This window comes from Prionailurus bengalensis, chromosome C2, assembly GCF_016509475.1.
Source record: "Prionailurus bengalensis isolate Pbe53 chromosome C2, Fcat_Pben_1.1_paternal_pri, whole genome shotgun sequence".
Classification (NCBI taxonomy): Eukaryota; Metazoa; Chordata; class Mammalia; order Carnivora; family Felidae; genus Prionailurus; species Prionailurus bengalensis.
Window position 1 is genome coordinate 45,046,581 of NC_057350.1, and position 72,089 is coordinate 45,118,669.

The 72,089-nt window shown below is 35.2% G+C and overlaps 1 long non-coding RNA gene and 1 pseudogene across 1 annotated transcript; one reads left to right on the forward strand and one right to left on the reverse strand.

Annotated features, from left to right (window-relative positions):
* The first annotated feature begins 2,090 nt into the window (after positions 1-2,090).
* On the forward strand, positions 2,091-35,222 carry LOC122490959 (annotated as a pseudogene).
* A 13,823-nt stretch (positions 35,223-49,045) lies between these two features.
* On the reverse strand, positions 49,046-56,463 carry LOC122492344. The gene is made up of 2 exons (XR_006299592.1): positions 56,384-56,463; positions 49,046-49,199 (listed from the first exon to the last, which is right to left on the reverse strand). It is a non-coding gene; the product is annotated as an uncharacterized LOC122492344 (long non-coding RNA).
* Between the last annotated feature and the right edge of the window lie 15,626 nt (positions 56,464-72,089).

Here is a 72,089-nt window from a genome sequence, read left to right on the forward strand (position 1 = left end):
TTGCAATCTTACATGCTCCCCCTCTTCAGCAATGTGCCCTGAGCAGTCATCAAAGTATTTTATCACCATGGAGGTGACTTATTTGGCTGCTTTCTGGTTGCAGCAGAGGCCAATGGCACAGCCACAATATAAGCACATACAAACAAAACAAAACAAAACAAAACAAAACAAAACAAAACAAAACAAAACAAAACAAAAAAAGAGGTTAAGTTAACGATTCTCAGTACAACTAACAAATTTCACCACCAAAAACCCCATAATCTGAACCACTGATTTACTAAGTCCCCTACGCTCGGAATCAGATCACTTAGGGTATTCACTTGTGTCCTTACATGTTTTAATAATGATGATACATTAGTAGATTCATCAGGTATGAGCACGCAACATTTTCTTCAGAAAACAGCACACTTGTGAGGCAGTAATAATGTCCAAGACCACAGATTTTCTCATTAGAGATACTTCAGGGTTTAGTAAAGACAGATTTTGCCAGCTATCATTTAGGGCTTGATGGGTGAATGCAGTAAGGGCTTGTATGTGTGCTGTAACATTCTCCAAGCCAATGGATTAACAAAGAAGGTTGCCAAATGATCATACTGGTGGAAAACAGAATGTGCTTATCTGGCCTTAAGGAGAGGGAGGTTGGCAATTGTGGTTACTATGGGAAAGATTCTTGCTTGTGCACAGAAAACATCCAGGGTGCAGTGGCACACCACCCAGATGGAAGCCATGGGCAAAGATTCATGCCACAAAACACTGGATTCCATCAGGGGCTGCCCAATAAATGCCTGGGTAGGGGCACCAGGAAGTTCCAAATAGATGCTATCCTTTCATATGACAGAATGACTACAGTGTTCCAGTGATATCCATCCCATATTCCCAGTTCAGTTTAGAACTGGTTGAGCTGGTTCTGTTTAGAGTGATTTTTCTATTCCCAACATAGGATTGCCTAGGTTCTCTAAAGTCTATAGCCTAAAATAAGCCACATGAACCCATATCAAATCTGGGTGTAGACTCCCATGGTTCTAATGGTGCTGTTTTAGGACCGCTCCAGTTAACATTTTGACAAGCTACCTATGTAATTTGATAGAAAAAGAATACCAGTGTTATTGACAGTGTATATGTTATAGGCCAGGTTTCTGGATCAGTATTGGTTATATCAGATGAATTAAGAGTACCAGTCCTAGCTTGTTTTTTCCTTAATGTACCTTTAGTGTCTTTCAGTTCCTTCCCTGGAATAGTGATACTCATCATGGAAATCCTGGTGAGCCAGAGAAGGACTGTTGTCCACATTGATTCCTTTGACAGGTGTATAATGGGGTTCACTATAGAAAGATAGTTCCATCAGATGCTCATCCTGTGACTAGATATTACAGGAGCAGCAGAAAATCTAAAAAGTCCAAATATCTGAAAAGACATATATTTTGTAGGAAATTATACAGGAAAGTCTTCCTCCTCTATAAGAATTACACTTGCAGCCTGATCCTTTACATGTGGCTGCAGGTTTAGGAATTTGACCTGGTTGCACATACCATACATGTTGGCCGGGGGAGGCAGCACTGACCAGCAACAGGAGAAAGACTGGGGGAAGGATATGTCAAACCAGGACCCACTCTGTCTCCTCTTTCAATGGTGTGTGTTCCATTTCAAATATAGAGTTTTTCAACAGATCCAGCTTGCAGGACAGCAAGATCCAGTGCAAACTGAGTAGTAGTTCCTCTTCACTCAGTGGTGCAAAGTACCTCACCCACTTCAGGATGTCCCAATCCAAATTGCAGTAAATCACACCTTTCCCAGGCATAATGCAGCTTGGTATTCTCAGCAGCATAGCACATTCATACCGGTGAGAATCAGAGCAATGGCCATCTCTCATGACTTCTATACCTTCATGGGATTGTGACTTTTGGCAGAGTCCCCGGTCTGGCATATGGGGCAATAGTCTTACTGGTTGATCATTCAAACGTATTAAAGACTCAGATAGTACTTTAGTCCAAACTGGTCAAGGTAGTTTTACCTGTTGGTAATTTAACCTCCTGTTTTAGTATTTTATTCTTATTTTCTACCAACCCTGTTGCTTGCAGGTTATAGGGGAGATGGAGCCTCCATTCAATGACATGTTCTTTTTCCCAGTCTTTGCATATAATGACCTTATAGATGTGATCCCTGGCATTGTCTATTCAATGAGGGTATCTGAACATGATATTCAACTTTTCTAATCCCCAAATAGTGGCAGCCTGGTTAATGTGGAGATAGGGGAAAGCTTGGGTTAGACCAGCCACAGTTTGCACACAACCAAGGCATATTTAGAATTCTCTCTTGGAGGAAGGGGGACAATGTAATCAATTTGCCAATCCTTTGCAGGTTGGGAACTCCAGGGGATGGCTCCAGACTCTTTGGCAATTGCCTTGGGCATTATTTAGAGTACACAGGACATGCTATTACTGCATTAACCAAGTCCCTGTTTTCCCAGGGAAATCCAGCATCCTTGACAATATGCCACTCCATCTAAGCTCTACAATGGTCATTCTTCCTGTGTACTCAATCTGCTATACCTACTGAAGGGGAAACTACATCAATAAACTCAGTGGGCCTATATTTTCTCATCATGAACATGTCCTGAATTAGGGGCTGACCTGCTGGGGGGAGTTGGGTTGTTACTGGCTTTTGTTTTCCTTTGCATTAGGGGTCAGACAGCTTGAGGTGCTTTGTCTTTTTCATTGTCATCACCATCACTGTCTTCTTCACTACTTTCCCTGTGATTCCACCTGTTAGCATCGCAATCAGGCACTCAGATCTTAATCCAAGGCAGCTTGTGCCTTCCTAGCTTTGCAAAATGGCATGTTAAAATCTCCAACTTGTCATCCTGCTCTTCCACTTTGTCTGCCAGACCAGAAGATAGCAAAGAAGTGAGCAGCCACACATTCTTCTCTAACCTCAGCTTTTCCTAGGTAAGCTTCCGCCTCTAGTGGGGCATCAGTGACCACCCAAGCTGCCACAGTAGAAACCAGCCAACCCCAGCAGCAACTCATTCCCCTTCTTTGCCCCAGTGCACTGTATGCAGTCCTCAAACAAGTTCATCAAGCCAGCTAGTGTTTACTCACACAGTAATCCATAAGCATCTAACATACAGGATACCCTTCCTTACTTAGAGCTTGATGGCCAACTTGCGATTTCCTTAATGGACACCTCTTTCCCAAGACCCATTTCCTTGGTCTTGTGGCTGGCTTGCCAATTGTTGGGAGTTCCCCACATGAAATCCAAAACTGGCACCTGTAAACAGAGGGCTAGGAGGTACTAAATAAAGAAAGAGGTAGACCACTCCAGATTGGTAGGTGGCAGTTTTCATAACCAAGCAAATTTACATGTAAGGCTTATCATAGGTGGCTGCAAGATGAGTAGATCTCTGTCTCCACCCACCAAAATCTTAAGAGTTTATACAGAGACCTTAACAAGTTTCAGTTACAACAGTCTAGATATTCTCAAGCACAAATTTCTCTCTCAAGGGTGCATTGTCAAAGTGCCTTATAGTGTGGGAATAATGGGCTGAATGTACATTCCAAGGAAAAGGAGTGGGTGGAGGAGCCTCTGATTGTCTGGGTCCAGCTTGCAGGACAACCAGAGGTCATGTCCTCTCAGAGACCACCTTCAACATGCAGAGTGTGATTGTGAAAGCTGAGACAAGGATTACAAAATGCTTAGCCTGATGCACACAGAACATACTCCAGACAAGATCTTTGTGTGAGGTATTTATTGCTTCATCTCTAACAATCCCCTGTCTGCTCATAGATACCTCCCTCATTCAGGCTGTAATATCTGTTGTCCTAAAAAGGACTTGATATAATTGGCTAAAGCAAAGGCATTAAATTATTGTAACTTAGCATGAATTAATTACTAAAAGCCAGGGCTAAGATATGAGACAGAAAGGTTTGGAAGAAAGCTTATCATACAAGTGTTTCTCACTTGTAAGAATGTAAAGGCTCATGTTGAGACTAGATAGGAAAAGACATTAAAAGGCAAGCAAAATGCGAGAGGTCTGTTAAAGTCTTTGGGTACCTGAGACTGAAGGGAACCAGTGCCTTCTTCCCATCTAGAACCTTAGGAGGCAGCAGTTTAATTACAGTCACCAGGCCATCACAGGGGTACTAAAATAAATCTTCTTATGTACAAGCCTGTTTGGGATGCTGAAACAGGAGCAGGGAGAGGCTATCCTAGTGAACATCTTAGGAGCACAGAGTGGTTTTAAAGAGCAGTCCAATATTTCTGATTTCTGAAGAAATTAATGGATGTAAGTTGAAAGGAGTCAAGTGCCTACAGACTGCAAGGATCTTACAAATTATGAAAAGAAAATGAACAAAGAGTAGCCCATTTGGGCAATATATTCAGAGCTAGTTGAGAACAGAGGCATCCAAATTCATGCTAACTGGATTTGTAAGCATGGCTAATAATTAAACTCTTAACCAACATAATGACATAAAGCTCTCTTAGCCCAATAAATCTTAAAAGCTAATCTGGTTATAGGAACTAAAGAACTGACATAGTATAAATATAAAATGACCAAGTTTGCCTGGAATTGACCAAAATTAGGTATTTTTCCTAAAAACGTTGCCACATTTTTACACATATGAAACCTGAGGCCTGCAATTTTGAATCTAGGTCACTATATAATAATTATTATTTGTGTTAATAATTAATAGTTATGTCAGAAATCCAACAAAGCTTTTTCTAATGGTAGAGAAACACAGATTTTTTAGAATAATCTTATTTAGATATAATAACATGTCTATTAAGAAGATATTTTCCTTCACACTGAAAAATTAGTAATCTCATGAGTCTGCTCCCTGTGAACTCTGGCATGACAGAAGATCACTTAAAGGCAGAGAACAGGATCCTGTAGCACAAAAGCAATCCGACATCAAATTTAGCACTGCAATTAAGTAACAAAGCACTGATTGGTCCCTGGAGTAACATACGCCCATAGATTACGTGTCAGGATTGAAAAATTGGCAAACCTAAGAAGGTTTATACCACAATATAGCCACAGCTCCTGATATGTCCAAATTACTTAACTTAAAAAGATCCGTGGTTATAGTTAATTTACTTAAATCATCTCATGTTTCTCTTCACACAAGTCATTCAATAACTAGAAAAATCTAATACAATGTAAAAACCTGACAATATATAAAGTATGAAAATAAATAAATTCTGTATTTAATTATCTAATTTGCTATATATATAAGGATAATATATAAGCTATAAGGACTACATTTGATTTCTATGCTAATGATTTGTGAACTAGACAAACATATTATCAGTAGTAAATTTGAATCAGAAATGTCTTCCAGAGAACGTATAGTACATTATATACATTGAAAGGGTTGACTCTGTTAAGACTTGAATCCTACCAGCTAGTCGTGAATCCTACCAGCTAGTTGGGGAAATAATATGCTGCTTCAAGGACTGAATAACTAGTATCACACCAAATAATAGCAAAAAGACTGTTTCTTAGTTGCCCCACACAGACTACACAGCATTTTGTAATAAGAAATTATACTCAACAATGTAACAATATATGTCTGTAGCCAGCTGCCACTTGGCCCTGATTTTGTGACCGAATAGGGAGTCTGGCTTATGTATAAATGGAGATATGAGATCTCTCCAAACCTTCCCTGATTTCCTTATGTCTCTCAATTCCTGGTCACCTGCTGTGCTGACTGATTTGCTATTCATTTCCTCATTTCATATAAATATCTCATTGTAAATACTAACATCACTCACAGGCTACATCTCACAGGACGCAAATGACCATATCTGTGCAATAAGCTTTCCATTTAAGATTTCAGCCAAGTCACGATCTTAAAACATACAGCTGGACTTTCTTACTATCTTTTGTGTGACTTTCCAGTACAGATTAATTTTTCCTGTTCTTGATACATTTCTACATTGCCCTAAACTATTGAATTCCCAAGTAGAGAAGATTTTATTCTATAATTCATAAAAACATAAGTACTTGGCCATTTTCATTCATTTAAAAATTTTTTCAATGTTTATTTTTTAGAGCGATAGAGTGTGAGTGGGGGAGGGGCAGAGAGAGGGAGACAGAATCTGAATCTGAGCTGTCAGCACAAAGCTGATGGGGGGGGCTCAAACTCACAAACTGTGATGTCATGACATGAGCCAAAGTTGGATGTTCAACCGACTAAGTCACCCAGGCACCCCTTGTTCATTTTTAGATGCTTTGAAGGAACAAAGCGTGCCTTAAGGATAAAGGATGGGGGCGCCTGGGTGGCTCAGTCGGTTAAGGGTCCGACCTCAGCTCAGGTCATGATCTCACAGTCTGTGGGTTCGAGCCCCGCATCGGGCTCTGGGCTGACAGCTCGGAGCCTGGGGCCTGCTTCGAATTCTGTGTCTCCCTCTCTCTCTCTGCCCCTCCCCTGCTCATGCTCTGTCTCTCTGTGTCTCAAAAATAAATAAAAACATTAAAAAAAAATAAAAAAAAAGATAAAGGATGTTTACTGGCTTTGTTAACTAAAAAGACAAGGTGTAGGTCAGGTTTCAGACAAAATTTGATCTGAAATCCACCTTAAATTCTCTGTGATAATGCCTCCTCTGAGTTTAGCATGGTGGAAAGATAGGTGGTATTAACCTAACTGACTTAGAACAATGAGGACCCAACTCTGAATTTGAGGGTGGGATTAATTGTACCCAATTACTTAACTGCTTTATTAGAGAAGAGTCGAATGCTGGGTCTACCCAACATGTAATCATAGCTCTTAAGCCTGTGAAGGTTTATGAAGGTATCAAGACATACAGAATTTACAGGAAGATATATTAGCCTTTTGAAATGCTGGAGCTATTGAGGAGCCTGGGTGGCTCAGTCGGTTAAGCGTCTGACTTCAGCTCAGGTCATGATCTCGCGGTTTGTGAGTTCGAGCCCACGTCGGGCACTGTGCTGACAGCTCAGAGCCTGAACCCTGCTTCGGATTCTGTGTCTCCCTCTCTCTCTGCCCCTCCCTGCTCATGCTCTCTTTCTGTCTCAAAATAAATAAAACATTAAAAGAAAAATTTGAAATGCCTGAGCTATTATAAAACCAATCCATTTTGGGGCGCCTGGGTGGCGCAGTCGGTTAAGCGTCCGACTTCAGCCAGGTCACGATCTCGCGGTCCGTGAGTTCGAGCCCCGCGTCGGGCTCTGGGCTGATGGCTCAGAGCCTGGAGCCTGTTTCCCATTCTGTGTCTCCCTCTCTCTCTGCCCCTCCCCCGTTCATGCTCTGTCTCTCTCTGTCCCAAAAATAAATAAACGTTGAAAAAAGAAATTAAAAAAAAAATCCATTTTCTCTCCAAAAGGAGACAACCCAACCCCAAAATTTTAATACCTATGCCAGACTCCCCAGGGATATTCCATTATTTTTTTCAGGCCCTCTTCATAAGACTCTTTATGGCCTAGTGATAAATGGCTAAATGAAGGTTTATCTTTCTACGACATTTGCATTATCTCATCATAATAATTAAATGACTAATAGCTCAACTTTGGAAATGAGAAGAATTGTGTAGAATATATAGAATCCATTGACTATGGCGCATATTATAACTAGACAATAATACAAGGACTCTACTCTGGCAGTTTAGTAAGTTTTTTTTTTGGTCAGTCTGGTAGCTTCTAGTTTTGCTTTCTGGAAGAACTGCTCTTGTTCACTGTCCTCCATATCCATGGCTGGTACAGGCACCGACACAAATGCTTTCTGGGAACTGGATCGATTTAACAATACTCTTATTAAAAGAGTGCTTTAATCCAAGGAATGGAAATCATCATCCAGCTTGTATCACTCTTGCTTGAAGATATTTTAGCAATGTAGACTACTGTGGTAAGATGAAATTATTTTCCCCCTTTCTTTACTCCTTCCTTTATCTGCACACTTTACAGGTCACATTACTTTATAGGCCCTCCCACATGACGCAGCATATATATATTCATGCCTCACTAATTTGGTCCAGAAATAGGACTTGATCGGCCAATCATATGTTAATAGACGTGATTCAAACAGAGGACTGTAATGTGCCTATTTGAATTTGTTTCTGGTGCTTCCACCACCATCAGGAGATCATACCTTAGAAAGTCCACTGGTCACAGAAGAACAATCAAGACAGAAGTATGTGACTTGGAGACAACCTAGCTGAGTGTAGCTTACATCTATCTGCCTTACCTAAGCCAAACCACAGAGACATGAGTGAGGAACACAGGTTTTTCTATTATATGCTACTGAGTGTGGAAGTGTTTTCTCATAAGAGATTATTGAGAATATAGATGGCAGTGTCAAAATTAGTACCCAGAAGTGGGGTACAGTCACACTAAAAATGTTCAATATACAACATTGTCTGTGGGGGTCAGAAAATGTAATCTAGGAGAGATTCATGAGATTCATGTACTCATGAGAGAGGCCTGTAACTCTCTTTCTTTGGTATCTGGTTCTGGTATCAGGGTGATATTGCTTCACAGAATGCATTTGGAAGTTTTCCTTCCAGTTCTATTTTTTTGGAATAGTTTGAGAATAATAGGCATTAACTCCTCTTTAAGTGTTTCATAGAATTTACCTGTCAAGCTGTCTGGTCCTGGACTTTTGTTTTGGGGGAGTTCTTTGATTACTGATTCATTTCATTGCTGGTCATTGGTCTCTTCAAATTTTCTGTCTTTCTGCTTTAGTTTTGGTAGGTTATATGCTTTTGGGAACTTGTCCATTTCTTCTAAGTTGTCCAATTGGTTGGCATATAAGTTTTTATAATATTCTGTTACAATTATCTGTGTTTCTATAGTGTTGGTTATTATTTCTCCTCTTTTATTAGTGATTTTGTTGATTTGGGTCCTCTCTCTCTCTCTCTCTCTCTCTCTCTGTCTCTCTCTGTATAGGCTTATACATGATCAAGTGGGATTTATTTCCTGGATGGAAGGGTGGTTTAATATTCACAATCAATGTTATGTGTCAAAACAATAAGAGAAAGGATAAAAACCATGTCATCATTTCAAGAGACTCAGAAAAAGCATTTGACAAAGTATAACTTCTATTCATGATAAAAACCCTCTACAAAACAGGTCTAGAAAGAATATACCTTAGCTCAATAAAGGCCTTTTACGAAAAACCCACAGCCAATATCATACTCAATAGTGAAAAGTTGAGAGCTTTTCCACTAAGGTTAGGAACAAGACAAGGATGTCCACTCTCACCAGTTTTATTCAACATGGCACAGGAAGTCCTACTCTAAGCCATTATACAACATAAAGAAATAAAAGGCATCCAAATTGGTAAGGATCCTGGATTAAATAGGTGATGGGTATTAAGAGCACTGGCTGTGATGAACACTAGGTGTTCTATATTAAGTAATGAATCACTAAAATCTACATCTGAAACTAATATTACACTGTGTTAACTGGAATTAAAATAAAAATTGAAGCTAAAAAAAACCAAAAAAAACAATGTTTTCTAGACATCTATGTAGGTGGGATGAGATATAACAAATAATATGGTTGGTTTTTTTTTGAAATTGGGAGTGTAGTTTTAATCTCTCATCACTTGCTGAACTCCATAAACAGACTAATGGATTATAAAGATCATGTCTGTTGGGTGACAGATGACAAAGAATCTAATCTGTTAGTATTTTCTGTTTGTATATTGGCTGTTTTGAGCTTAAATCAAGAATTTGTAACCACTGTGTAAAAAAAAAGAATTTGTACCCCTTGGACAAGAATAGTTCTTTGATATGAACAAATGAGTTTTGTAATTTGGGGTTATTGTTGACTCATGGCTAATATTTGAAAATTAAAATTATAAATTCTGTCTGTGTCTACATCTCTGGTTATAAGTCTATAATTCAGAAAAGCCTCTATGTTTCATTATGTGAGGTTGTGCTATTTTCCTATATGCAGTGGCATTCATAAATTAGATTATAAAACCACTTTAAAAAAGCAGGGGGAACCTGGGTGGCTCAGTCAGTTAAGCATCTGACTTTGGTTCTGTTCATTACTTCATGGTTTGTGAGTTCAAGTTCTACATTGGATGAGCTCGAGCCCTGTGTCAGTTGAACATGAGCCACGCTTTGGGTGAGCCCCACTTCTCTCTCTTCTCTTCTCTTCTCTCTCTCTCTCTCTCTCTCTCTCTCTCTGCCCATTGTGGGATTCGCTCTCTCCCCCTCTTTAAAAATGAAATAAAATAAAATAAAACAAAATAAAATAAAATAAAATAATAAAATAAAATATAAATATAAAATTGGTGATATCATAATTCCAGATATCAAGTTATATTACAAAGTGGTAGTAATTAAAACAGTATGGTACTGGGGCGCCTGGGTGGCTGTCAGTTGAGCGTCCAATTTCGGCTCAAGTCATGATCTCATGGTTCGTGAGATCGAGCCCCACATCGGGCTCTGTGCTGACAGCTTGGAGCCTGGAGCCTGCTTCAATTCTGTGACTCCCTCTCTCTCTGCCCCTCCCCTGCTCACGCTCTGTCTCTGTCTCTCTCAAAAATAAATAAAACATTAAAAAAAAATTTTTAAACAGTATGGTACTGGCATAAAAATAGATACATAAATCAATGGAATAGAACAGAAAACCCAGAAATAAACCCACAATCATATGGCAATTAATCTTTGACAAAGAAGGAATGAATATACAATGGGAAAAAGAAAGTCTCTTCACAAAATGGTGTTGGGAAAACTGGACAGCAACATGCAAAAGAATGAAACTAGACCACTTCCTTACACCACACACAGAAACAAATTCAAAACACACCTGAAAACAAATTCAAAATATGACACCTGAAACCATAAAAATCCTTGAAGAAAGATCAGGCAGTAATCTCTCTGACATGGGCTGTAGCGCCATTTTTCTAGCTATATCCCCTGATGCAACGGGGGCAGTAGGGAGATTGTTGGGGAGAATGTATGAAATAGGGATGAGGATTAAAGAGTACACTTATCATGATAAAAAAAATAATACAGACATGGGAAGAGGCATTTTCTGCTGGGAGGAAATTTGGTAGAGGATGAAGGAAGGTAGGTAAATGTCGCAGCAGACCCGATTACAGCCAGGTTAGCTGTGTTGGATCAAAGATGCTAGGGTACGGAGAGGCCTAGTGCCAGATGTGTGTTGGGATTTACCACAGTCCTCGAACCACTGCTGCTACACGATTATGCAAATTTTTGCTTCGGAGGGCTGGCACCAGTCACAGACTCTGGGCCTCTGCAATGACATGGCTGCATGGGCATTCCAGGAGGGGGGAGGGGCTGGCACTGTCCTTTGCTCGGGGAGACCCTCCCCCAGAGGGTCAGAGCAGGTTCAAGCCACGAGGGCCTTAGAAGTGAGGGGTTTGGAAACAGCCCCATCTGTGATAAAATTCGGGAGGGAGGTGCTGCTTGGCAGGCTGATGGCTTGGTGGTGGACAGTGTAGAAGCGGAGAATGGATGGAAACTGGAGACAAAGAAGGAGTGTTTGGGGCACCTTGGTGGCTCAGTCGGTTAAGCATCGAACTTCCGCTGAGGTCATGATCTCATGGTCTATGAGTTTGAGCCCCACATCAGGCTCTATGCTGACACCTCAGACCCTGGAGACTGCTTCAGATTCTGTGTCTCCCTCTCTCTCTGACCCTCCCCCACTCATGCTCTGTCTCTCTTGCTCTCAAAAATAAATAAAAACATTAAAGACAATTTTTTTTAAAGGAGGAGTACTTGATTGCCTGTTAAGGAGAGTTCTGATGCTAGAGATTGGGAAGCTAGGTGATTCCCTTTTCACCTCTCCCACACAGGCGCATACACACACCACACCAATCCACTCCAGTAAGCTAAGCGACACCACCTTGTGGAGTACAGAGCCTTTACACCAAGCCCTGTCCAACTGTGCCAGCAAGATAAAGGGTTAGTATCCAAAATCTATAAAGAATTATCAAACTCAACACACACAAAAAACAAATTATCCACTTAGAAACAGACAAAGGATATGAATAGACAATTTTCCAAAGAAGACATCCAGATGGCTAGCAAACACATGAAAATATGCTCAACGACACTCATCATCAGGGAAGTACAAATAAAATCCACAATGAGACCACCTCACACCAGTCAGAATGGCTAAAATTAACAACTCAGGCAAGAACAAATGTTGGCAAGGTTGTGGAGAAAGGGGAACTCTTTTACACTGCTGGTGGGAATTCAAACTGGTGCAGCCACTCTGGAAAAGTGTGGAGGTTCCTCAAAAAATTAAAAATATAACTACCCTACAACTCAGCAACTGCACTACTAGGTATTTATCCAGAGGATACAGGTGTGGTGTTTTGAAGGGACACATGCACGCCAATGTTTATAGCAGCACTATTGGCAATAGTCGAAGTATGGGAAGACCCCACGTGTCCATCTATAGATGAATGGATAAAGAAGATACACACACACACACACACACACACACACACACACACACGCACAATGGAGTATTACTTGGAAATCAAAAAGAATGAAATCTTGCCATTTGCAATAACATGGGTGGAAATAGAGGGTATTATGGTAAGTAAAATTAGTCAGAGAAAGACAAATATCATATGACTTCACTCATATGTGAAATACAAGATAGAAAACTATGAACATATGGAAGGAAAGCAAAAATAACATAAAAACAGGGAGGCGGGACAAAACACAAGAGACTTAGATATAGAGAACAAACTGAGGGTTGCTGGAGGGGTTGTGGGTGGGGGGGATGGCTAAGTGGGCAAGGAGAATGAAGGAAGACACTTGTTGGCATGAGCACTGTGTGTTATATGTAGGGGATGAATCAGTGAATTCCACTGCTGAAATCATTACTGCACTATATGCTAACTGACTTGGATATAAATTAAAAAATAAAAATTAAAAATTAAAAATTAAAAAAATAAAATTAAAGGATAAAAAAACCTTAAACTGGAAAACCAGAAATTTGTGTTAAATAATGGCCAACCATTTGTAACAACTATCACCTACAACAAATTGGAAAATAATAAATATACCTAATTATCTGTGGCTTTAGGAAAGAGGATTACCAGGAAGCATGTTGAAAGCTAGCCCCTACAGCTGCATTTGATAAAATTAAAGGGGAAAAAAAAAGGAGCAAGCTCTGTGGAAAAATGTCCAGCTTGCAAACAAAATTGAGAGAGAATATAGAAATCTCAGAAAATCTAGAACTTACTTAGCAGGTTGGAAAATAAAAACATTTTCCAATTCTAATAAAAGATTCAGTTTAATATAAGTACTATGAAAGTCCAATAAATTCATCTAGAGATATAGCTCAAATCAAAGGTGGAATGGTCATTCCTTCTAAAAGAATTCAACTGGTGCTTATTGGATTTGCTTCTCCAGAGCAGACAATGAGTCAATGTTTCAGATGTAAGTGATTTATCAAGAAAGCACTTTCAGAGAAAACTAGCAATGAAGTGTAGAAAGTAGATAAGGAAATGAATGAAACTAAGCAGGATACAATTTTAAGTTTCAGATTCAATTTGGTACATATTCTATGCATAAATTAGCCTTTTGAAGTTGGTCTCATTTCAAGGTAAGCAATTGTACTTTTGTACGCCACTGAAATGTGAAAAAATAATCTGTTACATCACAAAATTTTAGATTAAGCTGAGTAATATATTTACTTCAAAATTTGGTACCGATTTATCAATCGCATCCCATGATACCCAAACCAAAGCTAGTGCTCATGTTGACATATTGTCTTTGAATCTACTACTAACAAATTTCAGTGTTCTGATAATCTCTCCTATAGTAATGTTAACCATTATTGAAAAATTTAACAGAAAGTACAATATTTGGGATAGGAATAGGAGCTTGTTCTTCCCCTGCCCAAATCACAAATTCTTCTATCTATTGTCTCCATTATCTTGCTTCCATATACCTTGTTTGGGGGCAGAGACAAACTGGTCCAAACCTACTCAACTCCAGCGTTTTGGGCTTGCAGCCATTTGGTGATTACAGTCCTTAAGTAGAAAGTGCTCTCCTAGTGATGTTAGAAATACTGCTTTGCGTGAGGCTAAATATATCTCTTCATGTGGACTTTCCTAAAATCTAAATCAAGTTGTCCCAACCCTAATATTCTGAATTTTTCTGAGAGTCCTGCTTGATACTGAATTATATGATCCAATAAAATCCACAGATTACAAATAATGCCATCATAGCCATTGTGGCTACAGTAAAGTAGCAAAGTGATCAAAGAAGAGAATATTAAAAGGTAAGGTCAAATAAATGTGGTTTTGGGTGGGAGAATGGGAGGAATAGTGTTGTCAAATAAATGTAAGACATCCAGTTAAATATGAATTTCAGATAAATGAAAACTTTTTAGTATTAGTTTATTCTGAATATATATGTAATATATAATATATAACTATATAATATATATTACATATATACGTAATGGTTAAACATAGTTACACATCTGTATTTAAATTCTTGTTCATCTGAAACCCAAATTTAACTGAGAGTCTATTTTCTTTGTTGTTTTGTTTTGTTTTTGCTAATTTAGCAATGCTGGGGATGCAGAGGGGATGGTGATGAAAGGGCATATCATGTAGGATATTATAGCCATGTCAAAGTCTTAGTCTTTTCCTTTAAGGGAGATGAAAAACAGTGAATGGTTTTAATCTAAGTAAAGACATGATCTGTCTTACAATTTTAAAGACTTTCTCTGGGTAGAGTTAGGAATAGCCTGAAAGGGAAAAATGATGGAAGCAGGGAGAGATGTTAGCAGAATTCTCCAGCAGTTCAGGCAAGAAGTGCTGGTGACTTGTGAAAGTGTGTGAGTGTTAATAGTGCTAAGTGCTGTGATTCTAGATTTATTTTGATGGTGATATATCCAGGCTATGTTAATGGATTAATGATGAAGTATAAAAGAAGCCAAGGATGGATACAGTGGGGTTTCCCACCCCCTTGCCAACTGGAAGAAACAAGTTCCCATATGCTGAGATGAGAAAGCTTGCAGGAGAAACAGGTTAGGTGGATGAAATGAGGAGTTCTATTCTGGACATGTTAAGTTTGAGAAATTTAATGTACATTCAAGTAGAGCACAGTTGGATCTTAGGAGACATGCCCAGGATGAAAATAAAAATTTGAAAATAGTATGCTTATGGATGATATTTAAAGTCACTGAGCTAAGTATGATCATATTCACAATTATTTTGGAGGTTATGTCTCATCCTCCTGAACCAAAATTTATAATTGTTATCATGAAACATGCTGAGATATGACACCAGTTATTGGTCAAATTGCCACAAAAGGTAGTTGGTTTTAAGAAAAATATGTGTTCTCCTTGCCAAAAAATGGCCCTAGTGAGGTTACTATAAATTCTTCAATGAGAGAGGCTTAGTATCCTCAGAACATTACTATAAAAAAAATTCTGGTGAATTTATAAATTATCTATGAAATTTGGTACCTGGGGAAGCAGCAGATCTACCAAAACTGATAGGCCTAACTAACATCTCATTAATATGTAATATCTTTAATAAACTGACCTTCAAGAAGACATTGATTTTACCTTAAAATGCTTCTATGCTCTGTTTATAAATTTGAAACAGTAACTTTTCAGAGTAGACAAAGTATCAATAATTCATGATGTTACATTAACATAATTTTCACCTGTGCTTTAATGGCCCAGAAAGTAATGATTTGTAGTTTTATACCCAAGATCCTTCTGTGATAGTTTTTACTTGGTTCAAATACCTCTAACTTCATTATATTTTCATATACCAAAGAGCAAAATGAATAAATATATAAATAAATAAATAACCTAAACATGTAATCATTAAAACTCAAAATTATGATTTTAACCAACTTCAGGCACTTAACAAATCAATAATACTCAAGTAAATTCATGGTGACAATATAGCCTGAGTAACAAATAATCTGAACTGAAATTCCCTAAGGTTCCATAGGTTAATGAACATGAAACTCTGAAACAGTCTTAAGTTTAAGAAGTGTTGAAAATAAAGGAATTAGATAGCTCTTTTTTGCAGTACTTCTTAAAATCTGCATCATGGTAATGTTCTTTGTGAATCTGAAAAGTTTCTGAAATTTATTTGGATTTATTTGTAGCACACACTTGAGGGAAGAAAACTTCCCTGAATATATACTACTGATTATGTGTATTTTGCAAGCAGATTGCAAATAAAAGTGTATTTTGCAAGCAGATTTGCAACAAAAGCAAAATTGCAAAAACAAATGAATGAGAGGAAGTTATTTTTAAGAATATCGATCTAGGGGCTCCTAGGTGGCTCAGTCGGTTAAGTGGCCGACTTTGGCTCAGGTCATGATCTCACGGTCCGTGAATTCGAGCCCCGCGTCGGGCTCTGTGCAGACAGCTCAGAGCCTGGAGCCTGTTTCAGATTCTGTGTCTCCCTCTCTCTGACCCTCCCCGTTCATGCTCTGTCTCTCTCTGTCTCAAAAATAAATAAACGTTAAAAAAAAAATTAAAAAAAAAAAGAATATCGATCTACAGATTATACTAATTCTCAACTATGATATGTAAAGAAACAAGATAAGTAGACAGATAAATATAAAGACAGACATGTAGATATGGATACACTGATTATTAGAACAATAGAATTTCATCATAACTATAGTATCAGATAACAAAGAACCATATTTAACTTATTATAGAAAATTTATACTGTGTATTTATATTTTGAAAATGATATATAACTTGATCTATAGCACACATGAATCTCTCTATAAACTTGGTTATGACAAAAGTTTAATGTTCAAAACTTACAGGTTATTCTCCAATATACCTTGCAATAGGGAAATAATCTTTATGTTATCCCTAACAAATTATTATTTATACTTTATCATAACAATATACTACATTAAGCGTAACTTAACCTATGTTTTGAATAAGACAGATCTGAGCCTAAGTTTCAGATACATGAGTTTGGTTATATAACTGTTAGTTTCTTTACTAAAATATAAATAATAGTATCAACTCGTAAGACATTCTGGAGGATTAAGTGGAAAACTATATAAAGTCCAGAACTTTAAATAAGTTCAAGCATATTTAATATTATTTTATGACTCTTATTAGCATTTTTATGAAATAATATAGCAGCACCTAGAGTTGCCAGAAATCTTCCCAAACCTCTCTAATTAAATTAGAAAAACAATTTACAAAGAATGATACCAAATAACTGGAAATAGATGTAGCTAACATCATTGACTTATACATTTATACCCTACTTTAAGGGTCATATATATATATATATATTTTTTTTTAATTTTTTTAATGTTTATTTTTGAGAGAGAGAGAGAGAGAGAGAGAGAGCAAGCAGTGAAGGAGCAGAGAGAGAGGGAGACACAGAATCCAAAGCAGACTGCAGGCTCTGAGCTGTCAGCACAGAGCCAGATGCGGGGCTGGAACTCATGAACAGTGAGATCATGACCTGAGCTGAAGTCGCATGCTCAACCGACTGAGCCACCCAGGTGCCCCAGAGGGTCATATATATATTAACTAATTTACTTACTACATACTATTGTTATGTCCATTTTACCTGTGAGAAAACTGAAGCACATAGATATTTCCAAATTCCAAAACAAGTAGTAAATGAAGGGCTGGAAATTGAACCAGTAGCTAATGGGCTCCAGGACATCTGCTCTTTACTTCTATCATACGCTGCCTCCCTAACTATATACAGACAGATGACAGATAGATTAAACAGATTATTGAAAAATAAATGAATTAAGAGAGTGAGATGAAATCAATGAGAGAACAGGGTGGGAGACACTTGGCCCGGCAACATGAGTGTGAAATTCATCTAATTTAGACTGGAGAATGGTAATAGACCTAAACAAAGCCTTTACCAACAGAAGAGAAGATTGGTAAGTAAAACTGGGAGCTAAGGAGGTAGTCAGAGAAAAGATGTTTAACTAGCACTCAGAATTTCATAGTGGGGCAGTTTCATGGCTTTCACACTCTGCCTGGCATGTGTCTCTTTAATACTATTAATACTCTATAATACTGGGTAACCACAATAAGATACCAATTAACATTTGAATCATGTAATACTTTCTTTCTCTTACATCTGATTCCATTAATTCATTTATTCATAAATTTAACATTCGGTACCTTTTGTAACCAGGCACTACTGTGTGTACTTGAAATATAGTGATAACTTAGGCAGAGAATTTGATTTTCTAAAACATTCTATGGTTTGTACAATTATTGGGAAAAGTCTGTTCCTCCACCCTTAAGCTCAATTGGTAAACATCAAATAAGTACTCAGAGGCAGTCACTCAGACAGGAAGAAGGACATGTTTCTGATCACTTAACAAAATGAATCTGAGGTGGAGGGTGAAGAAGACATGTGAGAAAGTGCCAGAAATCAGTTCTTCTATGCACAAATTTCAATGATCGCTTCATTTCAAGAAAGGCTCCCATAATTCCTGAAAGCTTAAAAGAGACACAGATTTTACTCATACTCCCCTCGGAGATAAGAGAGAATGATATTCTCATTTCTTCCCTAAGTCTGTCCAGGAAGGGCCAGTTCCCATGAGAACAGGAGGTTGCAAACCAAGAGGAAAGATATGAAAGCCACCTAACATCTCAACTCACTTATAACACCCCAAGTATTTCTGGGGAAGATTTTAAATACCCATACACAAAACCTGTCCCCATTAAAGAGATGGTATGTATCTTCAGTTAAAACACTACTCAATTCTACATCATTCCCCAAAGATTCCGCTAAGTAATAGAAGGTATTTTTTTTAAAGGTTACTTTTTGGGAGAGAGAGAGAGAGACAAAGTGTGAGTGGGGGAGGGGCAGAGAGAGAGGGAGACAGAATCTGAAGCAGGCTCCAGGCTCTGAGATGTCAGCACAGAGCCCCATGCTGGGCTCGAACTCAAAAACCACAAGATCATGACCTGAGCTGAAGTCAGATGCTTAACCAACTGAGCCACCCAGACGCCCCATGTTTCTAATAACTTATACAAAATGAGAATACAGTAATACAGTAACCAGTTTGAGTGCAGTGATTATTCTGCTCATCTATACCACTATTACCATGGAATAAAAGTATACACATTTACTGCTACTTTATTTTTCTGCTTCCCAAACTACAAAAAATAAAAGACTGATAAACATTACTAAAAGCTAAAATAAAAGTAACAGCTAGCTGAAAAATTAACCCATTTTATATATGAAACATTAGACGCTCTGAAAAAGGAAGCCCTGTCCTTATCCACGATAGTATAAAGTATCTGTGGCTGGTGTTGTTCTTAAAGTTTATGACTTTGGGATCCTTTCACATCACACTCCTTTTCATATACACTAATCTTATAATGATGCAAAAAACTTGTACGGTCCCCTAATTGAAAGAAAAATTACATATAAAGTCACAAAATATTTTCCTCATCTTTTTGTTATAAGAATGTTATTTAAATGAGTCTTATTTATGTGCCAGGTATTTGATTTCCTTTTTTTTTTACTGATATAGGTGAATATATTTGGGTTTATTTCTGTTTCTTCACATGTATGCACTTACATGTAGTGATTTATAGCCTAATATGAAAAACATGTTATATTTGAGAGGGCCTGGGTGGCTCAGTCAGTTAAGCATCAGACTCCTGATTTGGGCTTAGGTCATGCATGATCTTAAGGTGCTGAGCATGGAGCCTGCTTAAAATTCTCTCCCCCTTCCTCTGCCCCTCCCCAGTTTATATGCACCCACACACACATACATGCACACTCTCTCAAAAATGAAACAACAAAATAAAATAAAAACATGAATAAAAATTCTATGTCTGATGTCATGCAACTATAATTCTGAAAGTTAAAAATATCTATTCTTTCATACTATTTTTCAATGAAATATCAATTCTATCTAAAAAAAACCAACAACCTTATAAGATAGACAAAATAAAGACCTCTAAAAGGGGAGCAAGGGGAGACAAAGAATAATGACAATAGTAATAATTCACTTTCTGATGAAAGAATGGAGCAGAATGAAAACATAGTTGCATACTTGCTTGGACAGCCTTTTTGTCTTAGGAGATGGAATCTGAGAGTACTTAGAGGTTGATCTCCGTTGTTATAGAAAACACACATTAGCAAAGAGCGAGGATTTCCTAAGCACCACAAAACATAGAATTGGGTCTTGGAAATGTTGATTTTTATTTGGTTGCAAGTCATTGGAACCAATAATCTCAGTGGGAGATGATACACTTAGCTCACTAATCCAAGGAAATATTTCACAAACCAAGCTTCAACACCTCTGTGTTCAGATCTCTATTCAAAATTTCAAATTACCAGAAAACAGACTGAATGAGGTGGTGGCAAGAGTTCCCAGCTGGGTCATTCTTGTAACTTGTTGTAATGTGGGGGTGGGTCACATTAGCAGAGATGTGGCTGCCAGGGACACCATGAGTGTCAAGGGAAGAAGAGGGAGTTGCTAAACTCCCAGAAGCTATCTTAAATGGTAGTTACTATAGAGCTGGCAATGTTTAATCATTTGTTCAATGTTACCATCTTCAGACCATGAGCAAAAATAAGAAAAGATGGTGTATACAGAAAAATAATTTCCTCTCTCTAACTCAGATCCCATGTGATGAGGGAGCATAATGCAAGCTGAGGGCAAAGTATAAGCTAGCATCACCCCTCCTCCCCACAGGTAGAATATGTGTGATATTCCTCAGACAGTCCTAGCTACCCAAGAGCAAAGGAAAGGGTTTTAAGTGCTTGCCATGGTAATGTGGGAAACTAAGGCAAATAAAAAATTAAATTCCCTTACTGCCTATAGCCCATTGACAAGTCTCTGAAACCAGCAGAGTGACCTCCCTCTAGGAACTCAGCTGCCTTCATGATGACACTTTGCTGGGGGCAAAAGAGAATCTTAGTTCAACATTATCCCTACCTCAAGGATCCTGTAAGTCTACTTTAACATATAAAAATTCCTTTGGAAACTTCCTTTATCTCAACTCTCCCAAGTACGGTCATCATACTCCAAACTTATGGCCACCTGATATACATCTAAAGGGTCTCATGACTGAGGTTTTACTAAACAATAATAAATGCCATTTGCCTAGCAACAGCTAGCCCCTCAAGGTCCTGGAAACCTTGATTCCAAAATTCCTTAGAGACTTAATCTATCCCTAACCCCACCCAACCTGAGGGTATGTAATCAGTTACCAGTTATGACCCCAGTGAAACTCTTCTTGCCCATGCTTTAATAAAATCACCTTTTTGCACCAAAGACATCTTCAAGAATTCTTTCTTGGCTGTCAGCTCCGGACCACCCCACCATCACTCCAAAACTTCATCACCATGTATTTCCACAATGTATGTACACAAACATCTACTCAAGTACTGTAATAGTCCTAGCTAAATATTTGGTAAATTATTAGGGTGTTGGTTAGTCTGCTTTAAGCAGGGGTGATATACTAGTCACTTTAATTAAATAGAAGTTTATTTCTAATGTTATAATATTATTTCTAATGTTAGAGTACACTAGTAAGAGGTACAGACAAAGTAGAGTTGATGGGTTTTGGAGTGGTGGTTGTCCACAGCCGACTGCTAAGAAAGAATTCTTGAGATTTCTTTGGTGCAAAAAAGGTAATTTTTTTAAAGCATGGGGACAGGATCTGTGGGCAGAAAGAGCTGCACTGGGGTTGTGAGGAGTGACTGGTAATATACTATGCAGTTGTGGGAGGTAAAAGCAAAAGGGATGCCTCCAGAAGCACTTTCATATGCTAAAGAGGACTCATAAGATAACTGAGGCTTTGCTATTGTCAAGTTAAGGTTGTTTTTCCTCTAGCAGGCATTAACATTAAGAGAGTAGGGGGTTCCTGGAGAAATGTTATACACTGTATTTGCCTCAAGTAGTTGTCAATGAGATGCAGGTTATAAAGAAATTTAATTTTACCTGCCATTTACTTCTTGCCTTTATTCCCTGCATCACTATGGAGGGGAAATTGATATTAGGGGCCCCAGGAAACTGAGTCTATAGGTTTCTGGAGATTAGGCTATTGATTAAGATTGCCTTTTTCTTGTAACTTACTAAGATATTTGTAAACTGATGGAAACTCATGTCCTGTTTGACTGTGATGTCTACCAGCTACCCATTTGTTTTCTTTCCTTTCTTTTGTTCTTGGGCAGCCAGGAATGCCTGAGTATCACACCCACCACCTTGGGTGGGGAGTGCTAGCTTATGCTTTGCCCTCAGCTTGCTTTATGCTCCCTCATCAGAGTGGCACTGTCATTCTTAACATATGACTTCCAAGTGTGAATCCAAACCAGCTACTCCTTTTTTTTTAATCACCTGCCAACCAAGGAGAAGGGAAAAAAGGAAGAAGCTCATGCTTATTCCTTTTAAGGAGACCTGATGATGACTGAAAGCACTTTCACTTCTGCTGATCAAAGCTTAGTCAAATGTCCACACCTAAAATGCATGAGAAGCTGAAAAAACAGTGTCTAATTTGGTCAACCATGTGGCCTGTTTATAACTGTTACTATGGAAAAATGAGATTGGATGTTGATGACAATAAACAATCTGTCACAAAGCTTTAAGAAGCTAAGAAATGAGGCCATCAAAATAAATTAAGAATGGGAAATGTAACAAAGATATAACAAAACCAGAAGTATGAAAACGAAAACTTATAATTCTCAAATAATCAAAGTAACATGGAATTTTCTGAAAACAGAGCCCCCAAGTTACAACAGAGGTTTCAAGTGTTTGTTGAGTGAACCTAAAAATGTCTCAAGTTTCTTCTGACCCGGAAAAATAGTAAAAAAAAAATTATGATTTTGACCTAGTTGTGATACTTACAGTAAAAGCAGATGAATTGTAACAGTTACAATATATATCTTGCTTTTTTGAATTTTGGTTTTAAATTATAATATTTCCTAAAGCTTATCATTACAGGATGATTTTTGTTAAAAAAAAAATAGTACTATTGATGGTATTTTAAGTTTCATTAAAGAGAACTTAAGATAATGCTAGTTTACTCTGCCTTTATGTGCATATAACTCTTCCCCATATACTGGCAGTTTCTTGAATTACATGGAGTGTCCTTTGCAATGGCAAATTTCAAATCATGCAGTATATAAAATATAACTCTTATAGAGTTATATTTATTTATTATAGAATCATATCAGACACTTCTAGAAATACAAGTGCCATATGTCTCATTGATTAAATGGCAATAGACAATTTCCTTTTGGAGTTACCTATTTGTATGCATGTATGCATTTAAGTAACTGTCCATGTTAAGGAAAATATGACTAGATATTTCAGTCAAATATTAAAAGCCAAATATTCTACAGTGCATATAGACACTTTACTATTCCAATCAGATATGACCACTGGAGAAAATAATCAACAAAGATCATCTCCAAATGGAAAAAACAAGGAGAATTTAACTGGCTGGCTGAGATACCTAATTCACTTATGTATTTAATTACTTATTTATGCCATTATAAACAATATATTTTGATTATATCTTATGAATATACTGATAATATTCATTCTGTTTTATGGTTAAAATAAAATTCCATTGTTATGCATTTTATTGCTCAAATTGTTCTAGCTTTGATCATGAGGAACTTCTTGTGGTTGACTCCTGTGTTCTATCAACAGGTTTCCATATTTTATTAAGAGTTTTCATACTTTCTGGACAAGATATGTCAAGCTCATATTATATTTTCCCTGCCTGAGCCCTGGAATCAACTACTTCTTAAAGAATCCACAGTTCCTTTTATTGGAATCTACTGGGTTCTTTTTATGCTCACTACTGGGATGTCATTGCTTCTATGTGATTTCAGTAAACATAGCCAGGAAATGTATGCATGCACACTAATCCATGCATAAGCACACATCTATACTTCTTTACCTGTCTATCTGCCTTCCTATCTATCTACCTACCTATCCATCTATTTGTGAGAAGCATATTTACTAACTAGATTACAGCATTTTATGTACAGTTCTTTTTGCATTTAGGTTTCCAGTTAAGATAGTTTTCCAAAGTTAATAAAGTTTTTTTTGTTTTCTGCCGTACCCACTTCATTTTTTTATGGGAGTTTTTTTTTCATGTTTATTTATTTGTGTGAGAGAGAGAGATTGAGAGCACAAGAGGGCACAGAGGACCCAAGGTGGGCTCTGTGCTGATAGCAGAGGCCAATGTGGGCTCAAATTCATGAATCATGAGATCATGACCTGAACCCAAGTTGGACACTTAACTGACTCAGCCACCCAGGCACCACTTCCCCTACCCACTTAAGTGTGGTTTTGTTTTTAATTTTCAATTTACTTAGGTTTATTTTTTAGTGTTCATATTCTGTTTTTATTCCCCCAATAATCTGGTTGGCTTTGTTTGTTTGCTTAGAAACATAAAGAAACTTATGAGCTACAGCACTATGGTTCTAAGAGTCCAGAGCCACAAAAAATCATATACTCAGAGAAATGTCACTTCTTCTTCATTGCTATTACACTGGTCCTATCTCCTTTTTTTTAACCCCTTCTCATACAATTTCTAATAGAATGTACATATAGAAATCATCTGAAATGACCATCGCTTTAAAGAAAATTTATACTTTTAGTTCTTACTTATATAATATATATTATACATACACCTGCACTTACAGAGAAAGAGAGAGAGAGGTCCTATACATTTATTTCATCTCAAATTCACCACAGTTTGTATTTTTGTGTTTCTTTTTTTTTAAGATTTATTTATGTAATCTCTATACCTAATGTGGGGCTTGAACCCACAACCCAAGATCAAGAGTCACAAGCTCCACCAGCTAAGCCAGTCAGGCACCACTGTAGTTCTGTGTTTTCAATCAGGCAAGGTGATCAGAGTAAGTTTATAACAAAAAGTATGAGTTTGTTTTACTCAGATAGTCTAGGGCTTGGTGAAAACAAACCCAAAGTCTTATTATAAGTATGTCCTAAATGTTTCATAAGACATATTTATACTTAACAATATTTTGTTGCTTATCTGAAACTTAAATTTAACTAAGTATTCTGCATTTTATGTGATAGGCCTATCTTAGCAGGATAGAACTAGATCAGTTCATAAGGTGACATTTCATGCACACCTAGAGTACAGAATAAGAGTCAAAGGTTCTACACAAACAGGGAGCTGGATCAAATTCTAAAGAATATATATGCAATGCAGTGCAGTTTTCTTTTACAGCTATAAACTCATATATACCTTAAAATTTCAATGTGATTTCTGGCAAAGCCTATCATGATCCAAGAAGAACAGGGACACTTCCTTGAATGGCTCCTATCACTGCTCAGATGCTTTGGAAGACTGGGCTCAAAGATTAGGAACAATTTTGAGAGGCAGTGTGGAAGCTACTTTGGTTGTCTTCAGAATCATTACCCTAATTCTGGATGTTCTTGATTTCCATCATGGGAATCAGGTCTGGAATTAGGGAGAAAGGTATTACTCAGTCATCAAAAAGAATGAAATCTTGCCATTTTCAATGACACAGATGGAACTAGAGTGTATTATGCTAGTGAAATGAGTCAGTCACACATGTGGAATTTGAGAAACAAAACAGATGACCATAGGGGAAGGGAAGCAAAAATACGATAAGATAAAAAGAGAGAGGGATGCAAACCATAAGAGATTCTTAAATAAAGAGAACAAACTGAGGGTTGCTGGAGGAGAGGTCAGTGGGGGGATGGGCTAAATGGGTGTTGGTCATTAAGGAGGACACTTGTTGGGATGAGCACTGGGTGTTATATGTAATGATGAATCCCTAAATTCTACTCCTGAAACCAATACTACACTATGTACAATATGTTAACTAACTTGAATTTAAATAAATCTTGAGAGGCACCTGGGTGGCTCGGTCAGTTAAGCATCCAACTCTTGATTTTGGCCTAGGTCATGATCTCGCATTTCATGAGATCCAGCCCCACATCAGACTCTGGACAGATGCTGTGGAGTCTGCTTGCGATTCTCTTTCCCTCTTTCTCTCTGCTCCTTCCCTGCTCATGAGCTCACTATTTTTCTCTTTCTTTTTCAAAAATAAATAAATAAACATTAAAAATAAAGAAATACAATCTTAGAAGAAAGAAAAGAGAAAAAGAAAAGCAGTTTTCTAACTAACAAACAAAGGCTTAAGTTGCTGTTTTAGTTCTTTGCCTCTGTAGAGAATGGAGTTGAGGATTTCATAGTGGGGAAAGTTTCAGAGTCAGAAAAACCTTGCTTCTTTGGTTATTTAAACTGATATTTAGGAAAAGAATTCAGAATTCAGGTATATGTTCTTGAAGTTTTTCTTTGACTTTTTCCATTTGGAATTTTTTGATGATTATTTTGGTGTTCCTATCAGAATGATATTCAGAGAAAAATATAGAATTATCTACCACTTGAGAAAGGGAAAAAATAGCTGCAGCAATGGTGTAGGAATAGTGGTATTAGTAAAAGTCACATAATAGCATAGTTTTCAGAGGGTAACAAAAGTTGCTATATTTTGTATTCATCCCTCAATTATATTTTGCCACTACAGCTTGTGTTACAGTACAAACGGAAAATTATTACTAAGTGCATGTATTTGTTGTCCTAGTTTATGAAAGATCATCAGTGTTTTCAAATTGTGCATAAGGAAAAGTAAATTATTTAATCAAATTGTGTTGGGAAATAGTGAAAAAAAAGAACATAATTATGTTTAATGTATTCTCCAAGGTTAAGCATAGTAATTTGTTTCAGTACTTGTAGTACATAGGGGTATTTCTAATATGTTTTCTTCCAGATATTTATCTGCCAATATCCAACTCATTAACACTAGCTATTAATATTTGATTTGGAAGAAAAAGATTTAATTTGTAATATAATTTAAACCAGATATTAGCCAGTATTTATACATTTTAAAAAGTATCAGCAGTCCTTGCTGTATGTAAAAGTGCAGTACAATACTCTGCAAGCTTAACTGTGCTAAATGATCTTACTAAAAATGGGGAAAACTAGAGTACATAAGCCCACGACCTTTAAAAATAGTAAACTAATAGTAAAAAAATAGTAAAAAATAGTAAAACTAATATTTATTTTATATGTTGTAAAACATTAAGAATTAAAGTGTTTTTATTTCTTCATAAAAACACGTCAAGGGGTACCTAAGAGGCTCAGTCTGTTGAGCATCCTACTCTTGATTTCGGCTCAAGTCATGATCACAGAGTCATGGGACCAAGCCTAGCATCAGGCTCTGCACTGAATGTGGAGCCTGCTTGAGATTCTCTCTCTCCTTCTCCCTCTGCCCCCACTCACTCTTACGAAAAAATGTCAGGAGTTTGAATAGTGTTTGCCTTCTTCTCATCATGTATCTGACAATATGGAGCAAGTATCTTTTCTATGACTTGGAAAAGTGTCTTATTCCCTTCTAAGTTTTGATCAGTTCCAAACATTTATCCTTTCTATTTTCAATGTCATGAAATACCTTCAAAGTTCCTTTAAATGTGAAGTTATTGGCCAGTGTCAGTTCCTTTGAGATATTTTGATTCTTTTTATCACAACCACTTTCTTCATTTGCATTGATGAGTTTGCCTCACTAGATTCTCCTAAAGGCTCTCAGGCTTTTCTAGAATTTTATTTATACAATATTCTACTTCCAGCATTATCATTTTTTATTGTTTTGCTGCATTATCTTTATTGGCCAGTTTCCTCTTTTGATTATTCATCTTGTAAAATGCCATCTGAGTTTATCAGGGAAAACAAAGAGGCAATGTGACTATAGCTTTGCTTTCTGTGTGTGAACTGAATAACACACACACAGTAGCCAATCACTAACAGACTCTGAAAGAAGTGACGTGATTGGTCACTGATTCTGATATGCACCAATTATTTACATAGAGATTTGTGGGCTGAAGAGGTAGGAGCAATGTTTGCACTTTATGTGATGATTCACAGATAATGTACTGTAGTAACTGAAATTTGAATCATATTTTCAAAGGGCTGGGGTTAACTAAAGTGTTGTGAATGAAATTTGTTCTTATCCAAACTGCAAAGTTAGGACTATTTGTATCTACTGCAACCAGAACTAGGCTGGTTGTTAAATTTAGTCAGCAATGAATGCTTCCCTTATTGACTGATCAGGTGGCTCACAGAGGCTAACTTAGAAAGGACTTAGCTTTTGCCAGAAGCTTCACAAGAACCCCCCAAAACACACCAATACCCAAGCAAATGCAGAATATAAGTAAAAATAGCATACTTATTGTGAAAACACAACTTGGTATGCTTATTGTGTAAACACAACTTCAAGACCAGTGCCCTAGTTGCCCCAACCATATGGACAGACATAATCTTTTCATATATGGAAATTCCACTATATCAGATACTATCAGTGATAAAGCTCAGGATAGAAAAAATTACTTTATAGAGACCAGCATTCAGCTGGAACTTTGAGTTCATTACTATCTTAATAATTATTAGCCAAGCAGTGCTTCTACTTTCTCTCCACAAAACTGTTGGTCTATGAGTCTGCCAGCTCATGTCCATTAATATTAACATTATTCATAATTATTGAACTTGGCACAGTGTCTAATCCCATCATACCATATTTCTCTTTGTTCCTATAGAGATCATACCCATTCCTCCAATTCAGAATTCTTTCTTACCTATCTAAGCACTTATGCTCTGCCACATGGGCTCTATTCTAAAATACGAAGGAATTTGCCAAATATGTGAATATTATGCTGACATTACAGCTACAGTTATGTGCATTTCTTCTATCAATTCATTCTCCTTCCATGGAGAAAATAACAAATAACTTCAAATTGAAAATATTTATAAATATTTATACACAGTATATTTGTATATAAATATGTAATATGTACATTCTGAAAATTTATGAAGGATTTACAAAGCCTGAAAGTTCTTAACCAAAAAAAAAAACAACACAATTTTTAATGGAAGAGAGATAAAAGACATCTTTCTCCCAAACTACGGATCCTTTAATTTTTTTTTCTATAAAAACAAGAAAATATGTGTTTGTTTTAAGGCAGATACTAAAACTTTGTGGTTATGATCTACAGGAAAAGAAAGCCCTGAAAAACTTATTCTCAGTAATCAGGAGCTAATGTTAAATTCTTTTATCTGACATTACCAGAGTTCAAAGATTGTTGTAAATGTCAGTAATCAAATCTACAAAGGATGTCTCTGAGGATGGGATTAGGAAGCAAACACATCCTGAAGTCAACTGTTAACCTCAAATTATCTTTCTATACTCCAGCAAAACATCAAGGAGATTAGAATAAAGGAAAAACCACACTAATTGATACTTACTAATAAAGGTCAGCCACAAGAAGTAATTAGACCTCTAAGAAAACCCAGAAGACCTAATCCTCTGCCTGTGTTGCAGTCTTCAACTAGAAGCCCTTAGAAGACACTGCCTCACTATGAGTGAGGGGCATCCATAGGCTGTTATAACATGAAAGTGTTGAAGATTAGCAAAGATAAGCATTAGGATATGAAATTGGGAGAAAAGCAAATAGGACATAAGAGAAAAGAATCACTGAGTGCACCAGAGTATCACTTTCAAACTAAGATCAAGTGAGGAGTTATATGTTGATGTCACAGTCAGATGGGAACAGACAAAATTGTAGAACCAAATGATGCATTTGGAGTGAAGAATTCTCAGTTAATATGTTGGGCCATGTAATCATGGGATATGTAAGGAAACCATATGACCAAAGGTTGGATATTAGGCAATAAGACTGAGCTACTGTTAACATGTTCCCACATGTCTCTTCTAAAGACCTAGGATTCATACTCCTTACCTTTTTTTCTTTACCCTCAAATTAAAAGCATGCTATAAAATACAGCATATAAAATAAAAGCATGGTTTGATTACCAGCTGCTTTGGAAACACTCTGACCTTGGGCAGTGCAATATTTGATTTCCAAAGACAATATTTCCATGAGTTCAGAGGCACAGCAGTGGACATTTGGACTTGAAAATCATTCAGTTTTCTAACACTCTGGGGCATTTGTAGTTTAATGAGGCCTAAATAATTTACTCTACTTGTCTACAGTGAAGTTTTGACCTCACTCAAGTAATATAGATCATTATTCTTCCTTCACTTCTTTATTCAAAGACTATTAATGGCCTATAGCGTGGCAAGAGCTTTATTTTCTATTTATTAGGAATACAAATATAAATGAGAAAGATTTCCTACTTTTAAGAGTTTAAATCCCAGGAAGTCTTAAACGATGGGGGTAGACAGGGGCGCCTGGGTGGCGCAGTCGGTTAAGCGTCCGACTTCAGCCAGGTCACGATCTTGCGGTCCGTGAGTTCGAGCCCCGCGTCAGGCTCTGGGCTGATGGCTCAGAGCCTGGAGCCTGTTTCCGATTCTGTGTCTCCCTCTCTCTCTGCCCCTCCCCCGTTCATGCTCTGTCTCTCTCTGTCCCAAAAATAAATAAACGTTGAAAAAAAAATTTAAAAAAAAAAGATGGGGGTAGACAGAAGCAGAAGATTCTAAGATCAACTTCTGAGTACATTAAGATATGGACTCAAACACTTGTTGTCCTTCTAGAGATGTAATTGCAGTAGAACTCAGTATATATCCTTAGCCTCATGCAGGCAAAAGCTTTTTGCAAATCATGTCAATCAGCACATGACATTATTAGATATGGGGCTAAAAGAAGATAGTGTTTGGAATAATGTAGATTGTACAAAATTGTCTGGGGTAGATATTGATCCTCATAATTGCACTATACAGTAATGACATTATATAACATCAGCGTTGGCATCCATCATTTTATTTATATTTATTTTTTGTAGTTTATTATGTACATATTTATGTGATTATATTTATATGTATTAAATTTATTATGTATTTTATTCATTTGATATTTATTTATTGTCTGTTTTGTGGCTGTATGTCAATGTCGTATATAAGGCAGGCATTTTTTCAGTTTTAGTCTTTGCTATATTGCTAATGCTCGCAACATAATAGATGCACAATAAATATTCATTGACTATTGTTTCATGTAACAGCAGGAGTAGGGCTCAATTATCAGATTTTTCTTACCCCCTACCTGTCAATGCTATATGCAGAGAAATGCATCTTTGAAGGGTAAAACCAGAAGTAGTGTCTGTGATTTGACATCACTTATTTTGTTAGCTCAGGGAAAATTATCATGTCTCTGGTAGCCATATGGGCTATAAGCATGAAGGAAAGTACATTATTTTGTGGAGAGGTTAAAATTTTACTGTGCTATTATCGCTTGATAATGCAGTGACACTTTACAAAAAAAATTTTTTTTTTGCAATGAGAGACATGTGCATAAAATTGACATGCATTAAGTAACACTGAAATACATAGACAAAAGCTATCCACACAACTATCAATCTTCTGATTACATCAAAGATAATGTCAATGTGCTGTTGTTATGTTTTTTATACCTCATTTATACTTGCTAATCTCCTTTTATGGAAGAGAAAGCAGGCTTTGCTATTACGGACTTTGTTAGGCAACAATATTTGACTGGAATTTTAAAATCTTGTTTGCTTAGAATTTATTTTGCATAGTTATCTTCTATTATAGTAAGTGATAATGTTTCTAAAAATAATGACACAAAATTTTTAAAAATACTTATCTATGTTTTAAAAAGTTAGTTGATTTAGTGAAAACTAAACACTCTGACAGGAAATACTTAGACAGTGTTAAAGTTGTAAAGATGATATAAAAAAAAGACTTAAATTTGGAAAACACCAGTTAAAATCCAGGGAGGTAAAACTGGTTCATTATTTGTCTTGAAGCATAATGGAGATATCAAGACCAGAGCTTGGTCTGACCTTAGGATCAAGGTCTTCATGATGTTGTATAAAGACCACAAAGAGATTGTCCTAAAAGGAATTTCTAATTCTCCTTCCTCAATCTCTACAGCTCACACTGCTTGTTCAAATAACAAATTTATTGTCTTCACCTTTCTTAAGATTTTCTGATCTTGATTTCCTGCCCAGTCTGACCTGTGGCCATTGTGCTTGTCAATTGGTTTTCATCTTTCAATTCTGACTCTGAGACCAATACACTCTAAATTGCTCCTGCACTTCAGCTTTGACATAATTTTTCTACATCTTTGAAATATCTTAGATTATTTTTTCCCAAGGCCAATACAAGCCCTGTGTTTTCAACCATCCTACATTCTCCCTAGGTGGAGCTCTTCACTCTACGTTTATAAAGGTGCAACCCAAGTGGACAATTCTAACTATTGTGTTGTATCACTCTACTCAGAAATGGATTTACCCTGACAGTAACAAAATATAAATATCACCAGTAAAGACAACATTCAAAACCATGTAACTAATTATTTTCCGTGATTTTGTGTTCTTTTCTAATGAGAGAAAGCAACATCATATAAGCTTCATACCACATAAGCTTGATAGCAGCTTCAAATATAACAGTAAGAATGATTTAGGCATTTCTGAAACTAACGTATAATGATATGTCAACTATACTTCAAATAAGTAAATAAGCAAATAAATACGGATTTAGAAAGGATGTTTCAGGCATATTAGAAAATAATAAAACATATATAAGAAATGATGGGTAACAATTACAGTTTGGACACTGAGGATTGAAACTATCTATCCTCTCTCACAACATATTTTCTATAATAACATGATTTTATTATTCCGTTACCTTCATTAGCATAACTTTACTATTCCATAAGACTCTTTCTTATACAGGAAAATATATTTATTGTTTACAGGAGGAATTTCATGAAAGACTCATAAATTCTTCAATATAATCATCAACAGTTTACATTGTTACGACTCTGAACATTTAGCTCTCAAATCCTTGCTTTGCTATTTCTACCAATCCTGGACAGATATACCCTAATTCTTACCTAATCCTCCTCAGTCAATCCTCCTAATCAATCCTCCTCATTCTCCACATGGAAATACCACCTTAAATCAAACTGCAAATACTCAATAAAATTGAATCTTGTCTACCCTCCATGGGGCATTCACAAAGTTCTGTTGAGATGGTTTTCTCCCTTACCATGGTAAGCAATGAACTCAAACCTGTCTTATGAAGAGCTTGTGTTGGTGATATTTGGGGAGCCAGCATAAAACAGCTTATAAGCCCTTTTATGTATTCACATACCTGCAAAGAATCATTTTAGTTGTAAACTTCTATAAATTATGACTACACTAATGATTAAGAAGATATAATTTGCATATATATGTATATATATACATATACACACATACAGATGACTCCAATCTGGCAGCATCTATGGTTACTTTCATTAATTTTTTCATCACCCTTTGAAAGATAGAAATCAGACTTTAACATTTAAGCACTAAATGTGAATTTTCTACAATTTTTAAAATTTCTTCTGAAAATAAATGGTCTTATGAAAGTAACATTTGGTTATTTTCATGGGAAATTTTGGAATTGATTAAATGTAATTATATGTACTATTTCTTTTTCTTTCAGAGTCTTAACCCACTGAATTTTAATTCCAGAGATAGGGGAAACAGAAGGTCAATTAAAGAATGCTCTGGTCCCCATTTTCAACTTATTCAATCTAGTTTCTTAATATTTGTGATTCCTTCTCCTTATTTTCCTGATAAAATGCAATGCTAGTTGCAATGGCAATGGCTCAAGTCTGCATAGAAGGGAAAGACAGCATGATGACACTACAAAAATAATTATCAATTATTTGGAAATACTTCACTCATCTTTACTGCCACAGAGACAGAACAAAAACCTTCCACCCCTTTTCCATTCTGCATCCACAATATCCTGCTTCTTCTTTTTCCATTCCTGTTGGTGCTGCTCATTTAAACCAATTGCATTTTTGCAACCATGTGTGTGATCATTACGTGGGGAGGTAAGAAAGAGAATGCATGAAAATCGAGGACGCTGCATTTAAATAGGGACTCTGCATTCCTCTGTGATGCCTGCAATAGTAATAAGCCTAGTAATAGTTCATATTTGTGGTATTTGCTTTCAAGATTGGACATAATAATATATTACTGGAGAGGTAGGAAGAAAATACAGAAAAAGGGTAAGGACCAATTTGTTGGGGGAAAATGAGGAATGTGAAGAACCTCCTCAGGTTAGGTCAATAAATAGGCCCTGAATCTGCTATCAAGCTCTTTATGAGTTAATCATTTAACTTTGACCTTTCCTAAAAAAAGAAATGTGATCTTTGTTTAAAGAAATGTGGAGGCCAGCTGCCAGGCCTCCCAGCTGACCTGCACCCACAGATAGGCAAACACAGCCTAGCCTTGTCCAACTTGAGAGCCCTGTCAGACATAACGGTATGGATCATCATTGGGTCCGGAACACACAATACAGGATCCAACATGGCATCCCAGCTATTCAGGTGGTGGCACTGACCCTGCTAATGGTCCATGGGACCATTCTTGAGTGTTCCGAGTCCAGCAATGCAGAAATGTTCCAGGGTGTGCAGGTGCACCCGGGCTCCCTTGGAGTCATCCTCACCTTCACCCCAGTCCCAGTTGCAGGAGATCTCATTTGCCTCAACCCTGAAAGAGGTTCTTGACAACCTAGACAGTCACCTGAAGAAATCTGAATACTTTTGCTTTCCTCTGGTTCCCACACCGTGAGAAGATCAGTGTCATCCACCAGGACCACACCAACAAGCCTCCCTCCTCTTCAGCCAACTGGTTTTGGAACTATGTTATCAGATTCTCTTTACTAGAGTTCTTGCTCTGGATCAGTGCCTTCCTGCAGGGTCTTGTGGGATGGATAAATCACCCCTTTTGGCTCCTTTTCACGTGGAAGAAGGACAGAAGCAACCTCGGCCATAAGATCTTCACCTACGAGTGCCTCTTAAAGCAGCATGTCCAGGATAGGGTCATCCCCAGAGAGAAGACCAAAGAGGCCTTGCTAGAACTGAAGGTCATTGTGGGAGCCCACCCCAAGATGGTGGCCTACTGCCCTGTGGAGGTGTACTTCATCCAGGGGATGACATCCTGTTGAGTTCTTGCTTCCAGAGGCACAGCTGCTACATGAATATCATTATGTACGAGTTATATGCAAGGATGTGCCATGGCTGGACTACTGACTGGCTTAGGAGACCATCATGAAGACAGTCCAGGTCCAGCTCCCCCTCGGTCAAGGCCCACAGCTGTATGTTGAAGGACTTTTGAGAAAATCTATCTAGCCTTTTCGAAGTTCTGTGTCATTTGAGAAAAGCTAAACCTCACTAGGATATTTCTGAATGCGTATCTGGAGAAAGTATTGTACTGAAGCAGAAACAGGAAATAAATTGAGCCTACCCCATCCCCCAGGGCCACCTCTGGTTAGGTTGAAGGCTCAGTGTCCCACTGGCCTGATGGGGATCATACCTCTTTCTGCTGGCCCTCTGCTACAGCACCCACAGTAATGAGCCTAGATTGGGCAGGATTCCCCACTGTCCTACTTCCTTTGTCATCACAACAACCCCATGCAAGGAAGAGCACTCACATCCCTATTTACATCTCCATGTGGCAGTGCCTTTTCCTGAACCTACAATCACTACATTCTGTTTTCCCAAGAAATAGTAAAACCCCAAAATGTTCTGTGTAAGAGGTCAGGGATTCAGTGATTCAGTTCAGGGATTCAGTTCCACCTGTTGGCTAGGTGTGTACCTCTAGGGCCCCATTAACATATGTTTGGGCACAGTAGTGGGGTGTACTGTGCTCTGCCTCCTTTCATCCTTGAGGGTTTTTCACATGTTCAGGTAAATGCCCACCTGCCCTGGGATTGCCCTTTTCCAGTTTCTACCTATCCACTTGACCTCTCATAACCTGACCTTCAAGCATGTCTGTTTCAGGGGATATTTAGGGAGTGGGGCTGTCCTTGCCTTCTTTTTTTTTTATTTTTTTTTAATGTTTATTCATTTTTTGGGAGACAGACAGACACAGCATGAGCAGAGGAGGGGCAGAGAGACACGGAAACACAGAATCTGAAGCAGGCTCCAGGCTCTGAACCAGCAGCACAGAGCCCGATGCAGGGCTCAAACTCATAAACTATGAGATCATGACCTGAATCGAAGTCGGATGTTTCACCAACTGAGCCACCTAGGCCCCCTGTCCTTGACTTCTTTTAAATAAAGACATAGAATTGGGGGAAAAAAAAAACCTTTTACTATCAAAAATTTCAAAATAAACAAAATCAAAAATAAAACAGGTTTGTATAGCAAAAAAGAAAAAGAAAAATTATAGAGGAAAATGATTTTTCTAGATTCTTTTCAAAAGAAATGAGTAGGTATACATCAAGTAATTGCACCCTCATATAAGTATGCTAATATTATATAGCAAAAATATTCTGTGAAACACCACATGTATACATGTGATATAAATATAAAACATATTTCTGATATATGTTAATATTTTTATACAGTTTGAATTATTTTTACATCTGTTTCTACCACCTATTTTAGTAGTCTGTTTGGATTATAAGTTCTAAGATGTCAGAATCTTTGAGTTCTCCAAGTCAATTCAATGCATAACTAGAATTTTGAAAATCTGTGACAATTCCATGACCTAAGATACTCATTTTCAATTAGAGATATCCCACAATTTGCTCTTATAGAAGGCTGTGTCACCCAGATGCATATATTTGCATTTGTTTATTAATGCCTTTATGTGTGCTTCACTCTGAGTAATTTGAGATTCCAAAATTACTTCTTTACTTCTTATTACTGCTAAAAGTAAAAGAAATTTATTAGCTTGATTGCCAGTCCAACATAAGATAAAAAAGTGGTTTGTTTTTGTTTTTGTTTTTGTTTTTTAGAATAAGTTAGTTTCTTTTTGGAGTGATCTGTATGTCATATTCCAAATGTTTAAAACTGTCCCCCCAGCACACAGGGTCTCATTTCATGGCACTATTATCCTGCTGTTTATCCCATTAAGGAAAAAATGGTTAAATACTTCAGGGGTTACAAAAACAACAAAATAAGCCTTGTCAGATGTCTCAACAGAAGGTAAAAGTCAGGAAATAATTGTTTCTTAAGTACGTTTCCCTCATAGTCTTTATAGGTCTCCCAGAATTGTGTAATATTAATATTTTACCTCTTCACAAAAGTTGAGGGGCAAATGATTTCACCACTGCTTTTCTCCTTGCTTCCAAACATTTGAAAGAGGAAATACGGCTCATTTTGAAAGTCTTTTGTACAGCAGCCTTGCTATTTTCAAAGAAAATATTAGAGCCACCAAACCTAAGACTATGGATTTGGGTTTCAACTTAAAATTAGAGAACCATTCATTTCTTGATTCTACTCTAGCAGAATATATCAGATCATAGATATCAGATCATAGAAGGCTGTGCAGCAATGCTGAAAGAAGGAAAAATGCTATACTTTCAAGTCTGCAAAGACCAACAAAAAGTAAGACTATATATATTCACTGATACGTAAAGTTATTTCTGCTGAAACAAGGTCCTTTCCACTAAAAAATCACAATTCTCTCTTTTGACAGGTTTGGAATTGTTACTTTGCTTTCAGGAAATCATGAAAGGGAAAAAATTAGTCCCCATGTTCTGGAGCAGAGGCACCAAGTCAAATAAAAGAACCTCTCTAAGGATCACACAAATGTTTTCATTTACATAAATCAATATCATTCTATCAATGTCTCATTTGGAAAGGATCAACTGTAAAAGAACTCTTTTGCTAATGTCAAAGGAGTCACTTAGGACAAAATTTTTTATCATGGATCTCTGTCAAACGTCAACATCATGCAAAAAGGGAAGGAATCCTGACACGCTTATTTGTCCAGCCACAACCCACATGAAATTAGTTCACACCTTGGGGAGAAGCCCAAGTTGTTAGTCCACCACTGGTACATAGAGTACCCTGGAATGATTTCAACACCTCCCACTTGGGTCAAATGAATGTTCCTCAGACAGACATGACTTTGCAAACAGTGGGATACAGGTCAGCCTTTGCTAGTTCTCTCAGCCAGGTTCCTTTGTGCTATTAACAAACTGTACAACCATATGGGATAGCCTTGGGCCCAAAAAGCAGCAGCTTTGCATCTTCTACGTTGATGGAACTATTGCTTAAGTGTTTGATCTGAGCCCATTGTATCACAGAATTGTGTTAATTAGATACAGAATAAATGGACTATATTCCTATATAGACCAAGCTTTAAGTATCATGGTAACTTTTACTTAGGCCACTCTCTTTATAAAGAATTTCATCAATATAATTCTAGATGTAAATCATTACTATAATACTTATCTCTTATTAAAATTATGCTGGGGGGATGGGCTAAATGGGTAAGGGACATTAAGGAATCTACTCCTGAAATCATTGTTTCACTATATGCTAACTAATTTGGATGTAAATTTTAAAAAATAAAAAATAAAATTAAAAAAAAATATGTGAATACCTGCTCATGATTTAATATTGACTCATAAGATTAATATGAACCCTACAATAGTACTATTAGTTAAGACAAAAATCGAAAGGGTGTGCCAAAATAGAAAATATAATAAAATAGTAAATGATGTCAACCAGTTATGCTCACTTCTAAAATTATATTGTTCTACATTTTAATATAATAAACTGTCATTTTTTCTTATCCTAACTTCCAGATAAGAGATTTATTCAGTGTCAGACCTCATGATGATAACCAGCTGCTGTGCGCCACCAACACAAATGGTATTTAGTATTTAGTATCAAGAAGACAATTCTAGACCTACATAATGTGGTGTCATTCAGAGCATAATGTCAGCTACCTGAATTATTTGGGTGGCGAAATTCTCCTTTCTGACATATCTGTAAGGGACATCTGTCACTTGTGTTGCAATTCAATCAAACAAGCTGATGTTTTGAAAAGATCAGAAAACTGTATAATTTATTTGTCCATGTTATGCCTTTCTATTTTATGGCAGCCAGAACATGACTAGGCCCTCAGATAAACCTCTCAGGAATTTATATATTGAAGAAATAATGCATAACACAAAAATAATAGTCAAAGAATGACTCAGTATGGTGACTGTGGCAAAAGTAGGGCCAGCATGGAGTTGAGAGTTTGACCATATTGACTGCCCACCCAGCCAAGCATCCAAAAACACTATTATTTGGCTGTCTGTGCAAACTAGATTCTCAGATCCTAGTGGTTTTCTGAGCCTAATCCTCTTGCCTTTCCATTGATTCCTAGAGCTATTTGATATCCCTTCAATAAATTCATTTTTTGCTGAATTCAAACAGAATTTGTCTCTATTGTTCTCAACCAAGAATTCTGAATGATACAGGCACATAGAAGGAATTATATCAGTGAGAGACTTTTATTCACTGGGACATTTTTATTCACAGTGCTGCTTTAATAACTATATAGCTTTATAAAAATGTCTTGAATAGTCATAATGAAATTTTCAGGTTGGGAGAATTTGCTAATGGTCAATATTTGCTGAAATCCTGAGAGAATTCTCCAAGGTTCTGCCTCTTCAATCTTAGAAGCCTAACTACATTTCTATTATGAATTCTGTAGTGATAGACAGCTACACTAAAGTGCCACATGTTTAAAATTATAACATTTTTCAATGTATTATTCTGTAGACTTTTATTAAAAATTAATTTTGATTTTTACTAATGTAATATAACTTATTAAAGCATAATTTGGACAACGAATCCATTTTCCAATGAACCACCAAATACCATTATTTACCACTAATTTATAACACATGGCTTAAGTACAATGATAATGCATGTGTTTTATAAGCTAAGTGTGAATTCAGATCAACATAAATAATTATTTTGAAGGGTGCTTTATCAGAAATTATGTCCAAAATTCTACTCTGTATTAAAACAAGGCTTCACATTATCTATGTGAGTAATGTTAACATTAGACAGAAGAAAGTAGAACATAGTCAAAACTTCTAGAGTATGTATATTATTTGGCGATCTAACTCATAGATTAAAGTATCTGTGTCAATGGGGTGCCTGGGTGGCTCAGTTGGTTAAGCCTCTGACTTTTGATTTCAGCTCAAGTCATGACCTCACCATTTGTGGGATCGAGCCTCATGTCTGCACTTACGATATGGAGACTGTTTGGGATTTGCTCTTCTTCTTTCTCTCCCCCTCCCCACTCATACTCTCTCTCCCTTAAAATAAATAAATAAACTTAAAATGTTTAAAATATCTGTGGGTCGTTAAGTAAGAAGAGAAAAGAACAGAGACTTTCTTCAAGCATATATATATATATATATATATATATATATACACACTCACACATATATAGGCTGGAATATATTGGAATTGACTTATTCCAGAGCAAAGACCTATCAATAAAACATGATTACAATTCCTTTTTTTTTTTTCTATACGTTACTCAGTGCTCACTATGATAAATGTATTGACTATATTCCCTATGCTCTACTCTTTATCTCTGTGACTTTCATTTTATAACTGGAAGTTTGTACCTCTTATCTCCTTCACCTATTTTACTATATGCTATTGACTATTTTACTTTTTAATCATTTTATACTGGTTCATAAGGGGAGTAAGCCTGTTTGAGAGTAATCATATAGACATACTTGTGATATAGCTAGTATATATTAAATAAATGTGGTAGGATACTTATATTAACCATCCAAAGGTCCAATTGCCTGCTCTATAGATCCAGTGAAAATACTGGCATTGAAATGGTGAACCTGCATGAAGTTCTCTAGAATGTCAATACATTCAAGATCCCTTCTATGTATATTGTGTCTACTATGTTAAAGAGCAAGAGATTAGCACAGTCCTAAAGCTCTGTGTTCAATATAAATGTAAACTGCATTAGATCCTCCTCCTTGACCAAGATAAAAAATAATACATTTTCCATATCAACAGGACTAGCCATGTACCAGAGGCTATGTTGGTCTGTCCTAGTAAAGATACCACCTCCTCACAGAGACTGATTACACTACCCTTGGTTCAATTTATGATAGTCCATCAGCAGTGACCATGGTACTTATGGCTTTCTCAGGCATCATTACAGTGAATTAAAATTTTTTATTAGGGATACCTTCTTTAAATAATTAAGAGTACCACTTGAATCCTTCAAATTTTTGAGTGTGCCATGTACTTTTATGCGCCTTCCTGGGTTCCAATATGGCTTCTTATTTACTATCTTGTCCAGTAGCAATGGAGTCATTTGCTTTTTCTCAGACTTTCCTTCTATAATAGCTCTTACTTAACAAGGCATAGAACCAATACAAGTAGCCTACCAGCCAAAAATTATATCCAGCCTAATTTTGTACTCTGGAACCCAGCAAGTAACCACACTATAGATCTGTGGCCACTATGACATGAACTGAGGTCAGGTTTTCATTTATCATCTAGACTTTTTACAACCTCATTTTAACAAGGGGATATGATGGCATTTTGTGTTCTCTGTTGTCAATGTCAACTAATATACAGTATCCAAAGACCTTAAAAAGATATTAGTATCTCTCTTTCCTTTTATATTTCTAGTTTTTCTGTAAATATATTTATGTCCATTTGGCAAAGCATTGGGTGAAGAACTACTGAATATATTTGTATGTCATTTCAGGCTTCTATTTCAATGGTCACAGTTTCCCTTTTAATCAATGGACTTTGTATGTCTAAGAACTGACTCAGTTCCGCAAACTAAGAGACTGATTTTCTATTTTGTTATCTGACGTCAACCTTCTGCTTGTCTTGATCACTTTGCATTATATAAGTCAAGCAACATACTTCATGACTGTTCATCTATCTTGTCCATAGGAACTATTAGCTAATGTCAAGGCCTTTCTGATCTTACAGACATTACACAATTATGTTCACCTAGCCACTGAATTAAATGCTATCATCTGGTCTCTGCTATTCTGTAAACTTACAAGCCACAATGACAATGGAGAGCCCCATTCCGTAACATTTCCTATCCTCAACCCTGGCCTACAGAAGAAATACACCACTGAGCTACTCAACAATGCAATGGAGTATCCCCACTCTATTCACACATTTTATAATTTTAGACATGGGCAAATTCTCTGGGCCTTCCTAGGGAGTAGAATCAAATGGTACATTTTTTGGTCTTATATAATAAGTCAATTCTATCAAGTCTAATTTACTGAACATTTTGAGCCCTTCCTCAATACACTACCAAGGCAGTTCTGCAATCCCACCCATTTAACCATAAGCCTTCTATTTTTCCAATTTAAATTTCCAATTGTCGCACTTCAACAGCCAACAGCATATACATATAAAACATGTTCCTTTTCCAGAGTTATCAGAGACTACTCTCATTTTTAAAAATCCCTATTTTATCCAACTATAAATTCTTTCCTCCCTGGTCCTCCAGTATCTCTATAAGCCATATTCCCAAATACATTATGTTGGTTATTGCAAGTATGTTAGCCAGAGGCAGTAGTACTTTCATTGAATGATCACTTTCTTTCAGCAGTAGTGACAGTACCCCTCTCTTTAGGGTTTACAAAGATTTAACCTAGTTATTCCACTAGAAGCAATGAAAACAGTCTGAGGTAACACATGAGGACCACAAGCATCATCATGTAAGGTATCCCCTTCATGTGAACACTTTGCTTAATTTCTAAATTTTTTTTACACTTATTTATTTTTGAGAGACAGAGAGAGACAGAACAGAAGTGGGGGAGGGGCAGGGAGAAAATGAGACACAGATCTGAGCTGTCAGCACAGAGCCTGATGCGGGGCTCAAACTCACAAACTGTGAGATCATGACCTGAGCTGAAGTCGGACGCCCAACTGATTGAGCTATCCAGGCACCCCTACTTTGCTTAATTTCAATCAATGAGTAGACTTTCCTGAATGAGGAAAAATTTATGATCCAATGTTTTAAGAGGCATTAGGAACTTTCAGTCACCTTTCTTGTATACATTCCAGGTAGCACTGGTCCCAGTGGAATTAGATATACATGGAACAGACTTGAACCCAACTCAGAGTTTGGAGCTGAGCTAGTCAAGCTTAGATCAGATGAGTAGCAACCAACTCACAGACCACTGGGTGTAAAATTAAATAATTAGTATTCAAATCTCCTGAGTTTGGGAATGGCTGGTCATGCAACAATATTATTGCAACAGCTGACTGTTACAGAATAGTATTCACTTCAGAAACTGAGCTATTAAATTAGCATATATAATTTCATAGTTTCTCCCAAGAGTCTGGTGATTTTATTATTTTAATATTTGCCGAACTAATGTGTCTATAAATCTAGAACATAGCACCTGTAGGTCACTGTTTATAAGAAGTACTATTCCCATAAAAATTAATTTTCCAATGCAATGCATATATTACAACAGAATGAGAGTTTAGCAATCATTTTTCCTAACTTATTTCAGATTCTGACCAAATAGCTAATCAGCCAAAAAATAACTAAATAGATAGATGTGTGAATGAATGATTGGATAGAATTTACAAGAACTTTGGTTTTCTAGAGACTTACTTTTAAATGTTTGATCTACAACTGTTTAGTTTGTTCATTTTAGCCAACTGTATAACTCACTGAGATATAATTTTCCAACTGTATAACAGGAATAATCATACCAACTTCCACAGAACTGGTGTGAGTTTATAATGAGATATACATGAATCTGCATACCACACTACATATCACTGAATCTGAAAAACAACAGGCATCCAATCTATGCTGAATTTCCCCCCTCTTCTACTCCTCCTATCACTATATTTAAAGAAGAATAATACTAAACACTAATATTTGTATTATGACTAGCTTCATAACTTTTGTTCTCATAAGAAGAGAGAAGAGACCTAATCATTTTGATACCTCTATCTTAATTTTTGTTAGACTTGTCTAGGTATATTTTTAGTATGATTATGCTGGCTTATCCCATATGTATGAATAATTTGGGAAATCAAGGAAACCATCCCTGTATTTGAATGCCAACATGACAGACATTCTAGAAATGCACACATGGATGTTTATTTTGAATTATTGAGTTTTTCTGGCACTTTACATTGTGAAATATTAATTCATTTTGAGTGTTTTAAAAGATGTTTTGCATAAACAATGACTACAAACATGAAATGGAAACTCTAACCAAGAGTCTAAAATCACATTTTAAAAAGTGATTATCCATTAATTTAGCTTTTTCTAAGTGTTGAAATGGAATAAAATTTTTTAAAACAAGCAAAATTTCTGGTATAGACAGCTGCTGGCTCTTCCTTGACAGGTTTCTCTACTCTTCCATCACTGATATTTGAATTTCCTATTGACAAATTCACTTTTTCTTACTCAGCCACCAGGTTTCAGAGATGGCCCTGACCCTTGGCTCCAGAGAGGGAAGAGAATGAGGTTCTTGAGTGACGTTAGCCTATCAGCAGATTATGCTACTGATACAACCAAGGAAATCTTTATTGCTGCTTCTAGGAGAAAAAAAAGATTAGTCTTTTGAGGAAGATGCTCGAATAGACTCTCACTACATGGAAAAGAGGACATGACCTACAGTGTTCCTTTTTGATCCCAGAATAAACTTGCATGAAAATGTAATGAATCCAGAGAAAATACAGCCAAGAAGTCGAGAAGGAGAGACCAAGCCCTGATCATATGTCTCGAGTCTGAATCTAGACATACCTGAAGTCAGAGGTTTCCCTGGACTTTTAAGTTTTCTGAGCCAAAAAAATATGAGGCTTGTTTACTATATCTTGACAAATAAAGCATACTGACTGATTTTTTTTTAAAGACGAAACTTATTTATTTATTAAATAAGTAAGGTTTTGGTACTCATTTTTAGAAACTCAACATAACATATAAATCTTAGTCTCTGGAATCTTTTCTGTGTGTGAATTCTGCTTTTGCTGTTTAATGGCTGACCTTGGCAAAGTGTGTCAATTGAAGGGATATAACAAAGTGTAAAGACTTACACTTAGAAATAAGAAAAAATTGTTTCTCACAGTTCTAGAGGCTGGAAGTAGAGATCAGGGTTTTAGTATGATCAGGTTCTGGTGAAGGCCTTCTTCTGGATTGCAGACTACTGACTTCCTGTTGTATCCTCACATGGTAGAAAGAGAGCAAACTGGCCCTCTGGCCTCTTCTTTTTTCTTTTTTAAGTATTTTGAGAGAGAGAGAGAGAGAGAGAGAGAGAGAGAGAGAACATGTGAGTGTGAGTGGGGGAGGAGCAGAGAGAGAGGGAGAGAAAACATCCCAAGTAGACTCCATGCTGTCAGTGTGGAGACTGACACAGGACCTGATCTCACAAATAGTGAGATTATGACTTGAGCTAAAATCAAGAGTCAGATGCTTAACTGCCTGAACCACCCAGGAACCCCTCTGGCCTCTTCTTATAAAGGCACTAATCACACTCATCAGAGCTCTGTCCTCATGACATGATAAACTTCCAAAGACCCTATTTCCAATACCTCTAATACTTTTATGCTAGGGATTAGATTTCAAGAGATGAATTTTGGGGGGACAAAAACATTCAGTACATAGCAGTAAATAATATATTTGTTCCTCAGTTTCCTCATGTATATCATAGAGATAATAGTGTCTACATCACAGGGTGGGGTTAAATAAGCTAGTATATGTAAAGCACTAGTAACATCTGGCGTATAGTATATTCAATGAATGAAGCTATGATTATCATTGCCTTTAATTAATTAGAATTTTATACCATATATATTGAGAATCTTTTCATTGCACTTCTATACAACATGAGGATAAGATATTCCCTTTAAATAAGAGAAAATGTTAAAACAAATATCAATGCAAATATTCAAAAATTTCAACTCTATAAATTCAATGAACCACCAAAGGAATTTAATAAAATTTTCTTAGCTTGAATACCATATCATCAATACAGGAATAGGTTAACAATAAATTGGAAGAAAGAGAACTTCACTGTGTTGCACACATAAAAGTCTAAATATAAGGAAAAAGTGAATTCCTGAAAAGTTATTAGTAATTCTGTACATTATATATTTAGTAAGAGGCAGGCTAAGGTATACTGAAACAACCTCAAAATATTACAGGATAAAACAAACAGAAGTTATATTATTGAATTTTTAACAAGTTTTTACTGGCCCACACAATTGTCCTCTTTAAGGTGACTCAGTAAATTAGTTTGTTTTGATCTTGAGAATTTCAGTGAAAGCCCAACACACTAGATACAGTGAGGAAAAAGAAAAATTTGGGAAATGTCACTTCCACTTTCATTATATATTTTATAACTAGGCACATGGTCCTACCTAATAGCAAGGCACCTAAGAAATTCAGTCTCCCTTATGCCACAAAAAGAAAGGAAAATGGGATAGTTTCAAGCACTAATTAATATCTGTAGATTAAAAAGTAAAAATGAAATTATTTACAATCTCTAACGAAACTGTAATGTTTTTAAAAATTTTTTTGAATGTTTATTTATTTTTGAAGGAGAGAGAGACAGAGTGTGAGGAGGGGAGGGGCAGAGAGAGAGGGAGACACAGAATCCGAAGCAGGCTCCAGGCTCCGAGCTGTCAGCACAGAACCCAACATGGGGCTCGAACCCACAAACTGTGAGATCATGACCTGAGTCGAAGTCGGACGCCCAACCGACTGAGCCACCCAGGTGCCCCATGAAACTGTAATGTTTTATACATTAAAATAAAGCTCCTAATTTTAAAATCACAAATTAAACATGATCAAAGTAAATATTAATAAATAATAGTATGTCTGAAAATATCATGAAGGCTATATCATGAAAATCGTCATGAAGGAGGTATGAGTTTAGCCGCCTAAACTGTAATCACCATTGCTTAGAAATACACTATCATCTTTCTACCCTTAATCTTTTCTGATTAAATCTTTTTTAACTGTTGCATAGTCCCTTTTACAATTGTCTTATTTCTTACATGAGGTTTCCTTCAAAACCTTTGAGCCTATGGTATCTGATAAAATTAATTCAATTTATTAGAACCTCCCTGGGAAGGCATCAACACTAAAGATTAAATTAGTAAATTCTAAGAGACAGTAAAAGATGTTTAGTTCATTATCATAACTCAGAAACAAGAACATGAGGTGATGGCCAGGACTGGAGCTAAGGTGGTTACTCTCTGAACTCCTCAGAATCTAAGTCTTTACAAGATAAGGAGTACTTCTTCCATCTGCTGGTTTCAAATACACACTTAGCAAGAACCACAATCAAACAGGTATTTCTTCTGACCACACCTCCAAACTCTAATTTGGCCTAGAGCAGAGCTGATAAGAGGGCTGAAGACTCTTAGCTAGAGGTTTCCATCTCCATTCCATATTTATCATTTACTCAGAATTTCTTTAAAAACATTTATTTAAGTCCCCAAAATGAGACAGAATCACTGAAAAGTCTATGAACTTTGATTGTAGGCAACAGATTTAAAAATCTACTTGTGAATTCCCATGTTTAACATGGAACTACACTATAATGAAACTACACGTTAGTTTATAATAATTACAACATCTATAACATCATTTCAATTAAAAGAATAAAAAGTATACTAGAATAATGTCTTTAATTTTCTTTTTAACATCCATGCCCACAAATATATATATTTTTTACTATCACAGTTTTCTATAAGAAACAATTATGGCACAATTATTTTCCTTTTCATTTATTTATTTTTTTAAAAATAGAATGAATACATAGTCTAAATTTATCCTCAAAGGTAGGACAGAGTCAATGTTTGATTGATGAAACTTCCCTTCATTACATGACAGTGTAACTCCAAAGAACTAAAGCAAAAATGGGAACATTGCCTTTGTGTAGTTATTGTTATTTGAAAATAACAGCAAAGTATATAACATAGAATATATATTTTTACATTTAAAGGAATAAAATACGAGAAATTTTTCAGAAAGATGGAAGCTTCATTTTGACATGAATGAGCAATCTTCCCTCTGTAACATAAAACAGTAGCCAGAGGAGGAAAGCTAATAAAACAGGCAGGTTTTTTATAATAGTAAAAAATTATTGCAAGTGACAGAAAACTCAAACTTTAAAATTCTTTAATGAAAATACCAGTATTAGCAAAACCGTGGAAGAAACAGAACTCTCATGTATTGTTGCTAAAAGTGTGGACTGTTACAACCATTACAGGAAATTGTCAGCATCTACTAAAGCTGAGTATGTACCCATCCTTTGACCTGGTAATTACACACCTAGGTATGCTTCCAACAGAAGTGCATACGTATGTTCATTGGAAAACGAGTTCCAGGGTCGCCTGGGTGGCTCAGTCAGTTGAGTATCTGACTTCAGCTCAAGTTATGATCTCCCAGTCTGTGAGTTCTAGTCCCGCATCGGGCTCTATGCTGACAGCTCAGAGCCTGTAGCCTGCTTCAGATTCTGTGTCTCCCTCTCTCTGCTTCTCCCCTCCTCATACTCTATCTGTTTCTCTCTCAAAATAATACATAAACATTAAAAAAATAAAAATAAAGAAAAACGAGTTCCAGTATGTTCAGAGCATCACTATAAATAATAGCTTCCAACAGAAACTACCCAAATGCTTATCGGCAGAAAATCAGATAAATAAACTGAGGTATAGTCACACAATGGAATCCAGAATATCAGCAGGAATAAACAAACAATAACTACACATGACAATATTAATGCATCTCATAAACAAAATATTGAGCCAAAGAATCCAGACCAAAAAATTCATATATGTTCCATTTATATAAAATTCAAAACTGGTGAAGCTAATCTACACTATGAGACCACAGGACAGGGTTGCCCTTGGATGTTACAGATTAACTAGTGGGGAGCATAAGAGAAGCTTCTGGAGTAATAATAATGTTCTATTTCTTGACCCAGGCTTAAGTTACACAAATTTGTTCAGATGGTAAAAATTCATTATTTATGATAACTCAAAAATTATACTTTAAATTCATTAACAAAAGAGTGTTGGTTTGCAAACTGGCCCCTGTACATGGAGGGCAAGGAGAAACCAAAGAAAGAAGCAGACCACTCCATTGGTAGGTGGCAGTGTTAACAATCAAGGGAACTTACCTTTGAGGTTTGTCTTCAACAGCTACAAGATGAGATCTCGGCACCTACCCAACAGAATCTTAAATGTTTATACAGAGGCCTTAACTAGGTTTAGGCAAGTATACTATTCAGATGGTCTCAACAACACTTACTCTCTCAAAGTTGCATCCTTGAAAATAGCTCCTGCTGTGGGAATGGTGGACAGAACATATATTCCCAGGGTGGGGGATGGGTGAGGAGAAGCTTCTGGATGTGTTGTCTGGTTTGAGCTCAGTGATGAACCAGCAGTCACACTCTCTTGATGACCTTTTTCAACAAAGAGGCATCTATTACAAACTTTAGATGTAACACAAGCTTCAAACAACCTGTTTCTCAGGTACACAAAGTGTGCCTGTTTTTCAGCTCTTTTCTCATCTGTGTTGAGTTGTGAGGCTATGCATGATGTGAAGAGCACCTCCAGCCACGACAGGTCTTTCCTTTCAAATATAAACTCAGTGGAGAAATAAACTTCTCATTTCATAAATGCTTTGTGCCTGAACAGCCTGTACTCAGCTATGTGACCATTCTTTGAGCCAATCAACAGAGCTACCTAAAATAGCATGTGCTGAATATTGTTTCACTCAAATATTCACCCAGAGTTTTGTGTGGGCATTTTCTTCCAAATTATTTGGACTGAAAAATGGGAAACAGATTTTCTATCTCTAAAAACAAAAAAGCAAGCAAACAAACAAACAAGCATTTCTGTTTACTTACCAGAAATAGAGTGAATGGATGCTATGTATCAGAGGTCAAGATAACTCTCAAACAATAGAGAGCAGATATGGTTTGACATTGAGGAGGATCATGAATATAGCTGCTTGGGTGAGCTGAGTTATTTCCCATTCCTATGGTGGGTGATGTAAGCTAGCAGGGATGATTATTGCCGGTGACATCACTGTGGTTGAAAGCATAAGCAAGCAAACAAAGCCAGTGAGAAAATAAAAACAAAGGGGGAAACAAAAATGAGCCATCTCACAGGAAGTGGAACTGAAGTCAACAGAGACAAAGTAACAGAGTCTATCAAGGATATCAAATATAGAACAATTTGCGAAGAAACAACAACAAAACAGAATGGATTTTCAATTTAAAATTTTCAACAGTTAAACTGAAAAAATAGTTATGGTTGAAATTTAACTTGACCAGGAATAGCTACTGAAAGAAATACAAAACATATAAAGAGTATAAATGATGAAAATCAGTAATGAAAAATGAGTTGAGGGCATAGATAAGAGAATTTTCACCTGTATAAAAGGAGTCCTCAAATTAAAAAAAAAAGAAGTGATAGAAGAGAGATAATATTTAAACAAATCAAGAAATTTTATTTTATTTGAAGGAGGATTTGTGCCTGAAGATTGACAAGACTCCCTAGGTCCCAAGGAGGATTTATTAAAAAGGTCATTTACTTAGATATATCCTAGGGAATATTTTGAATTCCAACAGTAAATATAAAATCTTATAAGCTTCTAGAAGAGCAAGTAACTTTTAAAGGAAAGAGAATATGACTAAATCTGACTTACTTATAACATTAAAACTTAGCAGTCAATGAAACATAATCTGCCGAGACCAAAGCAGTTATAGTCAACTTACTATTCACCTGTCAGAGAAATGGAATGATATTTTCAGGTCTAAATAGATTCAGAATATCTATCACCCATGTGTTCTGAGGAAAATAATTATGAAAAAACAACAACAAAATGACAATTAAATCAGAACTAAGATATTATAAAAGATGAGGATCATATTGAGGAAAGAGTGGTAAGTAATGACTTGCAATTTACATAATTGACTCTAAATGGATAATGTTATTATGATTGGGAAATTGTAATTGTGCCGTAAAGTAAGGTTTCCTAAAAGAAATGAGACAAATTGTGAGGAAAACCCTAAAACTAAATCAACAAAATCTAGGACCTTGAAGCTATAGAGAATGAAAAAAGAATAAAAGCATTTTAACTGTCACATCTAGAAAAATGATATGCAACAGAAACTGTTCAAAACTACCCAATACCCATTTTGTTTCTCTTCCTTATAATAGAAATTCAATATTACTCATGGCATGATGTATCCAAATAAAACATGACATTTTCTGCTATGTCTTATAGTTGGAAGAGCTTCGTGACCAAGTACTAGGCAACAGATGCATGTGGAGGTTTTGATTTGATGGCCAGAAGGCTACTAAATAGCTGCTGACTGAACTGAGATATAGGAAGGCCTATTTTTCTTCTCTCGTTCTCTTCATTGATGCCTGGAACATGAATTTAATAGCTACAAGTCCTTGAAACAAAACAATAGATAGAGTCAAATTAAAAATACACAAACACGGGGCACCTGGGTGGCTCAGTCGGTTGAGTGTCCAATTTCAGCTGAGGTCATGATCTCCTCGTTTGTGGGTCCCAACCCCACGTTGGGCTCTGTGCTGACAGCTCAGAGCCTGGAGCCTCCTTCAGATTCTGTGTGTCCCCCTCTCTGCCCCTCCCCTGCTCGTGCCCTGTCTCTCTCAAAAATAAATAAACATTAAAAAAAATACACAAACATGAGCACACATGTACATATGTATGTAGAAGGAGGAAGAAAATATCATGAAATATGCAATATGAAAGAGGAGCTTATACAGATTTTGAAAGACTACTACATACTATTATCAAGAAAAGTAACATAAAATCTAGGTGATATGGATTATTTACATACAACGTACAAAGATCAAAATTAGCCAAGAAATAGAAATTGTAAACATACTGTAGAAGAAATTATAAAAGTGATTAAATGTTGAAAGATAAGATCAACTAGATTTTATTGCAATATTCTTAGTAGTTAAAAAATAAAGGAAACATTAAATATTCATTTATAGAAGAGTAGTTAAACTGTTAGCACATTCACACTATGAAATATTATGCAACTATTAAACAGAATGATTTCAATCTCTATTAATGAGATCAGATTTAAATGATGTATTATTGTGTGAACAAAACAGTTTGTAGTATTGTATTAGGGAAATATTAATTAATTTTAATTTATTTTGTTTAATAATATCAAATAGCAAAACTGTGCAGTAATAATAGCAATATTGGTTTTCATGAGACACTGAATTCAAAAGATTCACAAAAGATTTAGGGAATAAATAGAGGCACAAAGAAAACATACTTAAGAGGCGATTGTACTTGTTTTCTATTCTGCAATGACAAATTACCTCAAAGTTAATGACTTAATACAATTTTTTTCTTTTATAGTTCTGGAGATCAGAAGTTTAAAAGCAAGGTATTATCAGAGATATATCCATTTTAGAGCCTTTGGGGGGAAAAAATCTATTTCCTTGCTTTTTCCAGAATCTAAAGGCAATCTACATTTCTTGGCCCATGCCTCCTTTCTTCATTTTGAAACCACATCACACCACCTTCTGGTTTAGACATCATATCTCCTTTTTCTGTCTTTGATCCTCCTGTCTCCCTTTTATAACTACCGTTGTTATTACATCAAGTCCACCCAAATAATCCAGAATAATCTCCGCCTCTCAAGATCTTTAACTTAATCACATTTGCAAAATTCCTTTTACCATAGAAGTTACATATTTAAAGGATCTTTGTATTAGGATGTGGATATCTTTGGAGGGCCATTCTTTAGCCTACTACATCCATCAACGACTTCAATGCATTAATACAATAATAGCCACTAACCTAAAATTATTAGTATATTTACTAACTTTTTTCCTACTAAACTGAGAAAATCTATACAATCTGAATGTTACGTATCCAAGCTACAAATAAAGTCAGGATGTAGAGTTGAGGCAATGCTTTCAGTTCTAAAAAGTTAAAACTAAAAACGGATTCTTCTAATAGAAACATTAAAAAAAATAAATATAGTCACATAAATAATTCAAAAAATGAAGAAGGAAAGAAACTATTTCAGCATAGTTTCTGATTAATTGCACATAATAAAGGGAAAATAACTAGTAAACTGGCAAATGCAAATTAGGTATAAAATCTAAACCCTTCACTGAATATGCTATAACACTGAAAGCCACCTTAATCATGTTAATTACATGCCTAAGTATATTTTGATTGAATATACAGAGAACATATAACTTTAAATGCATCTAAGACTTTAATTTTAAGGAAAAGACAATCTTCACTTAACACATCAAGTGAAATTTGTAATTGTTATTTGTTAGATTTACATTAATAGTTAAACAAATAAATATTTTCATCACAAAATCCAAAACCATAATCAAACTGATAAAATCTGAGGTAAATTATACGATGTTTTAATAAAATAAGAGGGAGGTCCTTTCATTAAGCATCTTGTTTATAGTTCTTCTGTTGATATCTTCCATCAGGAAATATAGTACATAGAATCTGACAATTTTACTATTGGAAACAGACTGGCAGTGATTCAAGTAAATGTCTTTACAAATCAGCAGAATAAAGCATAGAAGAATTCACTGATTTATTCAAGACATACCACTAATTAGCATGAGAGAAAAAAATCAACAACTATAACAAAGAACTCATATAATGCAGACATTTTATTTTTGAACATATCGTAAAATCCCATTGTAAACATTAGTGTTGCAAATGTGTCTGGGGAAATTAGTTTAAAGAATTATTTTATTCTAGGTTGTTTCCTCAAGAGATTTTGCTCTTATATAATAGGTGATTTATGTCATGAAAAATGTCAAAGTGGCAAGCATCATCTCTTCAAAAAAGTCTGATTATTTATATGCTAAGTAGCATTAAATTTTACAATGGCTATTTATAATTCCATAGAAAATTAGTCATACATGACAAAACATTGAAACAACACCTATAACCCCAAATGGTCTGATGCGTCAGATGTCGATGTTAAATACTACATTTGCCTTGTTAATTGCCATGTATTTAGAAAACTACTAACCATGAGCAATGTATATGTAACATATAATTGTTTTATTTATTCCTTCTTTACACTTAATGAAATACAATTTTGTAGATTGAGAAAGTTGCTTCATTGATTTGTTCTAAATGTTCAATATAGCAGAATAAAAATGTAAACTTTTGAAATGAAATAAATGCTTTTGAAGTAATGAAAAACCAACTAGAAGATAATCACTGTAAGATATTCTCTTGATAAGTGGCTTTTAGGTAATCCTTTGGGGAATATCAAAATATATATGTTCAGTACATAAACTGAGAGGCAGACTCAGTGGCTAATTTTAAATTAAACTATATAAAGTTGGTTGTGATACTTTTGTACAAACAAAAGCATCTGATCTATTTAAAAATGTTTTTAATGAATATGTTATCTACCAATATTTGAATTGATTGTCCACTTATGTAATTTTATTGACTATAATGTTTGGTATAATCCAGAATGTCTAAGACATTAAAGAGATCCTTAAGTAGAAATAAATTTCATACAAAGGAAATCATTCTGATTAAATTTGTAGGTTAAATCACTAGCTTGGTCTATGTTATCATGAAACATTATTAGGAAGAAAAGCAATTTTTTCTTGGCCATATGATTCAGAAGAGTTCTGAAAAATATATTGTTGCATTACTTTTCCTGCTGAAATTTGAATCATTATTGTTGAGACAATTCTGTTAAGCCTAGATGAATATGTTAAACAATTATATTAACAGCTCACTATTGAAAATTAAAGTTGGAGTTAGATACAACAAACAATGGAACCAGTTTGTGAGGAAGAAGAAGAGGAAGCACAAAGAAGAGGAGGAGGTGGGGGGATTTAAGAGGAAGAAGGTTGTGATGAAATTCACTGATAGATTATAGGTTGGATGAGTTGATTAACTGATATTTTTACTTTTCAACTAATGCTATTAGCATTGTGTCAAGAAATACAAAATCAATTTCTATCAAGTCATTTGTACACCATATCCTGCTTTGTAGCAGATCTTATAATTACTTATATAATTTAAACTTTATTAATTTATTCATTTGTAACTCAGCACAAAATATTGAAAAATCTCATTCAGATATAATGCATAATAAATTGAATGAACTAACAATTGATAAAGCAACATATAGCTGTCAATGACAAAACACATACATTGGGATGTATTGGTTAAAGCCTGTCCCTGTGATAAATTCAAATGTATTATACTTCTTATGAACATTCATGACCTGAGAAGTGAATCTATCCTGCTTTATGGCCTCCTCCATTTACTCAAGGACTCCTTATTATTGTGACCCCCAAAGCTACAAATTTCTATATATATCTTAAATGAATTTAATAATAATCATAATTTCAGGGGAAGTTTTAAAGATTAAATAAGTCATGTGTATGAAACCCTTAAGCATCATATATTATAGATATGATATATTTAAAAATTTATTTTTTATTTAATACCAAAGAATAAATTCAGCTATTTGTATATTTTCTGAGGTTACTAGATATTTGAAATTTCATTAGCCAGTGTAATGATGACAAAAAGATACCCAGTTAAAACAGTGAATATACATATGTAAGCCCATCGATAGGTGATTGATGGACAAATAGAGTTGGGCTTTGTCCAAATGGGCTATGCTGTTTCTTGTGAATCTTAGAGATGCTCTACTGAACATAGAAATAGCATTAGCAATTCAGGATTCATTAACGTAATATAACTCTTCTTAAAATTGATAGTAAAATATTCATCTTGTTTTATTGTCCAATTGTAACTTTTTACATGAACAACTTTTCATTTTCCTGTAACGTATTTATAATGGACTGAAAATGAAACGTGAATATATATATATAGAAAATTCCTTGACATTTAACTCATTGAGAGCTCAAATGTAATAAAAAGACTCTTACATTCAAATTTATTTACTAATCCCTTTAAATTCAAGTATATTTCTATAAATCTGTTGTGTTCGTCCTCTCATAAGAAATACCTCTCAAAGAAATAATGTTTCAATAATTTTAATCATTGGCATTGATTTCCTTTTAGAAAGCAAAGTTAAAATTGCTCTCTAGAGTTCTCAGATTTGGGGCAATTCAGTACACTGAAATTGTAACATCACTTGGCCTTGAAGGATTTGAAAACCTAAAAGAATAAATTCAGTTCTCAAAAGTTCTTAAATAAAGGTCCCAGTGAGTATTGGGAAGAATTATAAAATTATTTTATTGTAGTTTTATAGCTGGTCAACTTGGTTTTTATCTTTTTTTTTTTTAATCCCAGAATCCATCCAGGATACCACACTTCATTTAATTGTCTTGTCTCTTGGCTGTGACAGCTCATAATTAATATTTTCAACTGATATTCTAAACATCTGATTTTTTAAAATTTTACTGTAAATTACTCTTTCCTTTTAGAATATTAAAATTTACAGTAGTAGAAATACTCTAATATTCTCAGGAGTATTTGGTGGACTCTACTCCGTATTAATACGGTCTTCCTACCAATTAAATCTCAAATTTATTTTGTACTACAGCATTCTTCACACAAACACTTGTACCACTGAAAGTTAATTAATATTCTTACCTTTTAAATCAGGCTAGTTCTGGTACTGTGTAGGCAAATAATTTCTCTTGAAATGTTTACTGTCTTTCCTGAAGAAATAATATAGAAATTATTTCTAAATGATCCATGGGTGTAGATACAACATCTTTTTATAATACATTGGTACTTGTATTGGAATCCTACCATGAATAAATACATAATAGCATCCTATTGAATCTGTTTCAGTTCTTAGTGTGGAAAACTGAGTGAAAACTCTTATTTTTGTTAAAGGTCATTCAAGAATTTGCCTCTTTATAGAATTTAGGGTACATATCAGAAAGGAGAGCTTAAATTTGGATGATTGGCATAAAAAATCACTATAAATATCTTTGCAAATATATACATTGATGAAAAAATGAATCTATTGAAATAGTTTTGTATATAACTTTCTAATAAAATGTGGCAGATTCTAATAAAAAATTCTTTAATGGCTGAAAGAGTTGAAGAAGCACACAAAACTGTCTAAATTATTTTCTTAATTAGACATTGGTCTGAAAATTTCAGCCTAAAAATTTGATAGAAAAATATAATTAAAAACTCCTGGGAAGCAACACCATACCCAAGAAAGTCCAACATGTAGAGAAAAAAGCAACATGAACAATCAGAATATATCCACCATAAAATCAAACTATTGGTGAGAGAGAATAATTTGAATAAAAATATAATAATTCTTAAAGAATTTCAAGTATTTCACATATACACACAAATTTCCACTTCTTTTTAAATATGGTTTCTATAGCTGCTATCTAATTCATAACAAATAATCACAATGTTATTTTAAATACCATTTCCAGAAGCGATCATAATTTTAATTTTAATAAAAAATTAAATTTAATTTAATTTAAATTTAAAACTTGAATTTAATACAAAAAATAAAACTATTAATCTCACCAGTGAACATACATTAAAAATATTAAATAAAACATTAGGAAATCAAAAGAGTAATTTATTTAAAAAATAAATACTATTCTAAGTATTTATTCTATTCTATTCTAAGACCCTCACACACAGTTGTCATACTAAAGGCAGCCAGCACCTCAGGAACATGTGTCTTCTATTTTGGTTTCTCACATTACATATTCCAAGTCTCCATTTAGAAGGCAGAACTTAGCTACCAGACTTCTTTCTTTCCACCTGATTCAAATGCAAAAGCATACAGAGGCCATTTGCCTCAGGGGAGAAGAGGAAGAAATTGCAAGTCCTAGAGTCTAAGGTGGCTAATGTCCAACATTAAGTTCCTTTTTCTGTGTCATCAGAACATTTTTTTTCTCCTGTGTCTGTACCCAGCTACATTGGACTTGAGCTTGTCAGCAATATGTTGAGGAGGTCTGTGCATTTTTCAGTCTGAAAAGCTCTGAACTCTATTGGAGATATACTGAATGGCTGATATACTACAGTAAATTCCTTTTTTGCCTAAGCTATTTAGAAGTGCTATTTGCAAGAAAGAATTGTGACTGGCACACAGCTTATAACAGTATTTCAAGTATTTTAAAATTGCATCAATCTCTCAGTAGATTCAATTCATTAACAAATTAAGAGACAAACATCTGATTACAAAAACTGGGCCAAATTAACACTGGATTGTATGATAAATGACAATGAAGATATACGCAAATTAAACCTAAACAGCATGGGGGCACCTGGGGGGCTCAGTCAGTTAAGCAACAGACTCTCAAGTCATGATCTCACAGTTCTAGAGTTCAAGCTCTGTGTTGGACTCCCAGCTGGCAGTGTGGAGCCTGCTTGGGATTCTCTCTCTCCCTTTCTCTGCCCTTCCCCAGGCTTGCACACACACTCTCTTTCTCTCTCACAAAAAAATAAATAAACTTTAAAAAACAAACAAACAGAAAAACCTAAATAGCATGTAAGCCGACTTTTACCAAAATTTAATGACAATGCAGCCCAGGGCCTATATCTTATAGATATAAAACTAGCAATATATATAAAGATATATCCTGTAGCATATTCATAGTGATAAAAAATTACAAAGTGAATGTCCCTTAATAATAAAATGGTTAAGTAAATGATTTGTATCTCAGACATGTAATATTATGAAGGTATTACAAAAAATGACAATTCTATTTGTCTATTTGACAATTTTCATTTTTCTAAATGATTCCATCAATTATTGAGTGAAAATAGAAAGATACAGATTGCAGTATATAATACAATCTTAGTTTTAAATTCAAAACATGACAAAAATATATTCCTTGTATATATATAATATATATATGTGTGTGTATATATATATATATATATATATATACACACACACACACAGTCATAACCTTATGTATAAGGTTACATGAATCAAGAGAAGAGAATGAAAGAATAAACACTTGGTTCTTAGCATGGGTTAGAACTTGGTCAGGAAACATGGTGAGATTAATGGCTGGGGTGTTATGCTTGGAGTAGATAGAAGATGTCAAGAAAGATAAAGCTTGCAAAAAGGAAAAAAAGTAGAGAGATTCAGATAACACAGAAACAAAAACAAAAAAAAATGTAATACCCAAACATAAAGCAGCAGTGTGCTATGACTCATGTTATGTAATTTGCATGCATGATGATATTAGCTTGAAAATGAAAGACACTGTTTCTTTATAGCATAAACATATGAGGCAAATATCATGAAAAACTCTAAAGTGGAGGGTATGTGCCTCAAAGGAATGGACCATAGTAGGGGAGGGTGACCACAGAATTACTGTTCATTGTTGTTTTTTTGTTGTTGTTCATTTGTTTTGTGTGATAATGAGACACTCGTATTCTCCCAGAGAAGCTGAAAGGTGTGTTCTAGTATGTTCTAAGAATGTAGTTTGATATGAACAGAGAAGAACTTGGGGAAGTCATAAGACAACTAGATTCTTTGGGAATCAAAAAAGCCTTAGGAGAGCTTTTACCTGGGCCAGGAATAAAACAGCTGTTTATGTTTCAACTTCACACAAATTTACAGAGAGTAATTCTCTTATCAGAGTACCTTGAATAGTGGTACAGGTGGAGATCACCACCCCAAAGGCTATCTATGAAACTGGGGAATGGAGAGAAAAAATTTTATTTATTTATTTATTTATTTATTTATTTATTTATTTATTTATTTATTTTTAAGAGTTTCACTTTGGACCTAACTATCAAATGTCAAATTCCTCAAATTCACAGGCAAAACAAGCGTAAACTTATGAAATGTCTTGATCTAACTTTTAAAATATTTTTAATTGAGACATAATTGGCATATAACAATATATTAGTTTCAGGTATACAACATTATGATTGGATATTTGAATATATCGTGAAATGATTACTAAATAAGTCTAGTGAACATCCATTACCATAAACAGTTACAATTTTTTCTTATGATGAGAACTTGTAAAATCTACTCTATTAGCATTACTGTTTGTTTTTATTGTTGTTTTTGTTGTTAGCCTTTAGTGTCACTTCACAATTTAAAGAAGATACATCTATTGCATTGGTAAAGTTAATACAAAATAAAGTTTAAAGGGAAAATCAAATGTTCTTCATGTGGATCCTTTGCCTTATTTTAATGGCTTTCCTCTATTTAATTGGCTGCTCAAAAACATAAACCAAGAAAGAAATTATGGAAAAAATGAGGCTCACAATAGTAAGAAATATTTTAATTTTTCCCTTTTTAACTACACTGAAAAAGTAACATACACATAAAACTTTCCTGTTTTTCAAAACATGTAGTAAGGCCAGGGACTGTTTTTAGACTTCAAAATATTTTTCTAGCTAACCAAACTACAGTTTTCATTTCTGTTTATTTTTAACAAATTACACTTTACCATTGAGCTATCTCACATGCCATGCCGTCCCCTTCCTTCATGCTTTCCTGGATCTTCCTTAATTGCTTCTGCTCATCCTCACTGCAGTTCTGGGTTATTCACCCCGAGGTTCTCCTATATTGGGTTCACTACTTTCTTAAAAGTAGCTTTGTGAATTAAATATTTATCTTAATTTGAGTATGTCATCTCTTCTTGATATCCTGAGAGATAAATTTATGTCAGAAGTTGTAATTTCTTCTGATGATATGGATGATGCCTTGTGCATCTTTTCATCTTTGTATCTATCCAGGGCAAAGTTCCTTCAGTGTACTAGATGCTTAATAAATACGAAACCAATTGTTACAGATATCATCTTGAGATGAACATATTACAGAGAATTCTATGCATTATATATAATCTTAACAGAACCACTGATTCAGTCTTCATTTAACCAGCAGTGGAAATATGTTAAGAGTTTATTTTGACACTACAGTGACTCCAAACTGAAAAAAAAAAGGTAAAGCTGCCTAAAACACTTAAAAGAGTCCCCCTTTTAACAGTAGATCATACACAGTACAAACTATTCAAGGATTTTTTCTTAAAACATTATTTTTAATTACTTAAAATTGAATGTGAGATATAATAATTTTTAGTAGTTCACTAAATACCAATTATCGTGAAATAAAGTCTATAGAAGTAAGATGAATCAATGTGGGAAAATAGTTTTTATTTTTCACAAAATGTTGAAATTCTAAATCTAGAAATCACTACCTGGCATTTTCACTTTAATGCATTTTCCTCTTACATTTTCTACTGATGCTTCTGAAAGACACTTCTGATAATACAAGTCCCTCTAGTGGCATCTGAAGTGAAATTTGTAATATAAGTAAAAAGTTATCATTTTTTGTTAGTGCTTGGAAAATACATTAAGAAACTTAAAAATTTCTTGATAAAACTGACATTTGGAAGTTATGATGCAATCATTTATTTATTGCAACGTTTTTTTCATTCTGACATATGATATATAAGTATTCTTTGTATAAACTTTTAAATTGATTAGTAAGAAGGTAACATTTTCTAACTTGAAAGGGACAGTTTGGTATGCAGCAAAAGGGATTATATTTCTTAAGGAACTAATCTGTGGTAGGTGTTTTATCCATTAATTCATCTAATTTGATTAGCTAACAGATTTTATCATTTCTACTTTAAAAATTAGGGGCGCCTGGGTGGCGTAGTTGGTTAAGCGTCCGACTTCAGCCAGGTCACGATCTCGCGGTCCGTGAGTTCGAGCCCCGCGTCAGGCTCTGGGCTGATGGCTCAGAGCCTGGAGCCTGTTTCTGATTCTGTGTCTCCCTCTCTCTCTGCCCCTCCCCCGTTCATGCTCTGTCTCTCTCTCTGTCCCAAAAATAAATAAACGTTGAAAAAAAAAATTAAAAAAAAAAAAAATTAAACAGGGGCGTCTGGGTGGCTCAGTCGGTTATGCGTCTGACTTGGGCTCAGGTCGCGATCTTGCGGTTGGTGATTTCGAGGTTCTTGAGTTAGAGCCCCACGTTGGGCTTGTGGAGCCTGCTTCAGATTCTTTGTCTCCTTCTCTCTCTGCCCCTCCCCCACTCACACTCTGTGTCTCTGTCTCTCTGTCTCTCTCAAAAGTAAATTAACATTAAAATTTTTAAAAATAAAATAAAATTCAGAAAATAATGTTACATGTCTAATTAGTGACAGAACATGGGGTTCAAACACAGGTTTACCTAAGGATTTTTTTACTATACATTCCCCTTAAGATAAAATGGTTTAAAAATGAAGAGAAAGACTGACATGAAACCAGAAAATTTTGACAGCTAATTCTAAACTGACAAGTAGAAGGGCAATACTAAGCTGTAAGAAGGTGAATGAGTCAAAAGAGATTTTTAAATGTCTGAATTCAGATGTAATTAAATTGACTCTCACTCTCTCCCATATTTTTCTTTTTAACCAGACAATATCTTACTGAAAAGTAAATTGATAAGTATCTTGCTTCATTTTAAATTTGACCATTTAGTTTATTATATTTATCATGATTATTCACTCTCTGATTTCTGTTGAAATTATGTAAGAGATACTATAGTAAACAATATTGGTCCATGTCAAGATTGAAAATAAAATATACAAAATTTATATAATATGATATTTCTTAACATAATCTTGATTTTTAGTCTAAGAAGCCAACAGAAAGAAGCATAGTTGCATAGGAGATAAGAAAAACCTATTTTGGAATTTTTTCCCCCACTTTTCCCTAAGAAAACTATAAAATATCAAAATTTTGACAATTCTACTTTGTTTCTATTTTAATTAAGGTGTAATCTCTGAAATATAATCAGTATTATTTTAGCATTCATATATCTGGATCTGGTTAATTTTTTTAATATCATGTGTTTATAAAAACAAATTTAATATTTGCCCACTGCCAATCATTACCAATATGACCCCAAACTGGCACTTCTTTTAGGCAGAAAAAAATAATTCTTGTATTTCCATATTATTACCTAATTAAATCTACTCTTGAGATGCTAGCTCTTTTTCTCTATGCTGGGGATGAAATTTCAGACAAGACCCAGAGCTGGCTGTTCTTAACAAAAATATTCTCATTTGACTGGAAGAAGTCGGATGTAGATTGTCCCTGGATGTGACAGATGCTTAAAGCTGACTTTCCCCTTAAAGGCATTTTCATGGGCATAAAGAATGGAGGGCATAGAGATCCTATATCTCTGGTGATCTTTCTCTAAAGTGTCTTTGGGGGCACCTGGGTGGCTCAGTCGGTTAAGTGTCCGACTTTGGCTCAGGTCATGATCTTGCGGTCGGTGAGTTCGAGCCCCGCATCGGGCTCTGTGCTGACAGCTCAGAGCCTGGAGCCTGTTTCAGATTCTGTGTCTCCCTCTCTCTGACCCTCCCCCGTTCATGCTCTGTCTCTCTGTCTCAAAAATAAATAAACATTTAAAAAATAAAAATAAAAAAAAATAAAGTGTCTTTGACGTGATGTGCATCCTCTGTGGCTATTAGCAGATAATTCACAGCTTGTCCTCTGGATTTTCAGCATTACAAATCCAATCTCTCAGCAGTCATTGACCAGACCATCTAGGTGGACATTTTGTTTCTGTGGGAAATGCTCACATGTAGCCTGTTGTCCTTGGAAGTACAGAGATTTTCGAACCTCAGCTCGTATTCAGATTGCTTCAGCAGGCTTCTCAACCTTTAGATACTAGGCTATTGTTTTCAACAAGATCATCAGTCTCTATTTGCGAAGCCCACACCCATTTCCTTGAAAGGGACTGAAAGCATACTCTTAACAGAATAAAGTGATGACAACATCCTGTCCTTTACTTTTTTCTGCCTTATATTCCCCAAACTGCATGTGTTAAAAATCACCACTTGTATTGACCGGAAACTGTGTAAGCTGGAAAAATAAAGACTATCAATCTCCAGTTTAAACAAGCCCACCCTGGATGAGAAGTACTTTAACTTGAGATGAATTTCAAAGATTTTGAAAATCATTCTCAGATTATTATTCGCTTATATATCTTTTGGAAGAGTCTATTCAAATGTTTATTCACATTTTATTATTGGATTTTCTTATATCTGAGTTTTTCATTTATTCTGGATTCAATTCCTTTGTCATAATGGCTGTAAATATTTTCTTTCGGTTATGGCTTACCTTTTCATTCCTTAAGGATGGTTTTCAAAGAACAAAAGTGTTTTTTTTTTTTTTATGATGTCCAGATTTTTTCTCTTTCATGTTAAGTGTTTGTTGTATCTGCTATAAAATTCTGTATGTCTTCAGATCTTGTCCCTAGACATCAAATCTTTGGGATGTCATCTAGAAGCTTTATAAGTTTAATTTTTATTTTCATGCCTATGACCTATTAAGAATAAATTTTGTATATAAAGTCAAGGACGAGATTTATTTGTGTATGAGCATTCAGTTGTTTTAGCACTAATTTTTGAAAAAAAAAACTATCTTTCCCCATTGAGTTACCTTGTTAACTTTGTCAAAATTCAATTGCTCATATATGCATGGGTCTATTTCTGGACCATCTATCTTATTCCACTAATCTCTATTTATATTCATGTTAACATCATACTCTCTTGGCTTATACTATGTCTTAAAGTTACTCGTTTAGAAATGGGCACTGTCCCTGCCCACAACTCCGGAGAAGTGGCACAGAAATTTTGACCAATGAGAAAGGCAGGCCATATAAAAAGAGTTTCAATCTCTCCCCAAAGGAACTGACTTTATTTGGAACATAGTGTGGGAATTTCAAGTCTAAAGTTGCTCTCAAAAGTCAATGCACATTTTGAAGATAAGTAATTAAGAAGTGTCATAGCAGTTCCATAGAGCAATAAGGTAAACTGTTGGTAGGCCAGCTAGTTTATCAGAAAGAATCAGAGAAAGAGACATCTAAAAGAATCCTTCCTGGTGTCAGAACAAGCCTAAGATTTACTTCTAGAAATACTCTGGCAAAGCAGCCTATATTTAATTAGAACACATGGTTAATGTATGTACCAGGACACTTTTGAAAATAATAAGTCAATCAGCAACAATTAGTTATAAAAAACAACAACAACGGGGTATGATACCAACTGAGGCACACAGGTTAACAGAGGCATCAGGGAAAGGGACAAATTGCTCAGCTAAAGCTATTGTCATCACAGGGTGACTAGGTACATGCTCAAGGCTGTGCCCTCTAAAGAGTGACATCAGAAGCTTCATACTGAAAAGAAAATAAACTTCACTATAATAGTCCAGCTAAGTTACTAAAAACAAAGCCCCAAAGTAGGATAATCCGTAACCAGAGTTGCTATATTACCTAAAATGGACAGCAACCAAAAATGTGGGACAAGCAAAGACACAGAAAAATATGGTCCATATACAGGGGGAAACAAAGTGGGCAACAGAAATCATCTAGGAGAGGGACATGATATTGGAGTTAGAAGATGAAGACTTCAAAGCAGCTGTTCAAAGAAACTGTGCTCAAAGAAGCAAAGGAGGATATGATGACACTATCTACAGAATAACAATAAAAACATAGACATTATCTTTTAAAAAAGGAATCCAATGAAAATTCTGGAGTTGAAGAGTAAAATAATTAAAATACAACATTTAGTGGGGTGGGGGTGGGAGGTGCCTGTTTGGCTCAGCTGCTGTAGCATGTGACTCTTGATTTTGGGGTTGTGAATTTGAGTCCCATGTTGGGTATACAGATTACTTAAAAATTATTCAATAGGAAGATCAACAATAGATTTTAAGTGTTTGAAGAAGAATCACCAAACATGCAGATTGATAAAGATTAAGAACAAAGAAAAAAAAGAATGAAGAGAAATGAACACATCCATAGGGAAACATGGAACCCTATTAAGTGTACCACCAAAATCCTAATAGGAATACCAGAGAAGAGTAGAGAACAGAAAAAATAGTCAAAGAAATAATGACTGACACAACTCAAATCTGATGAAAAACAAACTACATGTTCAAGAATCTCAACAAATTGAAAGTAGGAGAAGAACAAAGAGATCTACATTTAGATACATCATAGTAAACAGTTTTAAAAGACAGAAAATCTTGAAAGCAGCAAGAGAAAAAGGACTCATTACATACAAAAGAATCCTGATAAGATTAACAGCTGGTTTCTTATCACAAACCAAGGAGGTCAGAGAAAATGGGATGACATATTTAAAGTGCCAAAAAAAAAGAAAACAAAACCCAAAAAACTGTCCACTAAAAGTCTTATATTCAGCAAAACTATCTTTCAAAAAATGAAGACAAAATACAGACATTTCCAGGTAAATGTAACATAGACTATCCACTACTAGTAAACCCTCCTTGCAAGAAATACTAAAAGAAGTTTTTTAGGGTGAAATAAAGTTTTACCAGACAGAATTTGAATTCACATACAAAATGTAAAAGTACCTTGAAAGGTAATTAAATAATTATAAAAGACAACATTAATGCATATTTCTTTTTTCTCTAAACTGTTTAAAAAAGCAATTATATTAAATAATATGTATTCTTAAGCCTATAACACATAAAAATGTAATAAATTTGACCACAACAACACAAAGGAGGCAAGTGTGAACAAAACTGTATCAGAATAAGAGAATGACACCAGATTATAATTTGGACCCACAGGAACAAATGAAGAGATCCAGAAAAGGTAAATGAGAAAATGAAATTAATAAACTCTCTATATATGTATAGAGTTTATTTAAAACTCTTCTCTTAGTTTATTTAAAAAGATAAAATGATGTAATAACAATGTATTATTGGATTTATTACATAAGTAGATATATGTGTAGAAATAAAAACACAAAAAAGAGGAAAATGGAGTATATGGGAATAATGATTCTGTATGTCACTGTAATTAAATTATTACAAATCTGAAGTAGCTTCTAATAAAATGTTCAGTGGCCCTAGAGCAACCACTAGGAAAATAGCTCAAAAATATTTTTAAAAATCATTGAAAGAGTAAAACACTAAAAGAATAAAAATGTACTAGAAAAAATTCACTTTACGCAAAAAAAGAGCAACAAAGGGACAAACAAGACATGAAACATACAGAAAACAAAATATAAAATAAATCCAACTATATCAGTTATAACATTAAATGTGGATAGAATAAATAATTCTCTATTTGACACAGAGAATGTCAAACTGGATAACAAAGAAAGATCCAGCTATATGCTGTTTACCAGAGAGAATCTTTAGATTCAGAGGTACAAATAGTTGAAAGTAAAAAGTTATAAAAAGATATATCATGCAAACAACTATAACAAAGGTGAAGTGGCTATACTAATATCAGAAAAAAATAAACTTTAAGTGAAAAAGTGTTAATAGTATAGAAGGGATATTTTGTAATTATAAAAGTGTTAATCCATCAGGAAGACAGCAGTGAGAAATATATATGCACTAATAACAGCCCCAAATACATGAAGCAAAAAGCAAAGCTGACAGATTTGTAGGAAGAAATAGACATTTCAACAACAATAGTTGGAGACTTTAATACACCACATTGAATAAAGGCCAGAAAAATTATAAAGAAGATCAATAATAACAAGTCTAAATTAGACCTAATAGACATCTAGGCTCTTAGACCTAGCAAAATACACATCTTCTCAAGTAAAAACAATAAGAAAAAAAAGCGATAAACCCAAAAGTTGTTTCTTTGAAAAGATCAATAAAACTGACAAATATTTAGGTGGACTTACCAAGAAATAAGGAGAGAAGATTCAAATTACTAAAACATGAATAAAAATAGAGGACATTAGTACCAATTTTACAGAAGCAAAAAAAAAATATGAAGGATAATATGATCTACTATACGAAAACAATTTACATGACATAGATTAAATAAGCAAATTCCTAGAAAGACTCAAATTACAGAAACTGACTCAGAAATAAACTATCTGAATAAACCTAAAAATAAGTAAAGATATTGAATAAGTAACTTAAACACTTTCCACAAGACAAGCCCAGGCACAGATGGCTTCACTGAAGAATTCTGCCAAAGTTTCAAAGAAGAATTAATAATAGTCTTTCACAAACTCTTCCAGTAAATAAAAGAAGGAACACTTCCCAACTCATACTATGAGGCCAGGGTTTCCCTGAACCCTAAAGCAAACAAAGACAACACAAGGAAATAAAACTACAAGCCAATACCTCTTATGAATGTAGATGCAAAATTCCTCAATAAAATATTTATAAACCAAATCCAGCAAAATAATTATACATCATGACTAGTGGGATTTATCCGAGGAATACCAGGTTGGTTTAAAATCTGAAAATCAATTAATCTAATCCACTATCTTTTAATAGAAGATAGACAGACATAAACCACATGTCATTATAACAGACACAGAAAATCATTTGACAAGATGCAACATCATATTTTGATAAAAACATTCTGCACAGTAAAAGGTACCCCTTCCATTTGAGTCAGGGAGAAAACTTAGGATTTCAACCTAGGATGTAGACTGTCCAGGATTTCAGCCTCCACCCTTGGTTGGGCACCTTTGGTCAGTGCAAAAGCTATAAAAAGCTACAAAGCTATCATGCCTGTAGTCTAGGTGGAGGCATAAACATGTTGGAAGGACTCAACTGAAGTAATAGAGGTATGTTTTGCATGGTATACATTCCATGTTATGAATGCCTAAGGCATTGACTGAATTAAGATCCTTAGAGAATTTTCCATGTCCCAGAAAAGACCTGGAGTAGCAGAATGAGTTCCATGCACACACAAGTAACATGGACATAGCTCAGAGAGCCACCATTACTTATAGGACCTTTAGAAGAACAGTAAGTATGTATTATAGGAAACATAATGGACAGACAGATGAGGAAAACACAAGATAAAGGATGCCTCATCAGAAGCTGGTGTGAACTGAAAACGCTGAAACTAGAATCCTTAACTCCAACACTGAGATTTGATGTCCCTAACTCCACCACCGATAACTAATTCTCTTTACAGGTAAGAATCATAATCCTGGAGAAAGGCATGTGGAGATCCCTTCTGACAAAATGGAAACCTGAAATTAAAATTAATTTGAGTTATAAGAAATTGTTGTATATCTTGAAGCTGAGTTTGTCGAATTAGATGCATATTTGCTAACTTAGCTTAACAGATGTCATAAATGCCTTTCATAGCCAGGCCCTGACAAGAATTCTAGAGCCTCTTGAAATTACGTTGCTTAACTTACATTTCTGCCACCCAACAAAGGGATATCTTAAATACTGACACATAGTTGAATATAATATCTGAAACTATTTTATGTAGCTCTGTACAAATTCACAAGATAGCAGTGGTACTTAATTGGGAAAATTTTGGGGGGAAAAACTGAATAACCTGACAGATCTTAACTTTAATTTGAACATTATTGACAACATTTTAACCATCTGGACTTCATAATATATAGGATCATTTTGTTCAACTTCTACTTGATTACTCAGACAATGGCAAATGCTTATTCCTCTCTATGAAGGTTAAAGAACTAACGTTATTGCCAGTATTCACTTCCCTAACTCATTGGTGTTCACCTGAAGACCTTCTCCCTAAGGCATCCCAGTCTGTTGTTGATGCTTACCTCACCTGATCCCATCTCATCATGCATGAATTATCATTCTTTTCATCATTATGACATTAAATTACTCCATTTTCAAATGTACCATGAAGATTCCATATTTTCCTCTATTCTAGGGACAAAAACTCTAAGTCATTATCTTTATAAGTGAAGATTGTTCTAACTTGGTAATATTAATAAAAATCACTATGGGATCAAACAACCTAAAGATTTAAAAGGAAAAATTTTGCATTTTATGATCCTAATGGGTTTATTTTTTATTGTCCTTACCAGTGCTTAAGCTCCTTGTCTGAGATGCAGCACAGAGTACAAAAATCTAACCTTCTAAACTTCCATTCATTCTTTATCATACTATCTACAATAACCAAGGCTTTATAATATAAAGTTTTGTATGTGTAAAATCTAATATTGTATTTACATCCAAACTGGAAGACACTTGGAACAAGGATAAAGACAAATATACTAATTTCAGTTGTTACTAAAAGTCAATTCTGAAATATTTGGTTTAAATAACAAGAACATATTCTTCTCAAGCCTGAAGAAACTTGATGACAAGTCTGCCTGGTTATATATTCTATGCCCATTATCTACAAGAAGGTTGTTTACTCCACTAATGAGCACAGAGAGCCAGCAGGTGTCTAGAACCATTTGGCAGCTTCTAAACTTTATATCCATATTCCAAAAATCCATTAGCTGAAAATAATATTTAGAAACTTAAATGTCAGAATCCTGCCAATGCTACATCCATAGGAAATCTAGAATTGGAAGATTACATTGTTATAAAATATTTCTCCCTAAAAAACAGCTGGAAAAATTAAGAACCATCTGAAATATTCACATGGCATCATCAATATCATAGTTAAAATCTTTAAATTTTGCCAACATTATTAAACTTAAAATATTGAATAATTTCACCTGTGTATCAGCTCTTTCAGTAACTTGAGGTGGGAGTGACAGAGAGGAAGGGTTGTAGCTTATATCTTCATAGGCCTTATCATAATTAGGTTTTCTATGGAAGTCACAGTGTAGAGCAAGCTGTGGCCAGTTGATGACATCTACTCTCAATTTTTTGCTCCTGATCCACACTTATCTTAATCCACTATTTCTTTAAGTACTTGGGAATGTTTTAAACTATTTTCTAGGAAAACTTCTGCTTTAAGAACTGTTATGATCCAACCCAATAAATAGGACAGGCCTCCACTTGAGAAATAATATACGTCAGATTCCTAAACTGTTATGGTAAGATGTTAACTCTACCACCAAAATCTTATTTTTAATCATATTTATAGTCAATCATGTAAAATATGGCACTCCGATTACTAGGGCTAATTGTAATGTTAGACTGATTGAAAGCTGGTCTTGGTCATAAACTCATATGGAATATTCATAATGGGGAAAATGCTCTTTAAGGGGCACATTTTCCTTCTTTGTTTTGTGCTAGAATCTTTATGATATTGTCAAGCCAACACAAAGCTACTTACCTAACTGTATTATTGGAGTTATCCAGATAACTGCTAAATTATACCTTTATATCCAGATACCTTTCCTAAATTATAATTTAATTATATGGCTTTGGTGTCTTTTATGTGATGAGACAAGAAATATCCATTTGAATATTTATTCAGTACCCCTTTACTCTATACAAAAATTTATTGAGGGCCTATTAAATGCCCCATATATTGTATAGGGGCTGGGAACAAAAAGTCAAACAACTCAAAGTCAGATGCCCCTAAGAAATTTCAGTTTAATTAGACAAATAGACACATAAATTGTTAAAGTATATGAATATACAAGTTGGTATATGCAGCGATTGTGATATGTCTGTGGTACTATGGGAGTACAGAGATGATTCACTTAATGCTGTAATAGAATACAGGTTCAATTATATTACCTAATATACATGGGAATCATGTTTATTTCTTCTAGAAGTCAATGAAGAAAAGTGAATTTATTTCCATAGAGAAATTTTATACTCTACTTTATTGCATTTTGAGAACTAGGCAGCCTAATTTATCTTTTCATTCTGACTTAAATTCATTTCAGTAAGTAACTCATACTGCCTGATACATTTTTTAAATATCTTGTCCAAATTAGCTTTTGATGTTTACCTTGTAATTACTTTGTATTACACGTTTCTGATTGTGTAATTTTAAAGCAGTAAGGGTTAAAAGGTAATCTATTTTAATCCCCTGAAGTTTCAAAGGGATTAATTTAGGCCTCTGGGTTGTGAACCAAGATTGCATATCTGGTTACTTATGGAATTTAGATTAGAAATGTGGTCACCTGAATCCTAGTAACATGCTTTAGTTATGCCATCTTTCTGGAAGATGAAACATAACTAGACGGTGACAAATCAGAAAATGAGAAATGGATGAATAGAGGAAGAGAAACAAAGGAAGGAGGAAAATAGAAAGTTAAAAAAGAGGAAGGATTCAAAATTTAGTTTTCCCAAAATTTAGATATAAAATGTTTAAAAATGCAACAGTCAAAAATCTCACCATTAGAGGAAAATACTAGTCTCTTGGCAACTTTTCTAGAATAATTAAATATAATATCCTCTTGGCAACTTTTCTGGTATAATTAAACATGACCCCAAATTCAAATAATGTCTATGAAATGAGGTGTGTCTCAGTGGCTCAGTCAGTTAAGCCCAACTTCAGCTCAGATCAGGATCTCATGGCCTCTGAGTTCCAGCCCTTTGTCTGCACAAAGCCTGTTTCGGATCCTCTGACCCCTTCTCTGCCCCTCCCAGCTCATGGTCTCTCTCTCTCTTTCTCTCTCTCTCAAAAAACAAAAAGAAACAAAACAAC